The 60,948-nt window shown below is 48.6% G+C and overlaps 1 protein-coding gene, 1 long non-coding RNA gene and 1 pseudogene across 3 annotated transcripts; 2 read left to right on the forward strand and 1 right to left on the reverse strand.

The window, feature by feature from the left end:
• The first annotated feature begins 22,370 nt into the window (after nucleotides 1-22,370).
• Nucleotides 22,371-24,468, forward strand: LOC133758398 (uncharacterized). Of its 2 annotated transcripts, none has more exons than XR_009865794.1 (3): nucleotides 22,371-22,516; nucleotides 23,689-23,885; nucleotides 24,276-24,468. It is a non-coding gene; the product is annotated as an uncharacterized LOC133758398 (long non-coding RNA). The 2 variants fall into 2 exon arrangements; XR_009865795.1 differs by having other exon boundaries at nucleotides 23,706-23,885.
• Nucleotides 24,469-29,791: 5,323 nt separating this feature from the next.
• On the reverse strand, nucleotides 29,792-53,055 carry VXN (vexin). The gene is made up of 6 exons (XM_062189563.1): nucleotides 52,985-53,055; nucleotides 48,276-48,331; nucleotides 39,082-39,235; nucleotides 35,568-35,629; nucleotides 32,436-32,533; nucleotides 29,792-29,975 (listed from the first exon to the last, which is right to left on the reverse strand). The coding sequence occupies exons 1-6, from the start codon at nucleotides 53,049-53,051 to the stop codon at nucleotides 29,792-29,794; spliced, it is 621 nt and encodes a 206-aa protein (XP_062045547.1). The 5' UTR covers nucleotides 53,052-53,055.
• Nucleotides 53,056-55,239: 2,184 nt separating this feature from the next.
• Nucleotides 55,240-56,148, forward strand: LOC133758705 (mitochondrial carrier homolog 2-like; annotated as a pseudogene).
• The last annotated feature ends 4,800 nt before the right edge of the window (nucleotides 56,149-60,948 follow it).

Here is a 60,948-nt window from a genome sequence, read left to right on the forward strand (position 1 = left end):
GAGAGAGAGAGAGAGAGAGAAGGTCTTCCACTTGCTGGTTCATTCCCCAAATGGCCGCAACAACCAGAGCTGAGCCGATCTAAAGCCAGGACCCTGGAGCTTCTTCCAGGTCTCCCACCTGGGTACAGGGGCCCCAGGACTTGGGCCATCTTCTATTGCCTTCCCAGGCCATTAGCATGGAGTTAGATGGGGAAGAGGAGCAGCCAGGACACTAACTGGAGCCCATATGGGATGCTGTTGCCACAGGTAGAGGCTTAGCCCACTATCCCACAGTGTCAGCCCCACCAGCATTCATTTTTAAAATTTCTGTTTTAGTCTACAATTAATACACATTCAATTATGGAAAATATGTAAAATTAGAATATGCAAACAATAAAAACAAGAAGATAGGGTGGGCATTTGGCCTGGTAGTTAAAATGCCAGTTGGGACATCTACCCAGGTCCTATATCGAGTGCCCAGGGTTCAATGCCTTCCTCCCCTGCAGACTTCACCTTCCTGCAGCACCCTGGGAGGCAGCAGGAGATGGCTCAAGGACTGAGTCCCTACCACTGTCACGGGAGACCTGCACTGACTTTCCAGCTTTGGCCTCAGCCCATTCCTGGCCATCTCTAGCATTTGGGGCATGAACCCGTGGATGCCAGCTCTATGTCTCCTCTCTCTCAAAAAAAAAAAAAAATTAAAATTAAAAAAAAAAAAGGAGGATAAATTCACTACCCAGGAATAATCAGTAACATCTTGGTGTGTCTACTTCATCTGCATCAATACACACAAGCATCTATCTATCTATCATCTATCTATCTATGTATCTATCATCTATCTAGATAACAAAATAGAACCGTACTATACATATTCTTTTGTAGCTTGCCTGTTAAATTTCGGGATGTCGGTGGCTATTCTTTGATGCCAGCGTTCATAGGTCTCCAGCAATTGTCTTTAACGGCCGCAAGGTGTTTTATAGTGTGACTGTTTCCACCATTGATGTGACCTAACCCATTCTTAATTGTTGGAGTTGTTTCCAAACTTCGGCTATCACACAGAATGGGAGCGCTGCCCACATCTCATTGGCAGCATTGTCTTGGGAGCCTCTGGGTTCTGTCCCAGGACTCTTCTGTCCCAGGACTCATTCAGCGGCACGCGAGTCGGATGGGGTCCCAAGGCTCCCGCGCCCGCGACAGCCTCACAACCTCTGCCAGTCCTGGGGCCGACAGGACTGGCAGAGAGGACCCGGGGCCGCAGCGCAGGGCAGGGCTGGGTCTGTCCCGGGCCCTCCGCTCGCCGGGTCTCAGAGGCCGCGTGTGGCGGCCCGTGCGGCGCTCGCCAGAAGCGCGTGGTGTCCTTCCCGGGGCACAAACGCCCAGCGGGCGGCTTTTGTGCGCGGCAGACGCCAGATGGGGCGCAATTAGGGACGGCCCCTCGGGTCAGATGGCGGCTCCCGGCGGACCTGCCGCCTCCGCCGCTGGGGACATTTTGGCGGCAAGAGAAAAATTATTAAAAAAAAAAAAAAGCAAAAAACAAAAAACTTTTTCTCTGCGACAGCCCTTGGGACAAATGTCTTTCTGCCTTTGTGTGAGCTCGGGGGCGGGGTTGCAGTTCAGAACTGGGCTCTGCCCTCCTGGGATGGGGCCCTCGGCTGTCAGATCTGGGCCAACAAACGAGGGGGAGTTTCCATCTGGCCCTTAGGGACAGCCACCAGAATGCGGTTTGCGCTCGGGTGAGCGCGGCTGGCCCCGTGGTCGCTGTCAAAGAGGCGCCCAGGCTGTGTGCACATGCAGCTGGGTAGGCCCCCCCAGAGACGTCCTCAAGGTGAATCTTGGCCCAGGGCTCCTGGCCAGAGCAAGCTGATTCTGGCCAGGTGTGACCCAGAGCTGATGTGAATTTGCTTTTTTAAGATTTATTTATTTGGGGGTCTGGCGCCATGGCTCACTTGGCTAATCCTCCGCCTGCGGCGCCGGCATCCCATATGAGCACCGGGTTCTAGTCCCGGTTGCTCCTCTTCCAGTCCAGCTCTCTGCTGTGGCCCGGGGTTGGGGGCTGTGGAGGATGGCCCAAGTGCTTGGGCTCCTGCACCCACATGGGAGACCAGGAGGAGGCGCCTGGCTCTGGGCTCCTGGCTTCGGATCGGTGCAGCGCCCCGGCCCTGGTGGCCATTTGGGGGGTGAACCAATGGAGGGAAGACTTTTCTCTCTGTCTCTCTTTTTCACTGTAACTCTACCTGTCAAATAAGTAAATAAATAAATCTTTAAAAAAAAAGATTTATTTATTTGAAAGTCAGTTTTTTGTACACACACACACACACACACACATATATATATATATATAGAGAGAGAGAGAGAGAGAGAGAGAGAATCTTCCATCATCTGGTTCACTCCCCAAATGGCCCCAATGTATTGGTGAGTCAGGCTGAAGCCAGGAGCCAGGAGCTTCATCCAGGTCTCCCAAGTGGGTGCAAGAGCCCAAGTACTTGGGCCATCCTCTGCAGCTTCTCAGGCGCATTAGCAGGGAGCTGGATCTGAAGTGGAGCAGCCGGGACAAGAACTGGTGCCCATATGGGGTGCGAGAGTCACAGGCGGCACCTTTACCTGCTATGCCACGGCTCTGGCCCCCAGGTGTGAATCTGTGGCCTGTACAGGGGAGGGGATGGAGATCTGGAGCCGAGATTCCCCATGACCACTGATCCCTTTCTGCAGATCTGGTGGCAGAACTGATTCTATGACTATGACATTTCCAGGACTGCAGATCGACCCCCATTTCCAGAGGGTTCTGCTGGGATTCCTTCATGGGCCAGAGACGTGCGTACAAGCCTCTGCAGTGTCTGACCCTTGGTTGCATGGATGTGCCTTCTTCAGGTCCAGGTTTTTTTCCAGAAGGTGGCGGTGTATCTGCAATGGTGCCCGAGTGGTATCACTTACTCAGGAAGCACTGTGTGCAGGCCCTGAGCCTCAGGCCCAGACTGCTCTGGAGGCTTGAGACCCAGGAAGGGTCTGTAGCTCCTAGGAGAGAGGATGGTGAGGCCAGAATGACAGCAGTAGAGGGTCAGAACTGTAGCGCGTGGCAAAGAGCCAAGCCCTGCCAGGGCACCTGGGAGACACTGCAGATCCCAGCCAGCCTACTGGGATCCCGCCTTCCCACCCAACACTGCATTTCTAAGGCGCCATCCTGCATTGCAGGCACACTGGCCATATGTCATTCATCTTCTAAGCAGACAGTGAACGGCGTGGGGTCAGAAAGCCGACGCCAGAGACTGCTTTGGAGTACCCTTCATTCTCTCTCTCTCTTTATGCTTATGCTTATGAATGTTTGCGATTCAGAGAGAGAGAGAGAGAGAGAGAGATTGCTCCCATCTATTGGTTCAGTCCCTAGATCCTGCAACAGCCAGGGCTGGGCCAGGCCAAAGCTGGGAACTAGAAACTCCATGCAGGTCTCCCAGGTAGGTGGCAGAGCCACAAGCACTGGATATGTTACTTGCTTCTTCTCAGGGTGTGCATTCGCAGGAAGCTGCAATTGGAAGCAGAGCCAGGACTGGAATCCAGGCACTCTGGTGTGGGACGCGGATGTCTTTTTTTTTTTTTTTTTAATTTTTTATTTTTTTTGACAGGCAGAGTGGACAGAGAGAGAGAGAGAGAGAGAGAGAGAGAGAAAGGTCTACCTTTTCCATTGGTTCACCCCCCAAATGGCTGCTACAGCCGGTGCACCACTCTGATCCGAAGCCAGGAGCCAGGTGCTTCTCCTGGTCTCCCATACAGGTGCAGGGCCCAAGCACTTGGGCTATCCTCCACTGCACTCCCGGGCCACAGCAGAGAGCTGGCCTGGAAGAGGGGCAACCGGTGCCCCGAACAGGACTAGAATCCGGGGTGCCGGCACCGCAAGGTGGAGGATTAGCCTATTGTGCCACGGCGCTGGCCACGCAGATGTCTGAATCAGCATTTTAACCACTGGGCCATAGGCCTGCTGCTTTTCCGTTTCCTTGTTGTAATCCAGAGAGAAGAATACGCAGTGCACAGGGTTAAGGTAGAGATGGAACAATTTCTGTATGGATGGTGCCAGCATCAGTGAGGGTGGTGACGGTGGCACGGGAACAGGGGTTTCTTTTCAGTCCTCATGGTGGTGTCTTTCCAGAGGACGAGAGACCCTCCCCCACTTCCTCCACCACAGTAGGCAGCCCCTTTCCCCCCAGAATATCCATAACCTCAGACAATCTTTTCCACTTGTTTTTACTTTCTAACTTCGAAGAATTCAACACAGTACCCACTAACTGCCTGTGACTATTCAACACTTGAAGTGTGGCTGGTTTGAACTGAGACGTGCCGTAAGTGTAAAAATACACTGCAGATTTCAAAAACTTAGTACAGAAAATGTAAAAATCGCACTTATAATTTTGATATTGATTACATTTTGAAATAATATTTTGGAAACATTGAGCTAAATGAAAATGTTAAGATCAATTTGTTTCTTTTTGCTTTTTAAATATGGCTTCTAAAATATGAAATAATGTATGTGGAATGTGCTATAGTCTTTTGGAAACTGTTACTGTAAGTATTAGGAAACAGACTACTTTCTTTTTAAAAAATATTATTTTTTAAAACTTTTACTTATTTTTTTGAGAGTCAGATAGACAGATAGAAAGAGGGCTCCCACCCACTGGTTTGCTTCTCAAATGCCTGCAACGAAGCCAGGAACCGGGAGCTCAATCCAGGTTTCCCGTGTGGGTAGCAGGAATCCGAGTACTTGAGTCATCACCCTCTGCTCCCAGCATCTGTAGTAGCAGGAAGCTGGATAGACTGGCTTCTTCATGTCCAGCTCTGTGCCGCTTCTGAAGACTGACTGGTCAGGTGACAGGACACTCTGCTCTGTCTCTGTCTTACCCTGGGAAGCCCAGTTCCTTTAGCTTCAATGGTTTCTGACGTGAGGTTGTTTGAGAACATGAATCTTTCCTGGCTCCTGCCTTGAGGTTGACCAACCCTGTTCTAGATATGGAAATCTTGGCTCTAGATCTTACCTTTTAGCATAAGTGATGATAGGAAACCCAGGTCAAAAGGAGAAATCTACTGATGACTTCCAGTGTTGGAATGTGCTCTGATGCTTCATTAAACTGGCATTCTCTTTTCTCCCCTTAGAAGTTTAAGTAAAGGTTCAAGACAGGTTAGGCCTTCGGGACCATTTTGACATAGTGAGACATGTCGCCAAGTCTTCGAGAAAGAGGAGTCCTGTTCCCATTTTTGAGCAAGGTAAGCTTGAATGAATTCTTCATCAGGAAGGACTTTACCTCCCACACTGTGTGATTCTCCATCGGGATTGCCAAAGAGAAGAGCTGCTTCTCACCTCCGCTGGAAAACACTAAGCCTGTCTCACTCGGCTCCCATCAAGGAAGCGATTTCACACCAGTCTCTTTTGTACTTTGGTCTAGGCCAAGCAGAATAACTTACATTTTCTTAACTTAGAATTCTAAGTTGTTTAAAATCCTGTTGCATTATGGTTCTGCTTTTGTGAGTGAACATAGGCTCTTAGAACACTGGATGGGAGTTAGGACAGAGGTGGGGGTGTCCAGGCTGGGTCTTACAGGTGGGGTGCCTGCTGTTGTGGTTGGAGGTACCCACTCTGGCACCCATGTGAAATCTTTGTCCAGTTGGCCTGCAGCTAAGACTGGGGCTAGAGTCAGCTCTTTTCTGGGAATACAGTAGCTTTATGCTTGTTGGTGGTGGAGAAGCCCCCACTTCCAAGTGTGGGGTGATGCCAGGCACCCTGCTCCAGTCTTCATCCATTATGCAAGTCTCTACTCTTGGCTTGGTCAACTGTAACTCAGCAAGTTGTTCAGCCTCCCCATCAAAAGGGATTTGGCAAAATGGACTCTGTGGTTCCCTCCAGTTCCCAAGGGATGTGACTCTACTATGAGAGAGAAGAAGCAACAGCACCAGGAGCGTAAAGTTCACTGAGAAGGGGACTGAATGCTTTGTAGAACAGCACAGGTGAAGGGAGATTCCTATCAAGGGAGGTTTAGTTTTTTTTTTTTTTTTTAAAGACTTATTTATTTGAGAGGCAGAGCTGCAGACACAGAGAGGGAGAGACAGAGACAGAGAGAGGGAGACAGAGAGAGAGAGATTTTCCATCTGCTGGTTCACTCCCCAAATGGCCACAGTGGCTGGAGCTGGGCTGATTGGAAGCCAGGGTCCAGGAGCTTCTTCTGAGTCTCCCATGTGGATGCAGAGGCCCAAGCACTTGGGCCTCTTTCCACTGCTTTCCTGGGCACATTAGCAGGGAGCTAGATGGGAAGTGCAGCAACTGGGACTCACTTCTACCCCGGATGACTTGAGATGCTGAGCATCTGTTGATTGTGTGGTTGGCAGGAAGGTGGGGGGTGTGGGCTAGAGGGACATGAAAGAAGAGGATAATGGCTGTCCTGTGTCTTCAGTGGGAATGAGAGGAAGAGTCTGATCATTGGTAGCCCTTCACATCCCCTCCCTCTCCTGCCAGAATACCTGCTGTACAAGAACTCTACAGCCCAGATGTAGGCATGCCGCCTCCCTGCTCACAGATCTTGGTTCTGAACTTGGACTAGTGATCCCTGGAGACTGGGAAGGGTGAGGAGAAGAGGGTGGAGGAAGGCTGGATAGCGGGTACCAAAAATACAGTTAAATAGGAGGAATAAGTTCTAGTGTTCCACAGCATTGCGGGGTGACTGTAGTTCACATCAATGTATGATACGCTGTGGGAGGTGTGAAGAGAGGCGCTGCTAAGCTCCAAGCTTTGAGAAAAGATAAGGAACTAGAAATATTAATTACTTGATTTGATGGGTTTATGCTGTATACATGTGTTGAAATATTATATTGTATCCCATAAAAATGTACTAGGATTACATGTTAATAAAAAATTCTTTGGTAACCTCTGGGACATTTTGGGTCATCCATGCCCCAACCCCAACCTTCCAAACTTCTAGCTTGCTTCTTGCATTCCCCAGTTAGAGTCTCTCATCTTCTCAGAGAAACTCTTCATCCTCCTCCTCCATTCTTCTTTTTTCTTTTAATTTAAAAAATTTTATTTGAGAGAGAGAAAGAGAGAAAGGCAGGGAGCTCACATCTACTGGTTTGCCCCCTGAATGTCTGCAGTGGCTGGGGAGCTAAAGCTGAACATCCCATAGGAACACCGGTTCAAGTCCCAGCTGCTCCAATCCAGCCTCCTGCTAATGTGCCTGGAAGGAAGTAGAAAATATCTCAAATGTTTGGGGCTCTGCACCCATGTGGGAGACCTGGATGAAGCTCCTGGCTTCTGCCTGACCCAGTTCCGGCCGTTGTGGCCATCTGGGGTGTGAACTAGATGATGGAACTAGCACATGGAAGATTCTCTCTCTCGCTCTCTCGGTAACTCTGCCTTTCAAGTAAATAAAATAAAAATAAATCTTAAAAAGAGAAAAGGAAATGCAATCCAGGAGCCCAGCTAGTTAAGCCATCACTGCTGCCTCCCAAGGTGTACATTAGTAGGAGGCCGATGCAGATGTCTTACATGGTATCTTTTTTTTTTTTTTTAAAGATTTATTTATTGGCCGGCGCCGCAGCTCACTAGGCTAATGCTCCGTCTGTGGCGCCGGCACCCCGGGTTCTAGTCCCGGTTGGGGCACCGGATTCTGTCCTGGTTGCTCCTCTTCCAGGCCAGCTCTCTGCTGTGGCCCAGGAAGGCAGGGGAGGATGGCCCAGATGCTTGGGCCCCTGAACCCGCATGGGAGACCAGGAGGAAGCACCTGGCTCCTGGCTTCGGATCGGTGCAGTGCGCCGGCCATTTGGGTGGTGAACCAACAGAAGAAAGACCTTCCTCTCTGTCTCTCTCTCACTTTCTAACTCTGCATGTCAAAAAAAAATTATTTATTTATTTGAATGTCAGAGTTGCAGAGAGAGAGAGGAGAGGTAAAGAAGAGGTCTTCCATCCACTGGTTCACTCCCTAATTGGCCACATTGGCCGGAGCTGTGCTAATCTGAAGCCAGGTGCCAGGAGTTTCTTCCAGGTCTCCCATGTGGGTGCAGGGACCCAAGGACTTGGGGCCATCTTCTACTGCTTTCCTAGGCCATAGCAGAGAGATGGATTGGAAGTGGAGTAGATGGGACTTGAACCGGTGCCTAAATGGGATGCTGGCATTTCAGGCAGTGGCTTTACCCGCTATGCCACAGTGCCGGCCCTTAAATAGTATCTTAATCACTATGCTAAATGCCCACTTCTCCACCTCCATTCTTTTTCTGGGCTAGGACATCCTTTCAAAAATGCCCCAACCCCATGCCTGCCACTTTAATTCCTAATCATCATTTGGGGTTCAGCTACCTCTGCCCCCTTTATGAAGCCTTCCTGAATCTCCTGAGCCGGGAACTTTCCATAGTCGTTGCTTTTCGTCTTTCTTTTGATGCTGCTTCCTTTCTACTCACTCTCACCATTGTTTTCACACTGACCACACCAACTACACCCTGGATCATGTAGATCATGCAGTGCACTTAGTAGGTACTCACCAGCTATTTCTTGATCAACACGGAAAAATCAAACTGGCACAACAGTGCAGGCATGGGTGCTGGTATAGCAGTGTAATAGGACAGCTGCAAGACAGGTGAAATAGAGATCTAAGAGCAATGACTCCCGACCACCTCAAAGCACTTGGGCTTTGTTTTCTGCAACTGAATCTGCTGGTAGATTGCCAGCCCCATCAGCCTCCCAGAGAAGACCCTTCTCCCACCCCTTTCTCTTTTCTTCTTTGAGCCCCATACACCTGCCTCTATCTCAGATGGAATAATGGAAGAGCTGGAAATACAAGATGTGCTTGAAAAAAAAGTCATAATTTTGAAAGATTATGTTGTGGTTAGACTAAGCTCACAGTACGGGGTGTTTAGTTTGATCACTTTCTGCCTATTGTTTGCTTTTCTTTGGGAAGACTCTATTGAAAACACACTTTAGGAACTGATGGCCTCCAGACTAATGCTTCTCAAGTTGAACATGCATACACAATACCAAAGGATCTTATTAAAATCAGGTCTGCAGCCAGAGTCTGTAATTGTGAGATTTAACAAGCTGCCACATGGTGTTTTCGCTCTGGTTGCATGGACCACCCCTCAGGAAGCCAGGATGCATAGATACTTTTCACATTGTAACTGCATGCCTCGAGTCACCTTTATCACTATGAATTCCTATAACATTTTAAAGGCCCATATAGAATATTTCCTTTCATTATGGCTTTGCCATTCATTAGAAGTAGTCTCTGTGTGAGAGAAGTCAGCTCTTCTTATATCACTGTATTTTTTTGTTGCAACCTTCATCCTGCTAACATAGAATAGGTCCTCACAAATGTTTGTGAAATGGTGAATGAATGAATGAATGGACAAAATGAAAGCATAAGACTTTATTTCAGGGCGTGGTTATGCCCTTAGATGCTAGAGCTAACTCTTGGAGAAGAAAGCATGGAAACTTCTCTCCTTCTTTCAGGAGCCGGTCTCGTGGCCTTGGAGAAGGGCCACTTTGAATCAATTGGATCCAATTTCCTCTTACATGATGTTAGACTCTTAGTCACACTTTGGAATGTGCCACTGGAAAGAGTACACTCTTATCAAATGGCAGTTACCGTATACAAGGATTCGGGATTATGTCCTTGTGGGGGTGTATCACTGTAATCCATGTAATTTTTCAGATACTAATTATAAAGCCCATGGAATACTCAGCTCTGAGCCTTTTTAAAATTTGTCCCTCCTTTCTTTTTTACTACTTTCCACCATTTTGGCACCATCCATCCAATCATTCAGAGTTGCTGCAAGAAGTTTTGAAGAGCACCACCACTCTTCATCTTCTTCTGTCTCCCTCTCACTGTCTGTAACTCTATCTTTCAAATAAATAAATAAAAATCTTGAAAAAATTAGTTGCCACAGAGCTTTCTAAAGTTTTTGCCTGCAGATTTGGGGTTGATAATGTATATATCGGCTAAAAGTGGGAGCTCTAGGAGCTAAGCCTGACGAAGTGTGCATTGATTGCCTCTGTCTTTTTAAAAAGGATGACAGGTTGAGCAGGGCGGCTGTCAGCAGCGTCTGAGTCATTCACTCCTGAATCAAGACTTCCGATGTTTAATGGAATTTCCCTTTTTCCTGTCCCTGGTATGCTCATTTGACTCAAGGAGGACCCAGTCCGTGGACCGCTCACTGACTTGGTAGGTATGACATTGAGGGTGGGGCAATATTTCTAAACCACAAGTAGCCAAATTATTTCCTCTTTCAGGAAGAGTTATTGCTGGTCATGCTCATGCAGTCATTATGTGCAAACGTTTTTAAAAGTTTTCCTTCTTTTCCAGTTAAATTTAAGGTCAAACAATTTCAGGCTCACCTGTCTAGAGTTCCAAGATGCATTGCAGCTGGGGGGAATGGATGAACCTGGCATCAAAGCAGACATGAAAATACTTCATATCTGTGCAACTCTGAACAAGTTAGTGAGCCTCTCTGAGCTCCAATTTATCTCTTAGAACTTGACTTTGCTGGGAGAACTACATGCGAGTATGTGTTTGTGAAAACAGAGCCCAGAGCTGCCACTCAGGAATATTGGCATTAGTTCCTAGATCTGGTCTTCCCTAGCATTCATCTCCCATTGCAACCCTGCCCAAGCATTCGTGTGCTTAAGCAATTCTAGAAATAGATGGATATAAATTATAAGCAGATCTTCAATGATATGTCTGAATATTTAAATGGTATTTTAGTTCTTCTCTAGAAATACATGAACCTTGGGGGAAAAAGAAGTAAATGTGAGGTTGGGCATTTCACTCAGTGGTTAAGAGACCTGTTGGCGTGCCCACATTCCATACCTGAGTGCCTGGCTTTGAGTCCTGACTCTGCACCTGATCATAGCTTCCTGCTAATGCATACCCTGGGAAGCAGCCGGCGATGGCTCAGGTAGCTGCGTCCATGCCACTCGTGTGGGGGACCTGGACTGAGCTCCTGGCTGCTGGCTTTGTCTTGGCCTCGCCATTATGAGCCTTTGGGGAGTGATTTAGTGGTCGGAAGATCTCTGCTTTCTGTCTCTCTACCTTTCAAATGGATAAAATAAATAAATAAGTAAAAATTTTTAGAAAAGGAAGGTGAAATGAAAATGAGCAAAATTCACTCATTCACTGAGGATTTCAGGCCAGTTGGATCACTAGCATAGGAATTCTTTGGGCTTTTGTTGGTGGTGTTGTTTTTATTGCCCCAACATAACCTATGATGCTCTCTGGCTGAGGAGCCCAGACATTTGTGTTCACACTTAACCCTGCAAAACTCACTAGCGAAAGGTAAAACACTGGAGCACTAGTCTCCCTGCTCTGGTCACAGCCCTTCCTGCAGGAGACTCCAGGCTCAAGCTTGGTGCTTGTCATACCCCTGTTTCAGTTTCTGTAGACAGACCTGTCAGTCCTGAAGACGGACAGGTGTTTTGGGAGGAAGACTATGAAGATGTTAGAATTAAACTCCCATCACTGCTGCTGCTCACTGCACCCAGGTTTAAAATCACAGTGTATGATTCGAAGCCAACAGGAAGATTGGCTTGACTAATTCTGGCATTGATATCAAGCATTGATTTGAGAATTCAGAAATTTCCACTTCCTATGTTGGATTGTTCTCTCCCTTTTTGATTCTATCAGTTAGTATTAGCAGACACTAGTCCTGTTTGTGTGATCCCTTTGACTCTTAGACCTATCAGTGTGATCAATTGTGAACTGAAATTGATCACTTGGACTGGTGAGATGGCATTGGTACATGCCACCTTGATGGGATTGTATTGGAATCCCCTGGCACGTTTCTAACTCCACCATTTGGGGCAATTCCGATTGAGCATGTCCCAAATTGTACATCTCCTCCCTCTCTTTTTCCCACTCTTATATTTAACAGGGATCACTTTTCAGTTAAAATTTAAACACCTAAGAATAATTGTGTGTTAATTACAGAGTTCAACCACTAGTACTAGAACAAAAAAATACTAAAATGGATAAAGTATTACATTGCACATCAACAGTCAGGACAAGAGCTGATCAAGTCACTGTTTCTAATAGTGTCCATTTCACTTCAACAGGTTTCCCCTTTGGTGCTCAGTTAGTTGTCGCCGATCAGGGAAATTTCGAGTCTCTTCAGGGCATGTAAAATAAATAAATTTGTTCTGCTGCGGCAGAGAGCATCTAATCTGTGTAAAATATCATACATGAGAGGACATTGGCTTCACAGTTTATGCCAGTTAGCACTCCCGCATCCTATAGTGGAGTATCCTGATTTGATACAAGGCTCTGACTCCTGACTCCAGCTTCTGCTATTGTAGACCCTGGAAGGCAGCAGGTGATGGCTCAAGTAGCTGGGTGCCTGCATCCCACATGGGAGAGCTGGACTAAGTCCCTGGTTCCCAACTTCAGCTCTTCCCCTCCACTCTCTCCTCCCCCACTATTGTTGGGCATTTGGTGAGTGAACCAGCGGATGGGATCTCTTTCTCTCATTCTTTCTTTCTTAATTTTTTTTTTTGGACAGGCAGAGTGGACAGTCAGTGAGAGAGAGAGACAGAGAGAAAGGTCTTCTTTTTATTCAGTTGGTTCACCCCCACAATGGCCGCTGCGGCCGGCACACCACGCCGATCCGAAGCCAGGAGCCAGGTGCTTCCTCCTGGTCTCCCCTGCGGGTGCAGGGTCCAAGCATCTGGGCCATCCTCCACTGCACTCCTGGGCCACAGCAGAGAGCTGGACTGGAAGAGGAGCAACTGGGATAGAATCCGGTGCCCTGACCGGGACCAGAACCTGGGATGCAGGCGCCGCAGGTGGAGTATTAGCCTATTGAGCTGTGGTGCCAGCCGGGATCTCTTTCTCTCTGCCTCTAAAGGAAAGAGAGAAAGGAAGAAAGAGAGAAAGAAAGAAAAAAAAAGAAGAAAAATGTAGAGGGAGAGAAAGAAAGAGAAAGAGAAAAAAGAAAAAGAAAAAAAAAAGAAGAAAGAAAAAGAGGGAGCAAAAGAAAAGCCAGCATATATGGTGGGGATTGCATTATACCTGCAGGTCTGGCTCCCCTGTGCCATGCTCTAGCTTGGTGGCTCCAATGGTCTTTCCATCTGTGCCTGCCTCTGTGATCTCCTTGGAGCAAGGGTGTACTAGCATCTCATGAAATCTGGGGGAACACATGGTATTTTGACATTATTATGGTTTTGATACAAGCACATTTGATACAGCCATTTTTTTTTAAAAAAAGATTTATTTAGTTTTTTGAGAGACAGAGTTACAGACACAGAGAGGGAGAGACAGAGAGAGAGAGAGAGATCTTCTATCTGCTGGTTCACTCCCCAGATAGTAGCAATGGCCGGAGCTAGGCTGGACCGAATTGAAGACAGGAGCCAGGAACTTCTTCCAGGTCTCCCACATGGGTGCAGAGTCCCAAGCACTTGGGTCATCCTCCGTAGCTTTCCCAGGGTGTTAGCAGAGACCTGGACCGAAAGTGGAGCAGCTGGGACTCGAACCGGTGCCCACAGGGGATGCCAGCACTGCAGGCAGAGCTTAACCTGCTGTGTCACAGCGCTGGCCCTTAATATGCCTTTAAAAAAAGTGTAAAAAAACCATGAAAAAGAAAACCCAGGACTCTTATTTTTCAACTGATTTTATTACCAAATAAAGGAAGAGCTACACTCATCCCAAGTCTCTGACCCTCACCTCCATGCTTCTGTCTCTGAACATCAGTGAGGTAGTGATGGGGCTCAGGTGGGGTTCAGGAGCAGGTCAGGTAGCCAGGGCAGGCCGTCGCTGAGGGAAAAGCCCAGATGAGCACGGTGGGCGTGAGCTGACTGCGTGTGGCCCTCAGTGAGGACCCTGGCACCCTGGCTGCGGGCTGCTTTTGTGAGAACACTCGTGCGTCATGCGAGCTCACATCCCATGGTCTCTGATTTTGCTCTTTGAGGGGCAGTGCCCACACTCCGTGACTGTCCATGAATGACAGGTTTGCAAATACCTCCGCTTTCTCTAAGTTCCTTTTGAGTCTATCAGTGGAATCAGTTTTTAGACACTACAAGAAGTAAAGATACAAGAGGAGGATATTTTAGGTAGAAAATTCTCAACTACATTTCTAACAATTTTCCTAACATATTGTATATTAGCATTAGTTAATTTTGTTAAAAATCTAGTTGGTCTTGGGGCTGACATTGTGGCATAGTGGGTAAGAGCACTGCCTGCAATGCCAGCATCCCATATGCACTCCAGTTCATGTCCTGCTCCTCTTCCAGTCCAGCTCCCAGCTAATGCACCTGGGAAATCAGCAGAAGATGGCCCAAATGCTTGGGCCCCTGCCACCCATGTGAGAGACCTGGATGAAGCTCCTGACTCCTGTCTTCAGCTTGGCCAATCCCTGGCTGTTGTTGCTATCTGGAAAGTGAACCAGCAGGTGGAAGATCTTTCTCTCTCTCTCTAACTCTGACTTTCAAATAAGTAAATAAATCTTTAAAAAATATTTCATTGGTCCTGTATAGATGCATGTATACATTTACGTTAGTCCACTTTTTGTTACTTTAATTAAAATACCTGAGAGGTGTTTCCTGGGAAGGAAAAGGTTTATTTCAGCTGGAACTTGAGGTTACAGGTCAGGATCGGGTGGCCCCATAGTCGGGGGACTGTGGAGCCTTGTCATGGTGAGTGCGGAGGAATGACTGCACGGTGAGCCAGGAAGCAAAGAGAGAAACTAAGCGGAGCTTGAATTCAAATAATTATCAACTCTTACAGGAACCACCTTCCAAGGGCATACCCCCAAAGACCCAAAGGCCTTTCACCAGCTCCCCCTACCCAGCCTCCGCAGCTGGATCACAAGTCCACCTTGAATCCATCACTCATTAACATTAGACATCTGAGCTAAAACACCTGCATGAATTTTGAGGTGACATGTTGTACTCAACCTATAACAACATTTATTCCATAAGTATTTACTGAGCTTCTACTCTAAGTGGCCTTCAAAAAATTCATGGACATGCATAGTAGGAGAAAACTATGCATGGATTTCAACTTTTTTGGCATCAAAATAAACTTACCTTTAATTTATTTTTGTAATTGTATTTATTTGAAAGGCAGAGTTACAGAGAGGCAGAGGCAGAAAGAGAGAAAGAGAGAGAGGTCTTCCATTCTCTGGTTCACTCCCCAGATGGCTTCAATGGCCAGAGCTGTGCCAAGGCAGGAGCCAGGAGCTTCTTCTGGGTCTCCCACATGGATGCAGGGGCCCAAGGACTTGGGCCATCTTCTACTGCTTTCTTGGGCCATAACAGAGAGCCGGATCAGAAGTGGAGCAGCCGGTCTCGAACCGGCGCCCATAAGCAATGCCAGCACTGCAGGCGGCGGCTTTACCCTCTATGCCACAGCACTGGCCCCTAAACTTACCTTTTAATTCTATTTTTCTATGAAGACGGTGAAGGACCTTGTACAATTTAATTATCTGCTTGGTGTTCATGGTTTCCCCTCACCGAATTCCATCTCCCCACCTCACCCTAACTAAAACATAAGCTCCAAGGAGTCAGGATTTTTATTTACTTGAGAACAGATTAGGCTGTTTGTCATACTTGTTGAATGCATGAATGAAAGATTCCACTCCGATGCTTGAAGAACTTTCACTTTGGTTGGGGAGGGAGCAAAGCCACATGCTTAACGTGTGTAGGGAACGTACAATGGACCTTCCAATTGTGTGGTTTAGATTATAAATGCATTAGCATCTACAGCGAGGAAATACCAGAGAGGTCTGGAGATGGATGGACTGACCCCTGAAGAAAGCAGCAGCCCTGGGCCTGGAGTCTGGATATGGAGAACAAGGATGCAACTGCAGCTGGACGCGTGGTGGTCGCCCTCCAGGACTTAGTTCTCCAGCAGGATCATTGGAAAGCAAGAGGGAGAAAGGGCTGAGGCCTCAGTTCTGGGGGTCAGGACACCTGCAGTAACAGCACAGGAACAGGAAGCGAGAGAGGAACCAAGCGGCCAGGAAGGAGAAGGCCAAGGAGACAAGGAGACACCAGGAGAGCTCTGCCCAGAAGCTCACGAAGAGGAATTTGAAGGCAGGGAATGTGTGCTTATGAAGCCCCCAGTCTGGAGTAGCAGGGGCAGGACACTGATGGAGAAGGGCTGATTTTGATAGGAGAAGTCTCTTAATGGATTTTGAATGGCCGGGCTGGTTCTTGGTGCAGAGGCTTGACATAGAGGCCTACCAAATCTATCTCTGCTTATCTGTATACTGTAATCATAACACCTCCTTTAAAAAATGATATGAAGGCAGGCATTTGGCCCAGCGGTTAAGATGGTAGTTAAGGTGTCTATTAAAGAGGTCGGCATTGTGGTGTAGCAGGTAAGGCCACTGCCTGAGATGCTGCCATCACATCTAGACGCTGGTTCCAGTCCTGGCTGCTCTGCTTCCAATCCAGTTCCCTGCTAATGCACCTAGGAAGGCAGTGGAAGATGGCCCAAGTGCTTGGGCCCCTGAACCCCTGTGGGAGACCCAGGGGAAGCTCCTGGCTCCTGGCTTCAACCTAGCCCAGCCTTGGCTATTGTGGCCATTTGGAAGTCAGCCAGCTGATGAAATATCTCTCTCTGTCTCTCTGTAATGCTGCCTTTCAAATAAATACATAAATCTTTTTATAAAGATGCCCAGGCTTCTATCAGAGTGCCTGGGTTCGATAGCCATCTCTGGTGCCTCACTCTAGGTTCCTGCTAATAGTTCCCTGAGAGGCAGCAGTGATGAGTCAAGTAGTCAGGTTCCTGTCACCCACAAGGGAAATCTGGATTGAGGCTCTGGATCCCAGCAACCCAGTCTAGCCCAGCCCAGGTTGTCACAGGCATGTGGGGAGTAAACAGAAAATGCGAGCTCTCTGTTTCTATCTCTCTGCCTTTCTATTTTTTTTTAAAACGTTAATCTGTGACAAATGTCAGTCTAGGTAGGATGGCAGGATAACAGCCACAGTCAGGACTGCTATGCTGTGGATATGGTCAGAATGTGCCCTGCAAAGGTTTTGAGGTTGCAAGTTTGCTCCTCATTGTGGTGATGGTGACAAGGGATAGCACCTTTAAGAGGTGGGGCCTAGTGGGAGGTGATCAGGTCAGGGGTTGCTGTCTTCAAGAGGTATTAGCAGCTTTCCTGGGACTCTAGCTAGTTCCTGGAAGAGTGGGTTATTACAGAAGAGCAAGACTAGGCCCTTTCTATTCTCGGGCTCACCATTTGATCTCTCTCTCACACAAACACTCACACTCTGATGTTCTAAAGCCAAGGGGGCTCTAACCAGAGCTACCCAAATATTGGCGCCATGCTCTTGGACCTCCAAAGCCGTGAACTAAATATACCTCTTCTCTTTACAAATTACTCAGTCACAGGTATTTTGTTGTAGTAATAATAACCTCCCCCCAAAAAATGGACTAATATAGGGACAGTCCTGAGCAAACCAAGACCCACAATTTTACTCTAACAAGTAAAAGAAATTCCAATATTTCCTTGAAATTAGAAGCATAACTAAGATTAATCCAAGCAATAACCATTAACAATTGAGTTTAATGAGGCCGGCCCTGTAATGCAGAGGGTTAGACCACTGTCTGCCACGCCGGCATCCCATATGGGCACCAGTTCATATCCTGGCTGCTCCTCTTCCAATCCAGCTCCCTGATAACGCATCTGGGAAAGCAGTATAGGATGATCCAGGCAGTATAGGATGACCAGGAAGAAGCTCCTGGCTCCTGGCTTCAGATTGGCCCAGCTCTGGCTGTTGCAGCCATTTGTGGGAGTGAGCCAGCAGATAGAAGACCTTTCTCTCTGTCTCTCCCTCTCTCTGTAACTCTATCTCTCAAATAAATAAATAAACAAACAAACAGAGAGAGAGAGAGAGAGAGGGAGAGAGAAACTGGGCAGAAATTTGAAGCAGCTGCAGGGGGTGCATTTACATATTACTCAGTAAAGCTGTGCTATTCATTTCGATCAAATGCTATTTCTTCTAAATTAATTTTGCTCATTTTCAATTCCAAGCAACTGATGTTAATATGGTGGGTTCATTAGTAGCACAAGAAAAATTTTTTAGTAACAAGCTCTCTGGCTGCATTTAGATTAAAGTCAGATGTAAAAATCAAAGTATTCAGTGAATGAAGGGCCAGACGACTTTGGTGTCTGAAGCTTTTTAACAAATTGCCGCTATTGGAACCCAAATTGCAAACGGGAAGATATTGAAGCATGTCAACAAAAGCAAGGGCGAAATTGAACAGTGGAACATTGAGGCTCCTTAAACTTAGTTCTCCACCTGAGTTTATTTTCTCTGGTTATTAGCTCACCTTACAAATGAATGGTTTTTGGACTGGAGATCCACAGAAGCATCAGTGGAAATTTTTTTTTAGATTTATTAATTTATTTGAAAAGCAGAGTTACAGAGAGGCAGAGGCAGAGAGAAAGAGAGAGAGAGACAGAGAGAGACAGAGATCTTTCAAGTGTCTGGGTCATCTTCTACTGCTTTCCCAGGCCGTAGCAGAGAGCTGGATCGGAAGTGGAGCAGTGGGGTCTCAGGCCGGTGCCCATATGGGATGCCAGTGCTTCAGGCCAGGGCGTTAACCTGCTGTGCCATAGCTCTGGCCCCTGACTCATTTGCTTTTGGAATCTCTTTAGGCCCTTGCCCTTTTTCCCTTGGCAAAGTTTGTACTCATCTTTCAATACCCAGCCCAAATGTCCCTGATGCTCCCAGCCAGACGCTCACTCCTCTATTTCCCTTAGCAAAATATAAACGCCCAACATGAAGGTCACACAGTTTCCTTATTTGCTTATGTCAGCATCTTCTACTAGACTGTTCCACCTTCTAGAGGTAAGAGTTTTGCAGTTTTTTATTCCCAGTATCTAGCACTGTTTGCTGAACAATGAGTTTATCCTGTCTGAAATCCTTCTGCTTTCTGATCGTAAGCTTCAATGAGCTCCTTCTGTTTTCTTTTTCTTTCTGACTTCTGTCTCAAATTCCCACACCTAATTCCTAGCTCACGTCTTCTCATCCATTTCCTAACCTCCCCTTCTGTAGGCAGCCCATAAACAAGTCATAGACAAGTCAAGGTCAATCTTGGCTTGTGGAATTCCTGGGAGGAAAAAAAGTCACCTATTCCCATACTCCAGGAGAATGATCAAACAAGAACACTCCGCTAAAATTAACTATGTTATGATTGTGTTGCAGAAGCCTGATAAGTTGCTTGCCTGTGTTGTTAACTTCTGTGTTGCCTTGAGCTGCAGCTGGTTATGTATAAAATATTGCTGAGATGCTGGAATAAACAAGCCTTGATCAGACTTTTGTCTTGGCTCCATTCTCTGCGCCCTTGTCCCTCTTTTCATTCCCACTCCCTCCTTCAGGTTCCGTTCGACAGGTGCGGCTGGCCCGCATCACCCTTCCTCTTGCCTCTGTCCTAAGTCCAATTTTGTAGATGCTGCTAGATTCTGTGTTTCTTCAGGATGGCTTTGGCTTTTTGTTTTCTTGTAGGGAAGGCATGGTTTGCATTTCAAGACACAGAGTTGAATTGTAGAGGAGGGTATGTTTTTGCAATTCTTGTTGTAGTGGGATCTCTTGTTGTAGTGCACGCCAGCACTTAGAGAAGCACTGGGGTGGGACTTGGATCTGTGGTTTTACTTAGTGCACCTCTAGGCAGAGTAAGGAGACTAGAAATGTACCTAGGCTGGAAAAACGTCCTCACATCTAGTTACCTACCTGTGCCCTGCCCCTTTCCACCACACATACCACGGAGGATTTTGTGAGAGGGAGCCCAGGGCATTGACCTAGATGGCTGCACACTGTTTGTGCTGTTGCCCTGGACACTGGGATGACAACTGAACCACTAGCCTGATGCAATCAGCTCACCTGCTGAGTAATGGGTTGGCTGAGAGCCTGCCTTCTCCTTCCTCCCCGGAGCCACAGGCAGCACTTCCTCCCTCTGGAGGTGAGCTGTGGTGCAGTCAGGGACATTGACCTGTGGTCAACAGGTCATTAGAAATGAGGAAAGCGTCGGCTCCCTTTGTCCTGAGACCAGAAAGTCTCCCCCACACAAAACACACACACACACACACGCACGCACACATGCACATACAACGTAACGGGAGCAGGTAGGTGCCGTCTTCATGCTGCAGAGATTGTGTAGGGACCACACTCTAGGAATGTGGACATTCGGACATTCCCAGGCTGGGGACACAGCTGTCAGGCATGGCCCTTTGCATTTCTCCATCACTATTAGCTAGCGCCAGAAAAGCTCCTGCCTTGTGGAGACAGGGAGCTTCTAGATTATGGCCTCTTTAGAGGGGTTTTCCTTTTTTTTTTTTTTAAAGATTTATTTTATTTAGGCCAGTGCCACGGCTCACTAGGCTAATCCTCTGCCTGCGGCGCCGGATCCCCGGGTTCTAGTCCTGGTTGGGGCACCGGATTCTGTCTCGGTTGCTCCTCTTCCAGTCTAGCTCTCTGCTGTGGCCCAGGAGTGCAGTGGAGGATGGCCCAAGTGCTTGGGTCCCTGCACCCACATGGGAGACCAGGGGGAAGCACCTGGCTCCAGGCTTTGGATCGGCGCGAGCCGGCTGCAACACACCGGCTGTGGCGGTCATTTGGGGGGGTGAACCAACGGAAAAGGAAGACCTTTCTCTCTCTCTCTCTCTCTCTCTCTCACACTGACTATCTCTGCCTGTCAAAAAAAAAAAAAAAAAGCCAGGAAAAAAAAAAGATTTATTTATTTGAAAGACAGAGTTACAGAGAGAGGTATGGACAGAGAGAGAGGTCTTTCATCTGCTGGTTCACTCCCCAGAAGGCTGCAATGACTGGCGCTGTGCTGATCCGAAGCCAGGAGCCAGGAGACTCTTCCAGGTCTCCTACATGGGTGCAGGGGCCCAAGGAGTTGGCCATCTTCTGCTGCTTTCCCGGGCCATAGTAGAGAGCTGGATCAGAAGTGGAGCAGCTGGGACTCGAATTGGCACCCATATGGGATGCCAGCAGTGCAGGTGGTGACTTTAACCGCTACACCATAGCACCAGCCCCTGTGTATTCATCTTTATGGGGAAACGTGCAGTCTCTGGCTTTGTTCCCCTTGTCACAGTCTCTGCTGGAGCTTGGAGGTGGGGGTAGGAGGGCTGATACCCAGGGAGCCCAGTGCTCCTGGGGAGCTCAGGGGTCCCGTCCCTCATTTGCAGGCCCCTGGGTGTGAGTGTGGCCAGATTTCCTGGACAAGTTTGCTTCAGTGCTTCTGCTAACAGAGGACAGAAAATGCACCCTGTGAGTCTGCAGCCTAAGAGGAGTTTTCCTTGGAAGGCTGATGTTTGCTTTTAAAGTTCTCTTCATGTTAACTTAAAGGAAAACTTTGAGGGAGTTTCCAATTTACAGAGAACTTGTAAGAACAGTGTGAAGAACTAAACCGCCCCAAACTCATCATTTAAAAGTTCACTCCCTACTTATTTATAGCCTATGAGAACCCCACCTTGGTGAGAGCAGTGAAGGGCCTGGAATGGAAGGGCGGGGCCAGAGACTTCGGTTTTTCTCAGGTACGGCCTGATGTTTCCTACAGTGAGACTATGCATGCCGCGCTTCTGTCTCGCCAGCACACATAGCGGTAAAATCAATAATGCAGACATTTGGGAAAAGGTAAGCTGGGGGGCTGGCGCTGTGGCGTAGTGGGTAAAGCCGCTGCCTGCAGTGCCACCATCCCATATGGCCATTGGTTTGGGTCCTGGCTGCTCCACCTCTGATCCAGCTCTCTGCTATGGCCTGGGAAAGCAGAAGAAGATGACCCAAGTCCTTGGGCCCCTGCTGGTTTCTGGAGGAAGCTCCTGGCTTCTGATTGGTGCAGCTTGGGCCATTGCGGCCAATTGGTGAATGAACCAGGGGATGGAAGATCTCGCGCTCTCTCTTTGCCTCTCCTTCTCTCTCTGTGTAACTCTGACTTTCAAATGAATAAATCTTAAAAAAAAAAAAAAAAAAGAGCGGTCTTCAAAGAGTTCACAGAAATAAATATTAGGGAAAACCTATGTGTCAATTTTAATAAAAAAAACCTGTTTTTTTCAATAAAATAAACATTTTAATTCTATTTCCCATGAACTTTTTGAAGTACTCTCGTGCATGGTTTTATGTAGTGCCATATAGGTCACTGTTGCTTCTGTGGGCAGCTGCCCATCAGGACAAGCGGACAGTGCTGCCTTTGTGTGCCAGCACACGGGGCATTTGCACACTCCCCTCAGGGCAGTGTACAAAGTGGGCATCTACAGGCAGTGGGCTCCACACTCAAACGGTCTGAGTCCAGCCCCAATGGCCGGGTGACCTCAGGCAAGCTGCTTCGCAATCTGAGCCAATGTAAACCAAGAGGGTAGATGAAAGAACCGTCTCAGGGCCTTGTTTGCAGGATTACAAGGCACTTTTGGCACTGAGTGCACTGCCGGGCACATGTAAGCCATAGACGCCAGCCACGGCTGCATTTGTCCTAATGCGTAGGAGTCCGCCACACCCCAAATGGAGGGCCCAGGAAGAAAAATGTGGAACCAGCCTGACGGCTCAGGAAATCCCTGGCACACCCGTGGGTTCCCGCAGGTGCGTCTACCCCCAGCATACAGCCCTGGGTGCCTGCGGTGCCCGTGCGTCTCCCCAGTTTCAGGGACTTCGGTGGCTTTCCATCCTGCGGCCCTCAGACTGGAGGAGCAGGGGTAGAGCCAGAACCTCCAGGCATGCCTTCTCCTGCTCCCCACTTCCTTCCCTCATCTCCAGCCCTCGCCACATCCCGCGGAAGAACAAGCAGCAGAAGGGGAAGTGAAACAGGCGCTGGCTGAGGGGTTTCGCAACAGCACCCAGCTCCCAGCGGCGCTGAAGGCCCGGAGAGAGCGGAGATGACAAATATGGCTTGGGCTTTGTTCTGGTTTATTTATGTGGTGGCAAGAGGGCAGAACCCCAAGGCTGAAAAGCCCCTCCACTCTCACTCCTCACCCCGGGGAGGTGGGAGGTTCTGCAGGCAGCAGGAGGGAAGCTCTGTGCCCCAGCCTCCCCGGCGCTGGCCACTTGCTTCCTTAGGGCAGTGCCCCACGGGGACACGCTGGGTCTCCTGGGTTATTTGGGGCTGTGGGGACTGTGTGGGAGCCTGGGGAGCCTGCTTTCCTGGTGAGGTCATTGTTCTTGGAGTCACTACCTTGCTTTCCTTGGCCTGAGCCAGCAGCAAGAATGCTTTGGAAGAGTGTTTGTTTGGGAAACAGTGACTCTCTGCCTAGTTACGTCCAAGCAGGCCAGCTTGCCGCCAGACCCCTGGCCTTTGGCAGGGCTTCAGTCCTGCAGGTACCAACCCTTGTCACCTGCCTCAGAACAGAAGGGTTTGAAGCTGCCTAGGGGGGATGGGCTGGGGCTGGAGCAAGCAGCCAGGGCCTGTGGTCTCCGGACCAGCGTGCTCTCTGTAGATTTCATCTGAGGGCTAATTTAGCTGGAAGGGAATGCAGGCAAGAGGCCAAGGGCAGCAGCTGGCAGCAAGCAGGCAACCCCTGAAGAAAGAGTCGTTTGGATTGAGAGGGGTGGTCACTGTCCTGAACTTCTTGTGAGCTGGGAGTCACCGGCCTGCGCTGACCTGGCAGGACAAGTGGCCACGTCGGGCTGCAGGTACCAGTCCCACGTGCCACACCTATGGGGGAGCAGGTAGCATAGGGCTCAGCCAACCTGGAGCCCCCGCCTGCTGGTTGCTATAGGGGCTGGCCCTGGGATTCTGCAAACAATTCTATTTTCAGTCTGCCTGGCTCTGCAGCCCTCACGCCCGTCTTGAGCTGCCTGAGTCACTTCTCCCCACGCCCAGCTCTGCCTCTTTCTGAATGGAGCGGATTATCATAACACCATATGTCAGAAGAGCAATTCACAATTTACAAGGCCCCTTTCTGCACCAGCTTGCTTCTGATCTTCCATTGGGACTGCGAGGTTGAGCGGACAGGTAATTTAATTCCTGTTTCACAGATGAGGGAAATTAGAGGTGAAAAGGAACTCAACCAGCTTGACCAGGGACACACACACACACACACAGGGCTCAGTGTTAGCAGCAGGTGTCCTTCCTTGGAGTGTGTGGCTTACCTGCCACACACACACACACACACACACGGTGTCCGTGGTTACCAGGCTGCGGGGTGGGAGCCCCTGGGAGCACCTTGGGCATTGGAGGTGGGAAGGAGAGTCATTGTCTTGTTTCTTCATGGGGAACATTTGCATCTGGGGAGTACTGCACTTGGGGCCAGCGCCATGGCACAGTAGGTTAATCCTCCACATGAGGTGCCAGTATCCCATATGGGCCCCGATTCTAGTCCTGGCTGCTCCTCTTCCGATCCAGCTCTCTGCTGTGGCCTGGGAAAGCAGTAGAAGATGGCCCAAGTCCTTGGGCCCCTGCACACGCGTGAAAGACTGGGAAGAAGCACCTGGCTCCTGGCTTCGGATCGGCGCAGCTCGGCCGTTGTGGCCATCTGGGGAGTGGACCAATGGAAGGAAGACCTTTCTCTCTGTCTCTTCCTCTCACTATCTGTAACTCTCCCTCTCAAATAAATAAATAAAATCTTTTTTTTTTTTAAAAAAAGAAAGTAGTCATTTAAATTGCCAGTGGGGGATCAGTGGGGCTCCAGTGAGTGCAGGAAGTAACCTGAAGTTATGTCAGCCCACCTGGGCTCCCCGTACTTCCTTCCCTCAGCATTTTGCCCACTTTGATGCAGTTTGTCCATGAACTCACAAGACAGACACATTTGAATATATTGTCCCCAGCAACAGTCTCAGTGCTCACAACAGACAGAGTGTGGGCAAGACATGTGCTGGCCTTGATGTTGGACGGGTCCCACCTCCCACCCCTTCACTGTGCCAGACATTGCCCATGGCTGCTGGTCTGTGGGGAGGTCAGTGGCAGGCTCAGCAGACAGACTGGGTAACAGGGCCAGTGGGGTGCAGACGGTGCTTCAGGGAGCTGCTGGCGTCATTAGCAGGTGGCGTGGAAGCCCCTTGCACATGTCCATACTGGTAAGGCTACTCCGGCACATGCCAATTGCACGTTTGCACTATTTTATTATTGCACTAGCCCATTTGAAGGAAGACAGGACATTTTCACCTGCCGAGGAAACAGTCTCCAGAGGTGCAACAATGTCTCCAGCTCTGCAGCCAGACTATTTCCCATGCTCAGAAATTCAGAGCGCGAGCGCCCCAAATGGGAGGTCCCAGGCAGGATGGAGGAGGCAAGAGCCCTTAGTGGGCAGGGAGCACTATGAGGGTTTGGGCCTCACCAGAGGTCAAGGTGCAGGGTGTGAGGAACCCAGGGAAAGGACAGAGGTGTGTGTGTGTGTGTAATGACGGGGAAGATGGAGGGTGGGGTGAGGGGACACTGGCATGGAGCACCTGAGGACAAATCTGTGCTCACCTGTGATGATGCTGTGACCAGGCTACTCTGTGGATTGTTTTCTTTCTTGTCCTTTATCTGGATGCTGGCACCTGGAGAATATGGTCAGCCTTGGAGCATTAGCCACAGTGTTTGTGATTTTAAAAAAAGCTGTGTCAGGGCAGGCGTTTGGCCTGGCAGAATACTCGCATACCATGTCAGAGTGCCTGGATTCCAGACCCGGCTCCACTTCCTGCTGGTGAGCATCCTGGGAGGCAGCAGGCGAGGGCTCAGGTATTTGGGTCCTTGCACCCATATAAGAGGCCCGGCTTGAGTTCTTGACTCCCGGCTTCAGCCTGGCTCAGCTTAGCTATTGCAGGCCTTTGGGGCATGCACCAGCGGATAGGAGTTCTCTGTCTGGCTCTCAAATTAAAATTAAAATAAATAAATAAATAAAAACATCTTGTTCATCAGAGGCTACAGATGAGCTCCTAACTGCCCCCACTGCCCCACCCTCCCCAGGCACTCAATTGCTCGGTGGGGGGTGATGTGAGCAGAAAGCTGACTGGGATGGCATGGGGCCTCCCCCTGAAGAACCTCCAGGCTCAGAAAAAGAAGAAACTTCTCTGTGGATGGAGTCTGAAACATTGGCCAGCATTTGCAGGGAATGCCAGGTTCCCCATCCCTTCCAGAAAAGCCCAGACCCCTTTCAGGCCAACAGTCAAAGCCCTGGCCACCTGCCTTGGGGTTAGAGGGATGGGTTTATGGCCACTGTGGTCAGAGGGGGCAGCCCAGGCCTCCAGGATTGCTTGGGTCCTGAGAAGTCCAAGGGGCGTGGCAGGGCCTCTACACTGCGAACCTCTCAGCATGGCTCGTCCATGGCCCCGAGGAGATAGGAAGGTGGCTGGCACAGGCTCAGCCACCCTGCCAAGGATGGTGCCGACATGCCAGGTGCTTCTGCCGCCATTTCCCAACCTCCCTGCTTCCTCCCAGCAAAGGGTAATAATAGGGGGTGCGTCTCGTTCCAAGTCCCACGAGACCAAAAATAAATGTCCAGACATGTGGCCTGGGCTGCAGGAAGAGACTGTTCTTCCTGTGCTGACTTCTCCACAGCCCCCTAGGTGGAGGCTGACGTTGTGGGAAGAAATGAAAAACAAAATGCAAATTCCGGTCCTTCCGAGAGTCCTCTCTGCCTGCGTCTTTCCTGGCGTATCTCTTGGTCTCTGCCAATTCCGAGTCATAGCCGATGGGTCACGTGACTCCTTTTAAAACCAGGCTCTGGCTGGCGCTGCTCTTCCTGCCCACTGCCCATCTGCTGGGCTCCAAAGGCAACCCAAGTGTGGGGCGGGCTGGGGCACTTGCCAGGGAGAGCGCACAAGTGAGAACTGAAATGTTTGACGGGCCCGGGTCCTAACAGGCAATGTCAGGTCCCTGAAGACCCTGGAGACCCTGCTGCTTCTGAAGACTGTACGCTTGGCCGTTCCTGGGTGGTTGGCAGCAGTGAGCCTTGGCATGTGGCTGAAGTCAGGGGGGCGTCTCCAAGGAGGCTGGATGGGAGCGGGCCCAGGGAAGAAAGCTTAGTCTTCTCTCCGGGAGCTGTGACAGACCAGCAGGCTAGGGATGGCCACTGGGCCCCCTGGGGCTCATGGCAGGCTTCTTGGGGGAAGAACTTGAGAGGTCAGCATCAGCAGGGAGGTGGGCAGGCCCCAGGGGACAGGTGGTCCAGCCCAGGCCCCACTGGAAGTGGCCCCATATGAACTGCTATGCAAGGCTTGTGATATCAAAACCAGACATGGCCTTAGGATGGAAAGAACACACTGACTTCTTTCTAAACCTCCCTCTCATTTTTTTTTTTTTTGCTTTTGTTTTTAAGATTTATTTATTTGAGAGGCAGAGTTACAGACAGAGAGAGGGGGAAAGAGAGAGAAAGATCTTCCATCTGCTGGTTCACTCCCCAAATGGCTGCAACCGCGGGAGCTGGGTCGATCTGAAGCCAGGAGCCAGGAGCTTCTTCCAGGTCTCCAATGTGGGCACAGGGGCCCAAGCACTTGAGCCATCCTCTGTTGCTTTCCTAGGCCATAGCAGAGAGCTGGATCGGAAGAGGAGCAGCTGGGCCAGGAACCGGTGCCCATATGGGATGTTGGCACCGCAGGTGGAAGTTTAGCCTACTATGCTACAGCACCGGCACTCCTCTACCCCGCCCCCCGCCACCTCATATGAGGCCCGGATGCAGAAGTCTTTCCCTTAGTGAATGTGACGTCTCTCTTTCAATGAGGAGGCCTCAGGCAGGCTCTTGCTGTGCTTTATTAACTTCACAAACAAAGCTTGCATTATTTTTATTTCAATTGGCTAAATAAAATGTTCTATACAAGGCAAACACGTCACCACATGGTATTTAAATGAAAAATAAAAAGCTTCATCCTACTGAAGTCTCCAGCTGCCACATATAAATAAAAGACATCAGTCATAAATTAAATAAGTTAAACGGTTGTAGGATATCCTGTCAGGTCCAGCACCCGCTTGCTTCCTAACAGTTTCTGGATCCCCACAGCTGAGGCTGTGGGACACTCCACTGGACTCGCATCTCAATGGAAAAGCACTTGAGGCCCCTTCCCAGACCACGTGCCAAGATGAGGATTGGGTTCTCAGAGTCTAAAGCAACAGTGCAACAGCATGGCCAGCAAGGCGAAAGCCTAGAAGCCCAAGGCTCTTATCCACCCCACGCCTTCTTATAGTTCACATGCAGGCAGAGAACAGGGAAGGCAGCAAAAGCAAGGCTCGGATGGCCTCAGGGCAGCAAACATAAATCACAATTGAATCTGAGACCTGGAGTATGGCCAAACTCTTCTTTGTGGCAAGACACAAAGACACAGTCTTAAGCCAGATTTTCACCATGGAATTTCTGATTGCATTAAGTAGGTCGGATGAATTTAAGTCTCTTAATTAGAAAACAGACCTTTTGGGGGCAGAGTTTAGGCCACAGATGACACTTATATGTAAGGCATATGTCATTAATCCCAAGGCAGGCATCACCAATTGAGTGCTGCACTCCTCTATCTCAGATTCCATCTCCACACAGCACACCAAGTGCCCCTATTGTTCCACTAGGCTTAGCATTTGAGAAAATGAAAATAACTTCAGCCCTTCTCTGTGTTCTGAAGTACTGTATGTGAGGGAAGAAATGTGAGACAGGCATTGAAGCCTGACTCCCATAAGACTTACGTGCCTCAGAGTAATCATTTCACCTGTTTCAAATAGGTGTCTATTAAATGGGAAAGGCCACCTAACTCAGAGTTGTTAGAAATATTAGGATAATGTATGTAAAGTGCCCAGTATCATGCTTGGCATATAGTAAACATTTAATAAGTGATAGCTATAATTACCGTTATCATAGTATCATCTTCAGGTTACTGTTGTTGACCATGGAATTGACAATGACATGTCCATCGAAAGAAGGAAAGCATAGCAAGCTTACGTAGTAGGTTGAACCCTATGAAATCAATATCCGACGGTTTTTGACTTAGAAAAATGGCATTTTTTTCTGATTTAACCTAATACATAATGATGTATTTCATTCAGATCACTTACTTGTTTTAACTTCATCAGATTCTTCCCTCAAAAGTTGTCCCCAGAGACATGTTCCCACCATTCAAAAACTTGCTCCAATCAGTTGTTAGAGCAAGCAAAGCAGAAAGTCTTCTAGAGGGAAGTTGAGGAGCTGGTACGTAGTTCCGCTACCCAGTTTCTACCTAGTCATGGTATTCAAAGGCCTTGATTTCCTCATCTGTATATTGGGGTTTTGTGAAGATAAGAAGAGATAATGGACAGAAAAGCACTTTCAAATGCTAAAATCATTGTACCAAAGCAAGGTCTTAGTAATTCCATTAGACTATGCCACTTCAGAAAACATTAGCAGTCAACATTTGATTTTCAGTGTTTTTCTGTAGAAAAACTGCACATGAAAGAAGAGAGAATTCATGCAGCCATGCCAGATGGTGGTGGAAGCTGATCTTGATGTGGATCTTAGAACTAAGTACACATACGGTGCTTTGTCCTCGTCAACGTGAAGTAAATGCGATAATGAGAAATGCCTCAAATGTCCAGCTTGCAGGTTTACACCGGCCATCACACACTTCAGAACAGCTCACCAGGAAGACAGAGGACTCACTTCCCCCTTCCCTACAGGTCTCTAAAGTGGGTGGCGAAAGTTCAGTTTGGGTATGGTTTTGCCTACAGATAGGATGTAACTCTCAGGTCGTCCCAGAGTCACTCTCACACGAACGGCTTCTGCAACTCTAAGGAGCAGTTCGATTTTGCCTCCCGGGGACGCGTCTTTCCAGTGCCCTCGGCCGGGTGATGGGGCGGTGAGGGAGGAGGACGTAGTGGACCGGTTACCAGCAGAGGTGAGTGGGACCCTGTGCCATTCCTGGAGTGCTCTCCCTTTGGCCAGTGACCCTGGGTGAGCTCGGCACACCCGGAGAGGGTCGCCTAATTTAGTCAGCCTCAAAGGCGCTGTTGGTGGCGCCCACATATTCAGACTTCTTCTTGTGCCGCGTCCACATTTTCCGGAGGATCCCAGGGACGCCACACGAGGCGTTGCCTGTGAGCGGCAGGGAGGCTTCTGCTCCTTGGGGCAGAGTTGGGTACTCTTCCGCCATCTTCTTCAGGTGTCTAGATCTGTGGAAAAGCCAGGGCAGCTGGGGAGCAAGTGGCCGGAGGGCCCTTTTCCTCCCCTACTCCTCCAGCCTGCGTCTAGGCTCTGCCGGCTGCCCGCTGCAGGCTCACTGTTGGGACCCACCCAGCAACACCTTCCCCTGCAGGAGCCTCCCACGAGACAGGGAGGAGGTGGCCCTGGGCATGCTCATTCATGGGATCCCACGTTCTGCTCCTGCTCCCTCCTCTGCGTCTGGCCCCATCCCAAGTTCTACTTTCCCACCCCTCCCACTCGTGTGTGAACAATCTTGTTGCAAAGGGCAGGTACCCCATAGCATCAGCCACCAAAGGAGCATGGGCCCTGGGCCTGAATCTTGCTCTTTGCCTACTGTGTGACCTCGGGCCACAGTGACTTAACCCTCCCAGCCTCAGTTTTCCCGTGTGGAAAATGGGGATAGTTTCATCTAACTCATAGGGCTTTTGTGAGGAGGAAAATGAGATAATAGCATCCAGTGTGTTGCAGATTCTCAGTAAGAGTTCACCATTCTCCCCATTTGCTGCCCTTAGATGGAAAAAAAAAGGGGGGGGTACCCCTTTTCACCTTAGTGGCCAGGGTTCAGGAAGAAATTGCAAGGAGAATGGGTGTAAGAGAGGGCAGTCATTGGGAACACTCGCAATGCAGCTGTGTGCGCCTCTTTAAGGCGCAGTGAGGTGTGCGCCGGTTCACTTCAGCAGCCAGCGCTAGTGGCTGCCGCTGGGAGCCATGCATGCTGGGGAGCAATACAAGCCTGGGAACTTTATTTCTGCAGGTTTCTCCAGTGGAGTCCCAGCACACTGAGTTATTTTGTAACTCTTTCCGGGGACGACTGTGTCAGCTGGAAGCATCCCACACTGCTCAGTCTCTGCCCTGCCTCCCCTAGCTTTCTCGGCAGGCGCTGCCCAGGGTGGTATTGGCTATCGGGTTCCTGGGATTTGTTCCTGCCAGAACTCACGTTGACATTTCATCCCCATTAGGAGCTAGGAGATGGGACCAGATGGGGCCTTGAAGAAGTGATTAGGGCTCTGCCCTCATGAGTGGATGGATTAATAGGCTAGTGGGCTAATGGGGTATCTTGAGATGGGGCTGGCGTAAAAGCCACTTTGGCTAGGTCGTTGGCACAGCCCCATCTCTCGCCAGGTGAAGCTCTGCGCTACCTTAAGACTCTGCAGCAAGACAGCTGCGGGCCCTGGCCCCTGGCCCAGAACCGTGAGCTACATAAACCTCTTCTCTTTATTACTTAACCAGTCTGTGAGATTGTGTTTTTAGCAACAGAAAATGGACTAAGATGATATTTTTATCCCCTGATCTTTCATATGTGCACTGAACACTTTCCCAAGTTCATGGCTTCCCAATTACTAGGTTCTAAGTTTCTAGGAAAATGTTAGCCACAGTTTGTGCTGAGCTCTCCCCACATGGTCTCTTTCCATTCTCACAATAACCCTTCAAGATGGGTACTCCTGTCATTCTTGTTTACCTATTCCTTTGAAGATTTATTTTATTTGAAAGAGTGACAGAGAAAAAAGCCAGGAACTCCATCTGCATTTTCCACACGGGTGGCAGGGGCCCAAGTACTGGGACCATCTTCTGCTGCTCTCGCCAAGGCATTAGTAGGGAGCAGGAACAGAAGCAGAGCAACCAGGATTTGAACTTGTGCTCTGATAGGGGATGCCAGCATTGCAGGCGGTGGCTTCACCTGCTGTGCTACATCACCAGCCCCCTTTTAAAGGCTGTGGAGGACTAGGTAATTTGCCTGGAGTTGGAGTTTGCAACAGTGCTAGACTTGAAAGCAGATGCTAGTCGAGAGCCCACACCTTCATCATCCCTTATAAGCCACTTTTCTGCTGCCCGCAGCTTGGAGGATTGGAGCAGTGGTGGCGGGGGCACGTGGGAGTCCACACTGAATCAACTTGAAGACTTTTGCTTAGTGCGACACCGACCGCAGTCGTGCGCGGGGTGCCGGGCCAAGCATTCGTTCCTGTCACCTTGGTGGCTGGTTCCAGATTGGTGTTAACAGGAACACTGGGGTTGTCAGCTGGAATTGAGACCTTTACATTCTACATACACCTGTGGGCAGGGACCCCTAAACTGGCTCCTGAGGCATTATTTCTGACCTCGGAGTGCCCATGGGAGATCCTGAGTGTGGCTCACGACCACGTTCATCTCAGTAACCAAAGCCCTCCCAGTGACACTTCTCCAAGCCTACAGAGTGGCGTTAATGAAGTGGAAACCATGAAAAGCACTTCGGCTTAATCCTATGGAAGCTGCTGATGAGGCACAGTGCAGACCCAGGATTAGTGCCCTCATTAAAAGGTAATTTACAGCAGGCGTGGGTTTTGTTTTTAGCATCGTGAGAGTCTGAAACCAGGCCACCTGTTACTGCTGTGTGCAGGCCCTGGGCAGGGCAGGGGCCCTGCAGGCAGCACGTGGGGAGGTACAGTGCTTACCCTCTGGCCAGTGCAGCCCTGTTCTCCGAGCCTGCGGCTGCTGCCTCCGCCGCTGGCGCTGCAGAAGCTTTCACGGAGATCCGGGGCACCGGAGGAAGCTGTGGTGCAGAAGGGAAGGGACTGTGAGGTGGGACCCGCGTTCTCTCGGGTGCACTGGCTGGATCCCCCTTCCACCTGGGCAGGAGACCCCACACTCTGGCAGGCAGCAGATGCCCCTGAGGCCTTGTGAGAATCAGACATGGGCCTGAGAACCTGCATTGCTAGCCAGCTCCCAGAGGCTGCAGGAACCCCACGGGGGCCCCACTTGGAGAACCACTGATCTAGAGACACTTGGGAGAGGACAACTCAACCCGTGAGCCTCACCTCCATCCCTGGTATCCAGATTCTCTCTCTTTTTTTTTTTTTTTTTTTTTGACAGGCAGGCAGAGTAGACAGTGAGAGAGAGAGAGAGAGAAAGGTCTTCCTTTTGCCGTTGGTTCACCCTCCAATGGCCGCCGCGGTAGGCGCACTGCGGCCGGCGCACCGCGCTGTTCCGATGGCAGGAGCCAGGTGCTTCTCCTGGTCTCCCATGGGGTGCAGGGCCCAAGCACTTGGGCCATCCTCCACTGCACTCCCTGGCCACAGCAGAGAGCTGGCCTGGAAGCGGGGCAACCGGGACAGGATCGGTGCCCCGACCGGGACTAGAACCCCGTGTGCTGGCGCCGCAAGGCGGAGGATTAGCCTATTGAGCTGCGGCGCCGGCTGGTATCCAGATTCTTACTTTGTCAAGTAAGAGTTCAAGTCCAGGCCTGAACATTCTTGCTTTGCAGAGGCTGCCTAGACCTGGGGCGGCATTCAAGGAGCAGTCACTTCAGACCTTCAGCCAGGCCCACTGCATTGTCCCCTGCCCTCCTGGACTCTCGAACTCTTGGGACTCCCCACTGCAGGGCTGTCTCTCGCTCTTCAAGGTTCCCCAACACTGGATTCTCCATTCATCTATGCACCTTGACCTTTGGTTACTCTCCACATGCATCAAGTATTCCGTTTCCAGCAGGGTGGCCCTGCCTTCCCTAGTGCCTATGCACAACCCTGCAACTTTGTCTTCACTCTCTGGTGATGCTTCATCTTGCCTGCCCGTCGGCACCACTTCCTCCAGGAAGCCTTCCCCAGAAGCTGCTGGCCTAGGCTGATGTTTCTGTGTCCTCAGGTCTCCATAGCACTAGCGTCTGTGTGACACGTTGAGACATCCCACCCACTCTGTGCTTCAATGGCTCGCTGTGTTGTGTTTACCCAGTTTCTTGGTCCCCAGAGAGCCTGCATGGTGAGCGGCAGAGGCTGGGACTTCACCCTTTGGTTAGCCCCCCCTTGGCACTCCCAGAGCATTGAAAATTAACTGCTGGACTCACCAGGGCAAAGTCCAGAATGTTCCTCCACCCCAAGCCCTGTGGAAGGCTTCAAGTCACCACATTCCTGCCATCGCTGGGAAATTCCAGGTCAAGGGCAGCATTACCCCCACCCCCTTCTCTCCTGAGCTGCCCAGAGGCTATGGGCAGAGTTACTGTGCCACCTGGTGGCCTCTCAGCACCTGAGTGAAGACAGGCGGGTGCTTCAAAAAGTTCACGGAAAATAGAATAAAAAGGTTTTAAGTTTATTTTGGCGCAGCCATGTGTGAAGTTCCTGTACCTGAGGGGCCTTCAAAATGTTCATGGAAAACGCATTTTATGAATTTTATGCATGGGTTTCAAAATTTTTGCAACAAAACTAAGCTTTTTCAATTCTCTTTCTTTGAAAGGCAGGGAGACAGGGAGGGAGAGGAAAGAAGGGATGGGGGTAGGAGAGAGAAGAGAGGAGAGAGGGGAGAAGGGAGAGGGAGGTCTCCCATCTGCTGATTCACTCCTCAGTTGTCCTCGACAGCTGTGGCTGGGCCAGGCCAAAGCTAGAAGGCCAAAACTCAGTCTGGGTCTCACACACAGGTGGCAGGGACCCACTTACTCCAACCATCACCTGCTGCCTCCCAGGGTGCACATTAGTGGGAAGCTGGAATGGAGGGAGCCAAGACTCGAACCCAGGCACTCTGATATGGGATGTGGGCATTAAACCACTGAGCCAAAGGCTCATGCCCAAACTTATCTTTTAATTCTATTTTCCACAAACTTTTAGAAGAGCCTTCCTACACCCAGCCCTGCTTAGCTGTGGAGGAATGGCTTTGTTCTGGACTGAATCTTGGCATCCCCCTCAAGTTCATACATAAAAGCTCTGACTGCCACGATGATGGTACTGGGAGTGGGGTCTTTGGGAAGAAATTAGGTTTAGATGAGGTCATGGAGGTAGAGCCCCTATGATAGTGTTAGTGTCCTTAAAAGTAAAGGAAGAGGGGGGTCAGTGCTGTGGCATAGTAGGCTAAGTCTCCGCCTGTGGCACCCACAACCCCCTATGGGTGGCGGTTCGAGTCCCAGCTGCTCCACTTCTGATCCAGCTCTCTGCTTTGGCCTGGGAAAGCAGTGGAAGATGGCCCAAATCCTTGGACACCTGCACCCATGTGGGAGACCTGGAAGAAGCTCCAGGGTGTCAGGACCTTTGCAGGTGCTGAATCTGCCAACACCCTGATCTTGGAGTTCCCAGCCTCTAGAAAGGGGAGAAAATGTTGTGTAAACCACCCAGCTCCTCGTATTGTGTTATAGCAGCCCGAGCTGCTGAAGGCATCCGTGCTTCGTGTTTTCACAGTGCTTGGGAACTCTACATGTCTTTCCCCTCCTGCTGCACCTGGGAATGGGTCAGGCCCGTGCACCGGCAGGGCTTACGACAGAAACCAGTTCTTTCCCCTGATGGATGTAGGTCTTCAAAAAGGTGGTAGAAAATGCATATTATCTTTGCACTCCATTTTCCACCAATTTTTTGGAGTTCTCTCGTGTGAGATGCCCTTTTGCTTTCCTAAGTGCTGAATTTCTGCGAGAGAGGCGTGGCTGGTAGTGTGCCACCAGTGCACAAGGGAGACTCTGTGGACGGCTTTCCCAGTAAAGATGGCCAGGCAGGCTTTCCAAACAAGCCTCAGGCCAGTGGTAAAGGACACTTCGTTTCTCTTCACGACACAGGGGAAAGAGTGATGGGGAGAAGTTAAAAACAGATACAACAAACCAGGCTTACTTCACTTACCAAGGATTTTCCATATGCTCGATTCCCACACAGATGCGATGCCTTGGGCTCTGAAATCCCCACTGCAAAGTGGAACAGAGGAGGTATTACTCAGTGGTACTCCATGTTCTGCCTCCTCCCCACACTCCACCCCATTCTGCATCAATTATCAAGTTAGCTTGTCAATCACAGAAGAGAATTTAAAGGCCTTTGTCCCAAGCAGCAAAACCAGGCAGTAGGGTCAGGCCTAGGACAACCACTGACTGGGGTCACCTGCACCTTTGCCACTCTTCCTTGGGGGCTGGAACTAAGGTCTAGATAAGATCAGTGTCAATGCGGGTTCAGATACAAACCTAACACATGGTGGGTGACGTTGATAATGGCTGTGCATGGGAGGGTGAAGGAGTATACGGGCAATCTATACTTTCAGGTCAACTTTGCTGTGAACCAAAACTGTTCTAAATAAATGAGGTCTATTAAAAACAACCCACACATATGGGAGCATTTAGCACTGTGTCTGCATGCAGTAGGTGCTCAGAGAATATGCGCCCAGCTTCTCCTTCCTTCCTAAGGCCTCAGATCATAAGAGGTTCAAAAGGTTATCAGGAGTTAAGTCTTTACCTTTGAGATCAATTATTTCACACAGTGCTCCCCTCTGTGAAACTCAAAGGGCCCACACTGTGGCACAGTGGGTTAAGCTGCCACCTGCGGCACTGGCATCCCATAGGAGTGCTAGATTGAGTCCCGGCTGCTCCACTTCCATGCTAGATCCCTGCTAATGTGCCTGGGAAAGCAGTGGAAGATGGCCCAAGTATTTGGGCCTCTGCAATGGCGTGGGGTCTCAGAATAAGCTCCTGGCTCCTAGCTTTGGATTAGCCCAGCTCCTGCCATTGTGGCCATTTAGGGAGTGAACCAGTGGATGGAAGATCTCTGTTTCTCCTTCTCTCTCTGTAACTCTGCCTTTCAAATAAATAAATCTTTAAAAGAAATATTTGGGGAAAAAATTGAATCTGTACCCAACATGTGTAGACCTTCTACTCTGTAATTTTCCCCTAGACAATAGAAGTACAGAAAAGCAAATTTTTACATAGTATTTACACTGGATTACATATCATAAGTATCCTGTAGGCTTTTTTTTTTTTTTAAGATTTATTTATTTGAAAGGCAAAGTTACAGAGAGAGAGAGAGAGAGAGACAGTGAGACAGAGAATCCATCCGCTAGTTTTTTCCCCAGATGGCTGCAATGGCCAGGGCTGGACCAGGCTGCACCACTGCGCCGGCCCACTTTAAATATATGGGAGGAAGTGCTTAGGTTATTTGCAAGCACTGTGCCAATTTCACAGAAGGGACTTGAGCATCTGCAGGCTTTGGTGTCTGCGGAGGTCGTAGTCAACTTCCTAGGGTTCAAGGAAAAAAAAAAGGAAAAATAGCAAGTCCTTAGATATCAGACACTGGCCCTATACCCCTCAGACACCTACAGCTTTCTGATAAGAGGATGGTAGACCAGATGCCTATGGTTGGTGCCTGGCTTTTCCTGTGGAGAGCACTTGGGTTTGGCTTTGACTCAGAAACACTCCCACCCACCCCCTCTGGAATCCATCAGATTGAGGGAGTTGAAGGAATTGAACCAATGCCCAGCTCAATCTCTTTTTTTAAAACCTGACTAGCACACTCCATGCATGTGACTGGGCAGACTCTCTCCATCTCATACCTTACTGCTCTCGTCTCTCAGAACAAAAGACTGACAGGCTACTAGGAAGGAAGGAAAGTAGCCCCTAAAACGAGAGCTGGGAAGACATGACTCCCTGGGGAAAGAGGCAGTAGCTAGGGAATCAGGAGACTTGGGAGTTAATCTTGGCTCTGAGGCCAGCAGGCAGTGCGCCCTTGGCTAGGTCAAAACAGTCCCTATGATTTCAGTGTCCTTTTATGTAAACTGGCAGAGGGACAGCTGCGTAGATCAGATGCTCTCTACGTGCAGCGTACATCAGAATCACCTGCGGTGCTTGTTGAAAACACAGATCAATCAGTGCATCCTAATTCTGCAGTCTGAGACAACAACATTTGCATTTCTAAATTTCCAGATTCTGCTGCTGCTCCTAGGACCCCACTTTGAGAAACCACTGCATTAGATCATCTCTAAATTGCTGCTTTGTAATCTGTTGTCCCTGGGGCAGCAGCATCTGGGAGCTTGTTGGAAATACAACATCTCAGGCCCGTCCAGTCCTACTGAGTTAGAATTTGCATAAAAACAAAGTGATGATTTGGCACATTAACATTTGAGAAGCATGGTTCTAAACTCTCTTTACCGGGCTGGATGTTGTGGTGCAGTGGGCTAAGCCATTATTTGGGATACCCACATAGCATATTGAAATGTCAGGTTCAAGTCCTGGCTACTCTGATTTTGGTCCAGCTTCCTGTTAATGTGCCTGAGAGGCAGCTCAAGTAGTCAAGTTCCTGCCACCTGTTTGGGAGGCCTGGATGGAGTTCCTGGCCCCTGGTTTCAGCCTGGCCCCGCCATGGCTGTTGCTAGCATTTGAGGAGTGAATCAGGGGATGGAAGCTTTCTCTGTTTCTCCCTTCTGTCACTCTGCCTTCAAATAAAGAAATAAATAATAAATCTTTAAATAAATAAATTCACTTTATGATTTTGCAAAGAGAAATAGTCTGTCTCGTTTTCCCTTTTCACACACAGATGCCCACTCACCTATACATAGACACAGAGAAAATTCTATCACTTAATTTGCAAGGCAGATTGTGGTGTAGCTAGTGCTCTCACCCGACAGGCACAGACTTCTATGTAACCACATAGCTGGAGAATATAGCTCAATGTATGCATTCTTATACATAGGATCAGAAGAACAGGACTATCACTAGGTTCTCAGTGATTAAAAAAAAAAAAAAACTTAGGGGAAAAGATGAATGGAGGAAGTCTTCTTTGAGTTCTTGATATAAACTAGTGCAAAACTGTTGATGTCTGAAGGCTTCGAGAGGAACACCTAGACTGTTGTGTGTCTTTTCAATTACAACATGAACACCTTTAGGTTGTGGGCAGACCAGAAATAACCTATACCACCATTAAAATGGCTAAATAGCAGCCTGGACTTCAATGGACTAAGGCCAGGTTCCTGTTTAACTGCTTGGGGTGGAAACTGCTCTTAAAAATAGCATCTAAGATAAGACAATAACATTACCAGTTTCAAAACACATTTGTCCCTGAATTATTTTTATTGCTTGTTACATCATTCAAATTTAATATGATATTTTAAGATGCCAGTTCATGCATGAAGAGACTGTGAAATCAATCTCTCTCTCTCTTTCTCTTTCTGTTAAACAAGGCGAGCTTCCCTTGCTTCATGGGCAGTGGCTTACTATCCTCCAGAGCGTCATGTCTGAGGCCCACGACCCCGGTGGTCACTGGAAACAGGCTAGGCGGGACGCACACGCCGCCGCTGCCGCCCTGTGGTGGACGCGCAGCGGGTTCGAAGGGGTCACGGCGCCCAGGGAGGTTGTAGGGAGCTGGGGCCGGGCTCACCTACCAGGTCTGGAGGGGGTTTTGGCGGGATGGGCCCCTGGCGGCCGTGCATTCTGGAGGCGGCCAAACCTGCGTGCATCCCCTGCGTCCCGGCGGTCCCCGCGGTGCGGCAGCAGCTCCAGGGGCCGAGGCGCGTACAGGTCCGACTCGATCACCACCTGCGGGCAGAGGAAGGCGGGTCAGCTCCTGCCTCTCTTCGCACTTCCGGACCCACGGCCCCCAGCACTGGAGCTTTGCAGGTGGGCCTTATGCTGACATGGGACTTGGGGCATCTTCCTCGCTCCCGGGAACGCTAGGAGCTCTGCAAAAACGTGGCTAGAAAACTGGCCAGAAAGGCTGAGCTGTTTTCTGTGTCGCCAGACTGCCAAGAAAGCCCCGGGGAATGACACCTTTGTTCCTGCAGAGGAGGGGGCTTTTTGAATGCTCCGGTGGAGGGAAGACCCAGGCAGAAGCCGCAGGCCCATCTGATTCTCGGGTTTTACAAGGAAGGAAGCTGCTGGCAAAATGGGGCGGACCTGAGTCCTAAAGACCCCCATTTCCTCCCGGATACAGAGTGCCTGTGTTGGGGTGAACTTCCAGCGCGTGGATTGTGCCAAAGGAAATCCCAGGAAACTGGAACAGGTGCTTAATGCAAAGATCACCTGCTGCAGTTATTTGGGGAAGTACAGTACAACCAAAGGGGCCCTCAAAATTGTAATAAAAATAAAGGTGGTCTTCCATATTCTCAGATTCAACCAGCAGTGCCTTGAACATATTCAAGGAAAAAAAAAAAAAAAACAACTCCTGCATCTGCCCAGAACATGTGCAGCTTTTTTTTTTTTTCTTGTCCTTCTCTAAACAATACAGATGAACAAGTATTTCCATACCATGAACATAGTTTTAGGTGCAATCTACAGAAGATTTAAAGTATACAGGAGGTTGTGTGTAGGTATATGCAAATTGTTCTCCATTTTGTACTCTGTTGCATGGGTTTCAAAAAATTTTGGCATCAAAATGAATTTCTTTTAATTCCAAGTTTTCATGAACTTTTGAAAAATCCTCAAATAAGGGACTTGAACATCTGTGGATTTTGGTATCCAAGGGCGGGAGGGAGTCCTGGGTCCAAACCCCTGAGGGTACTGAGAGAGAACTGGTCTCCAGCACATCACTGAAATGATTTCTGTCAGAAGCTTGGACAGACGAGAGCAGCCTGAAGGGAATCCTGGCAGTTGGGCTTAGATCCTGGATATTGTATTCACGATGAGGACACTGGGTCCTTCTTTCTGAATGTCCTCAAGCCCATTACCCGACCGCCTCATGGAAGTTTGCATCTGCCCATCCGCCTGCTTCGTGCTTCTGCAGCTGTCCGGCAGACCACGTTCCGTGCCCAACCCAGGGCTTCCTGTCTGTCGCCAAGTAAGGCAGACCCTGTCTCAGCCCTTGCAGCCTAGCCTTTGACGGACCCTGTTCAGTTGTCTACATGGCATTGCTTTTGGGGGATGCTGAAACAAAAATGGATTTTTTTTTTTTTGACAGGCAGAGTGGACAGTGAGAGAGAGAGACAGAGAGAAAGGTCTTCCTTTTTGCCGTTGGTTCACCCTCCAATGGCCGCTGTGGCTGGTGCACTGCACTGATCCGAAGGAAGGAGCCAGGTGCTTCTCCTGGTCTCCCATGCGGGTGCAGGGCCCAAGCATTTGGGCCATCCTCACTGCACTCTCGGGCCACAGCAGAGAGCTGGCCTGGAAGAGGGGCAACCGGGACAGAATCTAGTCCCCAAACCTGGTGTGCCGGCGCCGCAGGTGGAGGATTAGCCTATTGAGCCGTGGCGCCGGCCCAAAAATGGATGTTTTTAAAAAAAACAGCATGAGGCCCGGCGCTGTGGCATAGTAGGCTAAGCTTCTACCTGTGGTGCCTTATGGCTGCTGGTTTGAGTCCCGGCTGCTCCTCTTCCAATCCAGCTCTCTGCTATGGCCTGGGAAAGCAGTGGAAGATGGCCCAAGTCTTTGGGCCCTGCATTTGTATGGGAGACCTGGTAAAAACTCCTGGCTCCTGGCTTTGGATCGGCCCATCTTTGGCCATTGAGGCCATTTGGGGAGTGAACCAGTGGATGGAAGGCCGCTCTCTCTTTTTCTCCCTCTCTCTGTCTATGTAACTCTGCCTCTCAAATAAAGAACATTTTTTTTTAATGATATTTCGTCTCTGGAGAAAAATTGGATCTTTAATAAATATTGTTGAGATAAAAATCAGGTCACTGGGGGAAATAGGTCCCTGTCCACATTCTCTGGAATGAGTACCAGACAGATCAAAGCTGCCTGTTAAACAACAACCAGGGAGTGGGTGTTTGGCCGAGCCGTTGAGATACCTGTGTCCCATATTGGACTGCCTGACTTTGGTTCCTGGCAACAGATCTGGTTCTAATTTGCTTTTTGTGTAGACTCTGGCAAGCAGTGGTGATGGCTCAAGTAATTGGGTTCCTGCCGCCCATGTGGGAGACCTGGATTATGTTCCTGGCTCCTGGCCAGGCCACTGTGGGCATTTGGAGAGTGAACTAGCAGATGGGAACTTGCTCTGGTTCTCAAAAGCAATAAATAAAAAAAATTAAGTGATAAACAGCGACCACAGCAAACACTAGAATTGAATATAGCGCAATATAGTGTTTGTTACCTACAATGACTTTTACCTATCTGCACAAAATGCTAAATCCATAAAGCTGAAAAAAACTGGGGCCAGCACTGTGGCATGGCAGGTAAAGTGGCACGGGCATCCCATATGGGTGCTGGTTTGAGTCCTAGCTGCTCCACTTCCAATCCAGCTCCCTGCTAATGTGCCTGGGAAAGCAGTGGAAGATGGCCCAAGTACTTGGGCCCCTCCATCCATGTGGGAGATGCAGAAGAACCTCCTGGCTCCTGGCTTTGGATCAGCCCAGCTCACATTATTGTGGCCATTTGGGGAGTGAACCAGTGTATAGAAAATTTCTCTCTTTCGTTTGCTCTGTCTCTCCCTTTGTTTCTCTCTGTAACTCTTTCTTTCAAATAAATAAATAAATCTTTAAAAAAAAAGCTGAAAAAAATTAATAGAAAAATTGGGCAAAAAATCTGGCGATTGACAGCAGAAATACAAATGAAAAGATGCTGAATGACAGTAATTAATTAAACACAAATTAAAATAATGTTTCCCCCTCTTTCATCAGGTTGTCGGTGAAGAAGGTAACTCCAACTGGGGTCAGGCAGACCTAAGTTCTAGGCCCACTTGGGCACTTGGTGGTTATGTGGGAAGGGGCGTTTCTGCTCGCACTGGCTGGATGGGGCACCATGAATGGCGGTCAGAGTGGAGCTGTCTCCAGGCACCTTTCTCTCTTCACACTGCATAGTCCTCCAGAGCAGCTGAGAGCAGTCATAAGCCTTCTGAAGGCCAAATGTTTATGTCTCCCATGGAGGAAAATAAGAGAAGCTGTCACTCTTGGCTTCAGTTTAGTCCTTTGCTTGGAAAATTAATATATCTCGGGGCCGGCGCTATGCCTCAGCGGTTTAATGCCCTGGACTGCAGTACCGTGCCGGGATCCCACATGGGCGCCGGTTCAAGACCCAGCTGCTCTACTTCCGATCCAGCTCTCTGCTGGAAAGAGTAGAAGATGGCCCAAGTCCTTGGGTCCCTGCACCCGCGTGGGAGACCTGGAGGAAGCTCCGGGATCCTGGCTTTGGATCGGCGCAGCTCCAGCTGTTGCAGCCAACTTGGGAGTGAACCATTGGATCGAAGATCTCTCTCTCTCTCTCTCTCTCTCTCTCCCTCTCCTCTCTCTGTGTAACTCTGACTTTCAAATAAATAAATAAATCTTTAAAAAAAAGAAAATTAATATATCTCAAATTTCATCTTACATGGGGTTAGGAAATCAGCTCTCCCTAGACCTGTTTTTGGGATCCAATCTCATTTATTCTATGCCTTTGAAAAAAGCTGATTGATGACAGCAGAAGCATTTAGGATTCACTACTGGGACTGGGAAAAAAAAATCTCTCTGGGCACTGCAAAAGGTGGCAATTTTGTGGGGTTTCCAGCAAGCCTATGAGGCAGGCTGAGGGCAGCTTATGGTATGCAGCGATGGGTGGTCTGTGCTTGTCCCCCACACAAGCTGTCCCCCCTGCTCTCTGTCCTTCCTCAGCACTGTTCTCTGCCACGAGGTCGCCCAGGACACTGGACACATGTATTGTGTGCCAGCGGGGGCCCCAGGAATATGAATATGCAGGATTCAACAGGAGGGACCTGAGCCTCTGTTTTTATATTTAATTAATTAATGTATTTGAAAAGCAAAGCTGGAGAGAGAGAGAGAGAGAGAAAGAGAGAGGAGGTCTTCCAGCTACCGGTTCACTCCCCAGATGGCTGCAACAGCTGGAGCTGTGCTGATCCGAAGCCAGGAGCCAGGAGCCTCTTCCCGGGTCTTCCACATGGGTGCAGGGGCTCAAGGACTTGGGCCATCTTCTGCTGCTTTCCCAGGCCATAGCAGAGAGCTGGATCGAAGTGGAGCAGCCAGGATTAGAACTGGTGCCCATATAGGATGCTGGCACTGCAGGCGGCCTTACCTGCTATGCCACACACGGGCCCCAGACCAGAGCCTCTTAATTAATGCCCACATGGTTCTGCCGGGGACCTTTCCTCACACCTATTCTTGACTTTTTAACCTTTTTTCCCCATTAATCATCTGAGAGGAGGAGTGAACCCTGGTGTGGTGTTTTCACACTCACTTTGTGGAAAGGGAAAAAAGGCAGGAAGTGAAAACCTGAGAGGTAGACCATGGTGCTATGGTTTGAATATCTGATTACAACCTGTCCCCCCTGCCTCCTGAATTCAGAGGTTTGAGCCCCAAAAGTTTTGATTAATCGCACTAAAAGGGTGAAGATACAATTATTCTGTATTTGCGTTTGAGGGTAAGGGTCATTAGGGTAAAGTCCCCATGATTAAATCTTGGTGGCCTTAAAAGAGACCATAGACATGGACAGACACATATGCACCCCGTCTTTCACTATGGGGTGCTCTGAGCCACGCTAGGACTCTGCCAGCAAGCACAAAGTCCGGGCAAACAGGGCTCCTGACCTTGGCCTGTGAACCTCCAGAACTGTAAGCAAAAAACTTTTTCCTTCATCCATTAGTCTGCCTCAGGTATTTCATTGTAGTAATGAAAAGCTGACTGAATCACATGGGGAGACCCTACCACCCTCCAGCACTTCCTGAGCAAGGCATCTGCTCCCTTTCAGAAACTGGAAACACCACCTCCCCAACCCCTTCTCGGCACCATGGGATGGGAGGCAGCAGAGAGGCACCGGCTGCTCAGCCAGCAGCCCATGGGTGGATGGAGGAGGTTTCCTGGGGGCGGAGGTGAGACGGGGTACTCTCCAGGTGGTGACTCAGAACCGAGCATCTCTTCACATGACCTCCAGCCCCTCAAAGGATGCCCGCTGGCAGGGAAGGAAAGAGGGAAGAGATCTGGCTCAGAAAGCTCCCGTTTCTCAGCTGGGCCTGGTGCTGGATTCTTGGTTTCCACCATAAGGAGAGCTTTGAGATGGCGCCAGGGCAGCATGCTCAGCTTACAGGGCACAGAGCTGAAAGGATGACCGTGACCTGAGAGGCTCCTGGCAGCCTGCCCTGCTGTCTGGTCTTTAGGACACCGTCTGGGCTGGCCTAACAGCAGGCCCTTTAACACTGAGTATAAGGCAACACTGGAGATCTGGCGTGGGGTCGGAGGTTGAGAGATGTTGGTGAGAAGGGGGAAAGACAGAAGGGTTTTAATGCTGGAATTTTCCTGCAATTGCCTGCTTGAAATAGGGGAAGGCACTGGAGCAACAGCCTTTGTAACAATAAATCCTTGCTCCTCTGGTGGTATCAGAGAGGTCAGGGAGAGAATGAGAAGACCTGGCTCACACACAAGCCCCGGGGTTCATCGGCTGACATACATGCTTGTTCGTTCGCCAGCTTAGAAGGCTGGTCGGGAGTTAGAAAGACAGCAAAGACCCACATCGTAGAGAATCATTATGGTTTAGGACTGAAGGGATCCACAGAAATGTTCTGGACCAACTCCCTAACTTCACACATAGGGAAACTGAAGCCGAGAAGGGCTGTGAGTTTAAGTCAAGGGCCAGGGCCAAGTTGGGAACCATTGCTTCCTGCCTCCTGAACCCTATATTTGCGGAACTCACAGGGATGCCTGTATTTCCATCAGACTGTTCAAGTGCGACCGATTACTCAGTGCACTTCAAAAAACCAGGAGATCACCACACACATCCCTCCCCCACAAGCTTGAAATCTGGAGAGAGTGTGACATTGGCAATGTGATGTCTCCGTCTTTCCTGCTGCCAGCCAGGCTAACTGTGCGTCAGCTGGAAGTGGCTCCGATCTGCTGAAAGGCTGACCTGACCTGCATCTTGGCATGAGCTTATTCTGTTGAGCTACCCCTACGATGTCAGGGTCGGGGAGCATCAGGATGATCACCGCAAGCCTGCCTAAGAATCAAAAAGGAAACAGAAACTGGAGCGACTGTAGCAAGGGGACAGGATGTGGATGTGTCCTGGGTTCAGAAGGAAATGCAACTCCAGAGGGATCACAGAGGAAGTCAAACCCTGGCACTAACCATCGGAGAGGAACAGAGACTTGTGGCAGAAGAAATCTGACATCTGTCCACATGGTAGCCCAAGGGGTGGAAAAGAAATTTAAATAAGAGTTTGGGGCAGAGGAAAGTTGTAAATATTGATCCAGTCATAAATAGAGAAGTATTGCCTAGGCAAGATAACTGATCACAATCACTTTCTGACCACCAATTTAGAGAAGACATAAAGGAGCTCAAAAGGTTGGTTGAAGAGACAAGAGACCAGAGACAGCTCTTTCCTCTTTTTCTTCAACTGTAAGAGGGGCAGGTGGACTAAGAGCTCACACATCTCTTCTAATGAGAAAGTATCTGTGTGGCTGGGCTGGACTTTACAAGCAGAATGATAAGGCCAACTATCAGGGGAAATCAGAAATGCAGAGGGGGCCTGCACTTGTGGTGTAGTAGGCTAAGCCCCATATTGGGGCTGGTTCAAATCCCAGCTGCTCCACTTCTGAGCCAGATCCTGGCTAATGGCCTGGGAAAGCAGTGGAAGATGGCCCAAGTGCTTAGGCCCTTGCACCCACTTGGGAGACCTGGAAGAAGCTCCTGGCTTTGAATCAGTCTGACTGTGGCCATTTGGGGAGTGAACCAGAGGATGGAAGACCACCTCTCTGTTGGTCAGAGGCGACTTCAACAGGCTGGAAGCATCTGTGTTTCCATTCCAGCATCCTGCTAATGCACACACTGGGAGACAGCAGAGGCTGACTCAAGTAGTTGGGTCCGTGTCCCAATGTGGGAGACTGGGAGAGTTCTTGGCTCTTGGCTTCAGCCTGGCCTGACTGGGGCTGTTGCAGGCATCTGGGGGATGAACCAGCTGATGGAAGGTCTCTCTCCCTTTCTCTCTCTTGCTCTGCCCTCCAAAACTCACTCCTGAACTGTCCCACCTGAAGGGAGCTTCAGGATTTGAAGAATGGAGTCCAGCTTCTTGACTGAAAAGTTGGGAAGATGTACTCTGAATTACCTACAAACAGCTCCTTTGCTTTTTTTTCTTTGTCATGCAGAGTTAGTGAGAGAGAGACAGAGAGAAAGGTCTTCCTTCCTCCTTTGCTTTTCAATGTGACACCATCTCATCTACTGGGCCTTGAAAACTTGAAACATGTTGCTTCTAGACTTTGGGCTTAAGTTTTCAGGAACTAGAGATAGATCAGAAGTTCTATCTTATGACCAGATTTTCCATCCATTAAAAGCCCTTCTCTTTGTTAATGTATAAAACGTTCTTGAAAGAGCTTATGAAAAAGCATATACGTGACAGAAAAATAAGCATGAATAAGAAGTTGATGGTGGGAGGAAATGTCAAAATGATCCATAAATAATGAAAAGATGAAGAATCACATTAATAATTTGAGAAATGCAAATTAAAATATTTCCACCTCTCATCTGGTCAGAGTAATAATACTGATGCCTTAAGGATAAGGTATCTTCAAAAAGTTCATAGAAATACATATTATGATGAAATTATGGGTGGATTTCAAATCTTTTCCACCAAAATAAGCTGATCTCTTAGTTCCATTTTCCTATGAACTTTTTGAAGTACCTTCACATAGTACTGTCTTAGCTATTCTGCACTTGATCTTAGCCATAAGACAGAACTGATCGTCTTAGCTATTCTGGAAAAGGTAGTTTAAAGTGTAGTTGCTGGGCACTTGGCAATGTTTATAAAATTGTTTCAAAGTTCATATCCTCTGACTCAGCATTTTTATTTCTATTAATTTGTTCTCAAAGACATTTTGCGTAAGAACATAAAAGAATATTTCTTGTAGAATTGTTTTCATAGAAAAATGGGAAACTCCATTTATTGATGATTTGGTTAAATAATAAATCTAAACTACTTTGGTTTTGGTTTGGCTAAAGGAACTCTAGTACATTCATGCAATGGCATACTATTCAGCCACTATAAAGAATGGAGTGGATTTATATGTATTAATTGGCATGAAAAGATGTTTGAGATCTACAGTTAAATGAAAGGAGCAAATTTCAAGATAGTGTATCATCAGACAATAACACATAATATAGATTTGGACCTGGACATTTTTCACTTTGTTTAATGCTTATTGAATGTTCACTTTGCGCCAAATTCTGGAATCACAGATATTCTTATTTAGAACAGGGTCTCTTACATGGTAGGAATGGAAATATTTGATGGATGAGTGGGTAAACTATTCTTATCTTTTTACCTGTTAATTCTGCTTTGAGGCATAGACACCAACAATCTAGTCCAAAGGAGAACAACTTAACTCATTGCTATGCTAATTAGCAATAGTGATAGAGTAATTGTGAAAGAATGGAACATTCCAAATGCCAACAATAAAACACCTGGCTCAGGGAGGCTCTATCACATCATAGTCTGTTTAAACAGCAGCAACAAAAAGTCTATATGAAAGGATGTTTATTGTCTCTGGGGAAAATGACAGACCAGAGGTTTTGATTCAGGCTGTTTTGGCGCCTGGTTGACATTTGTCTATTATTTTGGGTAAGTGAAGGACACAGAAAACCCTTCCGGTCACTGAGAGCAGGGGAGAGAGAGTGAAGAAGCCAACACTGATCTTTATGAAAGTCAATTAAATGGATCAAAACTAAAGTTTCCTTACATTCTTGGTCAAGAGGTGTTGAGAGCTTTTGACTCTTCTCCTGGCTGGACTGGACACTGCAAAGAGAGATAAAGAAATGTTTTTAGAGGATGTTCATGGGACCAACACAGCTGCAGTAATGACACTAAAGATTTGGATGGGGAGCAGACGGGGCAGGGGGGATCGTAGAAGAGTGGGTGGGAAGAAGAGGCAGGGTTCCATAGCAATGTAAGGTGCTACTTGGTTGAGTACGCCCAACTTCATAACGGGATGATTCACAAAGTCTGAAAGTTGAAAACAACCCAACAGGCTAATGGGTAAACACAGTGCGGTATGTCCACACAATGGAATATTACTCAGCCTTGACAAGGCATGAAATTCTGATACATGCAACATGTGGATGACCCTTGAGATTGTGCTAAGTGAACTAAGTGACACAAAAGGGTAAGTATTGTATGATTGCACTTAACATGGAACACCTAGTCAAATTTGCAAAGGTAGAAACTAAAATGGTGGTTACCCAGGGGCTGGGAGCATGGGGGATCGGGGAGTTACTGTTTAATGGGTACGGAGTTCAGTTGAGGATAATGAAAGTGTTCTGGAATGGTGGTAATGGTTGAACAACACTACATGTACTAACTGGTTAAAGTGGCAAATTCCATGTTTCATGTATCTCACCACAAATTTAAATAAATCAATTAGCCAAGAAAATATTATAGTACTTTGTTGGGAAAAGGCATGGATTTTGTTTAAAAGGAGACCCTGGACATCCAGTTCCCACAATGCTGCTGGGATAATCTACCTGGATCTGGAACTGAAATCCCAGCATGCCCCTGCCCTACTTAGAACAGAAATGACTTCTTATCACGCAGTAGTGAAGTGACAGGAGAGGTTGTCCTTGTAATTTTCCCACAGCTGTGGAGCCTGGAGTACAATGTGCTCGTTAATATCCAAGGCCCCAGTACCACCTTGACCACTGGGACTTGTAAATGACTCACCCCGCTAAGCCTTACTTTCCTCATCTGTAAGACTGGGATCATAATAGCACCTGCCTCAGAAGGCCATGTCTAGGATTAAATGAACTAATCTGTCTAAAACCCTTGGCTCAGCACCTGACAAAACAGTAAATTCCTGGGAATTAGTGGTGGTTTTGGTGATGTCCCTCTTACTCTGTAAGATGAAGGCTGTTGGGGGCTGGCGCTGTGGTGTAGTGGGTAAAGCCACTACCTGCCAGCATTCCATACAGGTGCTGGTTTGAATCCTGGCTGCTCTATTTCCGATCTTGCTCTCTGCTTTCGCCTGGGAAAGCAGTAGAAGATGGCCCACGTCCTTGGGCCCCTGCACCTGCGTAGGAGAACCAGAAGAATCTCCTGGCTTCGGATCAGCCCAGCTCTGGCCATTGTGGCCATCTGGGGAGTGAACCAGTGGATGGAAGACCTCTCTCTCTTTTTTTTTCTCTCTCTGCCTCTCTGTAACTCTGCCTTTCAAATAATAATAAGTAAACCTTTAGAAAAAACCTTAAAAAATAAAAAATAAAAGAAAGGATATGGAAAATGAGGGCAATTGGAAGGAACAGGTTATAATGTGCAGAGACTGGAGCTTTCCCTTAGGATTTCTCTTTCTGGAACTTTCCCACTTCTTCCTGCTGCTTTGTCTTTCCTTTCTTCCCCCCAACTGTTGCTTATTCTCAAAATAATTGTTTTAAATACTGTGGTACCATTCAGGAAGTAACTTCTCTTACTTCTTAGAAAAACCACAGCTTTTCTTTTGTTTCTTTTACTGTGAATTGTGTGCATAAAATCTTTTTCTTAAAGGGCTCCCTTTATCTCTAGGAACTAACAATACACATATATTAATCTGTTACAGACTTGATCTATGTCCTGTGCTTTTAACATACTTAAAAAACACTATAATATTTGTTAAATATTGAGATTTTTGTCAAATATTAAGATGGCTCCATTAAAAATATGCAGACACAAGGAGTCTTCAAAAAATTCATAGAAAATGTGCATTATGAAAAATTGCAAGGATTTCAGATTTTTTGCAATAAAAATCAACATCCTTTAATTCCATTTTTCATGAACTTAAAAATTTCTTTCTTTCTTTATTTTATCTGAAAGGCAGAGAGAGAGAAAGAGAATTTCTCATCCATAGGTTCTCTCTTCAAATGCTGGCAAAGGCCAGAACTTGGCCAGCTGAAGATAGAAACCAGGCACTCAGTCTGAGTCTCCCATATGGGTGGCAGGACCCAACTACTTGAGCCAGCAGCTGCTGCCTCCCAAGGTGTGCATCAGCAGGAAGCTGGAATCAGAAGCAGAGCCAGGACTTGAACCCAGGCACTCTGATATGGGATGAAGATCTCCCAAGTAGTACCTTAAAAGTTATGCTAAACACCCATACATTTTCCACAAACTTTTTTTTTTTTTTCCTGAACCTGGGACATGTGTGTTGGGGAGAGGAATATCCTTCAACAATAAAGTGATAGCAGCGCAGGTAGAACCTTCGTAAGTGACGGCTTATCTTTATCTCTTTCATTTTTACAACCACTCCGTGAGGTAGATGCTCTTCATTAACTCCACTGTAAGAGTCCAGGAGTCACTCAACAGATGACGGAACAAGGTCCACGCTCTTGACCACTGGGACACACAGCCCAGGCTGCTGAGCTCATGCTCAGAAAGCTTTGGCCATCGCACGTTGATAAACATGGCTAAATGTGGCCTTTGGGAGGGCTGGACCCCTTGTTGGACAGAGTCAAGCCAGTTACACATCTACATTAAGGGGATGTGCGGATTCTCCCGTGAGCAGTGACTTGAGACCTGCTAGCACACAGAGAGCTGTCGGCTTGAAGGCTCTGAGAAGGCAGGGACAAAGCAAGGAGTAGGCAGAGGCGGGTTTCATCGCTTCCTGATCCAATGGAAGACCGCAGAAACTGGTTTTCTAGAGAACCCTCCTGAGCAGTGAGGTGACCGCTTGGTTTGATACCAGCAGGGGGCCGCGAATGAAAATGCCCAGAAGGGAACAAAGGATTAAATACTGATCTGGCTCTGGACATATTCATTGCTTTTAATACAGAATAAAAATAGAAAACTTTCTAAATGAAGCCTTTAATTGTGCTTACTACCTATCCAGAAGGTTTATATAGATTAGCTCATTTCTTTCCTATAATAATCCCAGGAGGTAAATTCTGTTTTTCTCTTTTACAGAACAGGCAATTCAGGACCAGAGAGGTTAAGTAACTTGCCCAAGATTGCACAGTGTAGAAATAGCAGCAATCTCTTGGTCAGTTTGTGAAGCAGAAAAAAAGTATAGAAAATAGGCATGTTTAATATCTTCATCTTTGCTCCACTTTGTTTTATTAGTGTGGAAAAGATATACAAAACCAGAAGTAACGGTTAGGTGCCCCTTCTGCTGTCCCTAATTCTCGGTCCCTCCCTCCCCCAGGGCTCCTGAGATCACTACTTGTCTCCAGATACAGATGCAGAAGGCACGGATGATAACATTGTTCTACATTTCTGAGTTTCCAGAAATGCTATCATACAGATAGGAGTCTTCAGCCTGGTTTTGTTCTCACTCAACATCACGCTTTCAGCTCTGTGTCCACACCCACACACGTCAGTCTAGCTCGCTCCTGCTGCCCGGTGTGGAGGACGCACTTGCCATCAGCTCTGCCCTCTTAGCACCGTGCCCCTGGGAGCAGCACCACGCTGAGTTCCCCTGGGCTACTGACCCCAAAGCGGCGCCTCTGACTTCCAGAGTCTCCCGAGAGAATCCTGCGCTTGGGGCAAACTGCTGCCTTGTCCTCCTCTCTCTGTCTCTGTCTGGCAGTAGATGTCTAAAGCTTGGTTTATGTTCTGCTGGCTGCTTCTTTGTGGCCAGCCTGTATCTCTTCCCCCACGCCCCCGCCCCGCCCCCTCCAAGCAGTGGCCCTGTCGGCGGCTGACACCAGAGGAAGAAAGGAATTGTTTGAATGTGGAGTCGCAACAGCAGCAAAAACATCCAGCCCACTTCATTCCAGTCTGACAATGGGAGCAGAGCCAAGCCGGAGTCACAGGCTGTCCTGGCGAGACAGGGGCTGCAGGGCGAGAACAGAGGCAGCAGGAGAGAGGGCTATGCTTTGAGGGGCAAGGGGACTGGCCAGGAGCGGGGACACTGGGAGGCGACTGAGCCTCCCACCCAGCCCTTCCCCAGGATCGAACCAGCTCACAAGGGCTCATAAAGTTCCAGGTTAAGTTAGGCAGGGCAGCCCTGGGGTTGTGAGAAGTCAGCCAGAGCTCAGGGTGCCCCGCCTGCTCCACGGGACTTCAAGGCCACTCCTGGGAGGATGACTGCTCACATTTCACGGCTCGGTGGCAACTCAAGTGTCGGAGCCAGCAGGCCCCCACTTGCTCAGTGGAGAAAATGAACTCTGCCTGGCGGCCCCGGGGAGGCTGTTTTCCTCGGTCTCCCTAGCAATGGCTTCACTCTGCCTGCTGGGTACCGATTGAAGAGTGAGGCAGGGAGTGTTTAACTGCCCTCGCTTTCCCCTTGATGGATTGTTTCTCAATCCTTGTGCCTCCTTTCCAGAAAAAAAAAAAAAAAAAAAAAATCAACAGGGAATGAAAATTAAAACTGGGAAAAGCCAGAAACCCGAGGCTGGAGCGTAGGGAGTAAAGCAGCACGTGATGGATTGTCCAAGCCCTCCTGCGCGAGAGGCCACGCTGAGGGAAGCGGTCAAGGGCAACCGTACTCACCCTTGGAAGGGATCACGGTGGTGAACACTTCGATGTTCTCATCGCTGCAGCTGTAGATCTGATGCATCGTCTCAGCCTGTTCTCCCCAAAGTGCCCGGGTACGGACTCCGCTCTCCAGACCCCTAGTCTCGAGCGTCGCTAATCCAGTCTGGCTCGGGGATCATTGTGCAGGTCCACAAAAGACAGCCTGGTGCTGTGAGCTCATCTCATTCCACCGTCTTCACTGCAACATTTTCTAATCCCATCTGTCCTTTTTTTTTTTTTTTATGAATCCTATTATTGCAAACCTTCGATTGAGCGTGGAGGCTTCAGTCTCCTCCCAGGGAGGATGTATTTAACATTTTTATCTTGCGCTGTCTGCCGCAGTGAATTTGGAAGTCTTTTGTGAACGGACGGTGGAGTGAAATCGCCTACTACTCAGTCCGTGCCAGGCTTGGCTGGAGAATTTTACCAAACAGGAGAACAGGAGACGGGGATTTGGGTACCGACAATTCCTCTTCTCGTTGCAGAAGCGAAGGGGCTTTTTTTTTTTTTTTCCCCCTGTCTAGGAGAACTGGATAATCAGTCATTTGTCATGTGTTAGCTTGGCTTCCTTTTAACTTTCTATTTTAAACAAAGGAACTCTGTCTTCAGAGTGTTTTTGCCTCATGCCAATGCATGACAAGGCTGACATTTCTAGAGTCGTGTGCTTAGCATCTCCTTGTACAACCCTTCAGGTACCTAGACAGGGTATGGGCAATGCTCCACACCCAAGAGCCCATTACAGGAAGGTCATATCTTTATTATTCTGTGTATCTGAGTATATCTCTCTTTCATGTTTATTATCTTATATAGCCTATTACGCCCTGCATATAGGTTATAGACAGTCCTATATACCCTCTGTATACCCTATATTTTATCCTATATATTCTGACTATACCTATCCTCTATCCTCATCATCTTTCTGTCTCTCTATCAAGAGAATGACATACACAGGTACAATAGGGTTATGGTTGAAACATAGATGTATCTTGCCAAACCCATTGCCTTTAAAAATATTTATTCACTTGAAAGGCAGAGTTGCAGAGAGAGACAGACAGAGAAGGAGAGAGATCTTATCCACTGGTTCACTCCCCAAATGCCCACAACAGTCAGGGCTGGGTCAGGACGAAGCCAGGAGCCAGGAGCTCAATCTGTCTCCATGTGGGTGGTGGAGATGTAATACTAGAGTCATCATCTGCTACCTCCCAGGTGCATCCGCAGGGAGCTGGGTCAGAAGCAGAGGAGGAGGCAGGACTCTGATAGGTGACGCCAGCACCCCAAGCAGCGGATTTAGCTGCGGTGCCACAGTGCCTGCCCCCACTGCCTTTTATTACACCATGACAGCTGTAATTTTTCATAATACTTACGGTGATGGAATCACACTGATTAACTGCTTGCTGTGAGCGAAGTTGCCTGATACCTAATCTCAATCTACAATGACTTGATGAGACTAGGCATTATTTTGGCCATGTTTAGGAGGCAAAACTGAGGCATAAAGAGATTGGGGAATATTTCTGATATTAAGCAGCTAATTTTGGGGCCAGTGCTGTGGTGTAGTGGGCTAGGCCTCTGCCTGAGGTGCTGGCATCCTGTGTGGGTGCCGGTTCGAGTCCCAGTGCTCCACTTCTGATCCAGCTCTCTGTTAATGGCTTGGGAAAGCACCAGAGGTAGCCCAGGTGCTAGGACCTCTCATCTTGCATTGGAGACATGTTAGAACTTCCTGTTTCCTGGCTTCAGATCGGCCCAACTCCAGCCATTGTGGCATTTGGGGAGTGAACCAGCAGATAAGGACCCTCTTTCTCTATCTGTTTCTCCCTCTTTCTTTCTGTAACTCTGCCTCTCAAGTAAATAAATAAATCTTAAAAAATAAAATAGCTAGTTGTGGCAGAATTAGGATTTAATTCCTATTAACTCCAAGGCTAGTGTGCTTAACCACACATTCTATTCTATTCTTTTTTTATTTTTTAAAAAGATCTATTTATTTAAAAGGTAAAGTTACAGACAGAGAGGGAAATAGAAATAGACTGAAATGTTGACTAAAACCTGTAAGAAAATTTAACAAAATTAAACGTAAACATATTTTACATTTAAAAAATTGTTGATTAGGCACAAAATTAGGGTGACTTGGTTTAGCACCAATATATTAAAAAGGAATCTGGAATTTTCTTAAATCATGTACTTAATAAAAGGCAATATTAAAGAACAGGGGCCAAGGTCCATCTGCAGGTACCATCATGGCGGATGGCCAGTCAGGTGCACCCCTGGGCTCCAGTCTCACCACCCTGTCCCAGCTGCTCATGTACGTAAAGGTGCTCATCCAGGTTGGGTATGAGCCTCTCCCTCCAACAATAGGAGGCAATATTTTTGGGCAGCAAGTATGTCAGCTTCCTGGTTTCTTTTGTTACGCTCAGCACATTGCCAGCATGGATGGGAAGCGTGGGTTGTTCACAGGCTTAACTCCAAGACTGTTTCAGGGGTCCTTGGAACTGTAGTCCATGGTGAAGTTTCACAGCATTACCAGGAGAGTGACAAGGTTGGGGAGTTGGGACCTGGAAATGCACAGAAACAAGTCCCAACTTCCTTTGACCAGGTTGTCAGAGACAGCGTGAGAGGTGATTGCTCGATCCACTGCCGCCCCCATCACACACCCCTTCCCCGTGGCCACACTGAGATCTACGGAGCAACTCATTGGCAGAGAATCCAAGTACTGCAGACTTTGTGACTCCATAGTAACCATCTATCGGGAAGAAGCCATCCTAGGGTTTTCTGCGGGTCTTTATTCCTCACTTCCTGGCTGACATGGTTTCCTTGTGGCTCTGAAACTCATTGGCCTACCTCGCCAACACTTGGCGCTGGACAGTGGGGTGTCCACCATGAATGAAATGAAGAGTTATTCCCAAGCTGTCACAGGATTTTTTGCCAGTGTGTTGACCTACCCCTTTGTGCTTATCTCTGATCTTATGGCTGTCAACAACTGTGGGCTTGCTGGGGGATGCCCTCCTTTCTCCCTAGTATATAGATCTTGGATAGATTGCTGGTGCATGCTACAAAATGAAGGAAACATGAGTCAAGGAAATAGCTTGTTTTTCCAGAAGGTCCCCATTGGGAAGACTTATTGTTGTGATGTGAGAATGGTCATGTGAAGACATGGGGCAGGGACAGTGACATTTCTATAACCCCAGATGCACGGAATTATAGGAGCAAATGTTGCTTTCTATAGAGCATGGTATACTTTTTTAATCTTGGGAACACACACACACACACACACAGGGGCCAAAAGACAAAAATGAAGTATTCAGTGGGTGCAAGATCTCTCTGTCTCTCTGTCTGTCTCTCCCTGTCTCATTCTCTCTCTCTCTCTCTCTTTCTCTCTCTCTCTGTCTCTCCCTGTCTCATTCTCTCTCTCTCTCTGTTGCTATGCCTTTTAAATAAATAATAAAATTTGGAGAGATTTTTTTTCCAAATTGCCTCCCAAAAGTTGTATTCCAGTTGATAATTTCAAAAATAGGATGTGAGGGCTTTATTCTCTATACCCTAGGGAATACTTGATATTAACAATCTTTCAAAAAAAAATTTTTTTTTGCCAAAATGATCCTATTTAGCTTTAGTGCTCTGAGCCTAATACTTGATAGTATTAGACAGTCAAGATCCTTCTAGCCCAGGTAATTTTTTTTTTTGAAAAGCAGAACTATAGACAGAAATTGGGAGCGACAAAGAGAGAGAGAGAGAGAGAGGAAGAGAGAGAGATCTTCCATCTGCTGGTTTACTCCCCAAATGGCAGCAATGTCAGGAGCTGGGCCAGACAGAAGCCAGGAGGCAGGAACTACTTCCAGGTCTCCCGCATTGGTGTAGGGGCCCAAGCACTTGGGCCATCCTCTGTTGCTTTTCCAGGTACATTAGCAGGGAGCTGGATTGGAAGTGGAGCAGCTGGGACTCGACAAGCACCCATATGGGATGCCAGGGCTGCAGGTGACAGCTCTACCTGCTCCACCACATGTCAGCCCCAGCCCATGTAGTTTACAATCTGCAGAGGGCCAAATGGCTGAGTCTTCGTTTTGGAACATAAACTGTATCATCCGCATGCATCAGTACACACCGGTGGTGTTATGGAAATATGTATTTCAGTTTTTATTCAAAGTTCTTGTCCCCTCAGAGATGAGAATTAAAAGCAGAGGCAGTAAATACAGTGTACAAGTGAAAGGATTTACTTGAAGTGAGAGAGTGAATATGCATTCCCATATGCGCATAGCCAAGCCTGGGCGGGGGGATACCCTCCTAAGTGGGCCAGAGAATTGCCTAATAGGAAAATGCATGGGAGGAGGCTGGAGAAGGATCAACAGCATGGGCAAGAGGCCAAATGGACAAAAAGGCCACTTCCATGTGTAACAATCCCTTTTATTGGCAGGGGTGTTACCTTAATCGGATATATAAACGGGGTGGAGTTTGGGCAGAGTCTAGCGTGTGTGAGGCTTCCTGAGAATTTCATGGTGCCTCCACGTGCCTTTTAACTTCCATGTGGCCTTAATATTGTTTCCTCCTTCCTGGTCCCTGAGAAGACACAGGTGTATCGTGGGAAGATGGGTGCATTGGACTGACACGTAAGGGGGTGGAGTTACATTGCAGGGTTGCTCTGTGCAGAAATCATGAGAGACTCACTCAGTTCACTTATTCCTCCTAATCTTCCTGCCTGCTTCCCCTGTAGCAGTGGCAACCCCTGTCCAGGACAAGGGGATTCTGTTCTGGTTTAGGATCCTCTTCTCTCAGATTCTGGGATTCACTGCTGAGGGTTCCTTGCTCATCACACACGGGTGCCCACACACAGTCGATCTTAGCTCCTACACTTACTTTTTTTTTTTAAGATCTATTTATTTGCTTGAAGGGCAAAGTTACAGAGAGGTAGAGGCAGAGAGAGAGAGAGAGCTATCTTCCATCTGTTGGTTCACTCCCTAAATGGCTGCAACAGCTGGGGCTGGGCAGATCCAAAGTCGGGAGCCAGGAGCTTCTTCTGGGTCTCCCACGTACATGCAGGGGTCCAGGTCCAAGGGCTTGGACCATCTTCCACTGCTTTCTCAGGTACATTAGCAGAGAGCTGGATTGGAGGTGGAGCAGCCAGGACTCGAACTGGCGCCTATATGGGATGCTGGCACTACAGGCAGCAGCTTCACCCACTATGCCACAGCCTGGCCCCTACACTTACCTAAAGGGCAGTCAAGTGATATCGGTGGGAACCTTTCTGTCTGCCCTGCATGCTCAGCGGATGCTGCTGCCCGTCTGGTGAATGGGAAGCACTGAGTGATGCTGTCGCTGTGTTTGTCCAACCAGAGCGCTCTGGAGGCCTGCCCCACGGGAGGCACATTCACACTGAAACCCAAGCAGTGTTTCCATGCTCTCCATGAATAGGAGTCTCCAGGGGAGCTTGTCCAAATGCAGATTCAGGATCCTAAGCTCTGGGTGGGAGGATGTTGCTGGCCCTAGGACGCACTTTGGAGTTAGAGCAGGGAGTTCACTTTAAGGAGACCAGAAATTTCTCACCCTAATGCATTCTAATTATGAGGAGTGCAGGTCTTTATTTAAAAACAATTACCTAGCACCCAGGTGTAGGTATTTAAAAGCACCCTGATGGTGTAAATATGCTTTTATGTGGCATGGTGGTTTTTAAGTGAAATGATCCCGGACAGCAGCAGCAGTATCACCAGGGAGCTTGTTAGACATGCAAATTCTCAGGCCTCACCCTGCCTGACAAATCAGAAATTCTGGGGTGGAGGCCAGCTGTGCACGAACAAGTCTCCATGATTCTCACTAAAGTTTGAGAACCGTGAGTGAACAGAAGAAAGAAGAGGGTTCTTTTCTTTTTTAAATTTTTTTATTTGACAGGTAGAGTTATAGACAGTGACAGAGAGAGACAGAGAGAAAGGTCTTCCTTCCATTGGTTCACTCCCCAAATGGCCACTACAGCCGGCGTGCTGCACTGATCAGAAGCCAGGAACCAGGTGCTTCTCCTGGTCTCCCATGCTCGTGCAGGGCCCAAGGACTTGGGCCATCCTCCACTGCACTCCCAGGCCACAGCAGAGAGCTGGACTGGAAGAGGAGCAACCGGGACTAGAATCCGGCGCCCAAATGGGATGCCGGCGCCGCGGGCAGAGGATTAGCCAAGTTAAGAGGGTTCTTAACAAAGTCAAATTCCAAGATGTGGGTCTGAAGTTCTTCTTCTTCTTTTTCTTTTCTTTTTTTTTTTTTTTAAAGATTTATTTATTTATTTGAAAGTCAGAGTTACACAGAGAGAAGGAGAGGCAGAGAGAGAGAGAGAGAGAGAGAGGTCTTCTATCCGCTGGTTCACTCTCCAAATGGCCACAACGGCCAGAACTAAGCTGATCTGAAACCAGGAGTCAGGAGCGTCTTCCGGGTCTCCCATGTGGGTGCAGAGGTCCAAGGACTTGGGCCATCTTCTACTGCTTTCCCTGCCATAGCAGAGAGCGGGATCTGAAGTGGAGCAGCTGGGACTCGAACCCACGCCCTTATGGGATGCTGGCACCAGGCGGTGGCTTTACCCATTATGCCACAGTGCTGGCCCCTGAAGTTCTTAAATCTGGCTGCATACCAGATCCTCTAAGCATCTTGATAAATGTCCACATACGTGGGTCCCACCTCAATACCTTCTGTTTCCATAGTTCTGGAGCTGTCCCCAGGAGTATGTGGCCTTAAAAGCACCCCAAAGGTGTTGACTCAGTGGCTCAGCAGATGGCTAACGGCTCTCAACATGAATGGTGGCCTGTGCATGGCCTCCTGACTTGTGTTATACAGCTCATGTATCAGACCTGGTCATGTGCCCGACACTGATGCTGCTGTGGAACCCCAAAGACAAAGTACCAGACCCTTTGTACATGAGCCTTGCAGCAATCCTGCCAGGGGACCTGCCACCATTCTCAAAGAGCAGAGTCTCGGGGTGGCACTGTGGTGTAGCAGGTAAAGCTGGTTCATGTCCCGGCTGCTCCACTTCTGATCCAGCTCCCTGCTAATTTGCCTGGGGAAGCAGCAGGAAGATGGCCTGAATGCTTGGACCTCTGTACCCCCAAAGGGGACCCAGAGAAGGCTCCTGGCTCCTGACTTCAGTCTGGCCTAGCCCTAGCTGTTGTAGCCGTTTGGGGAGTGAGCCAGCAGATAGAAGAGTTCTTTCTCTCTCTCCTGGTCTCTCTATAACTGTGCCTTTCAAATAAATAAAAATAAATCTTGTTTAAAAAAAGAGAAGTAGGCTTAAAAGGGGGGGGGGGCATCACGACACAGAGGGTTAAGCAGCTGCCTGCAATGCTAGCATCCTATATGGATGCAAGTTTGAGTCCCAGCTGCTCCACTTCCGATCTAGCTCTCTGCCATGGCCTGGGAAAGCAGCAGAAGATGGTCCAAGTGCTTGGGTCCCAGAACCCACACGGGAGATCCAGAGGAAGCTCCTGGCTCCTGGGTTTGGCCTGGTCTAGCCCCCAGCCATTGTGGCCATCTGGGGGAATGAAACAGTAGATGGAAGATTGCTCTCTCTTTGTCTCTCCTCTCCTCTCCTCTCTGTAACTCTGCTTTTCAAATAAATTAAAAATAAATCTTGAAGAAAAAAAAAGTCTCTAACTCAGGTCAGTTGTGATTCCCAAACCTGGTTCTTCCACCTGTAGTCCCCAGCCCTGGCCACCCCCAGAGCATCAGTCTTTGCACACTTGGGGGGCTCCAGGCTGAGGGCCTCTGAGGAACCTCTGTGTCGAATCTTCAGGGGCTTATTTTGTAGAGCCAGAGACACATTTGTTACCTTCATAAGTACAATAGTCTCGTTTCATTTCCTCTGTGAGGAAGACAGCTGGCTTCAGTCTTTCAGTTAGGCAAAGCGGTGCCCCAGAGGGCAGGTGCTTGGACCATGGGGTTGTCAGACACAATAAGCATACCTAGTTACATTACCATAAATA

The sequence above is a fragment of the Lepus europaeus genome, chromosome 4 (assembly GCF_033115175.1).
Source record: "Lepus europaeus isolate LE1 chromosome 4, mLepTim1.pri, whole genome shotgun sequence".
Lineage (NCBI taxonomy): Eukaryota > Metazoa > Chordata > Mammalia > Lagomorpha > Leporidae > Lepus > Lepus europaeus.

Bases quoted from the DNA above. Each gene is read 5' to 3' on its own strand.
- VXN (XM_062189563.1), bottom strand. From the start codon at position 53,051: ATGCATCAGATCTACAGCTGCAGCGATGAGAACATCGAAGTGTTCACC. The intron at 39,236-48,275 runs GTAAGGAAACTT...CTCTGCCCGCAG, and splicing joins AACACCTCTTGACCAAGAAT to GTGGTGATCGAGTCGGACCT. The intron at 29,976-32,435 runs GTAAGCACTGTA...GCTTTTCCACAG, and splicing joins AGGGCTGCACTGGCCAGAGG to ATCTAGACACCTGAAGAAGA.